A 72,089-nucleotide genomic window follows, 5' to 3' on the forward strand; every position below is an offset into this window, starting at 1 on the left:
CACACCGAGTGCACTGAATAAACGAACGACAAGAGAGCACACCAGTGCGTTCAGGGCGCATTTCCGAACGCACCCTGTATGTTCAGATGAATTGAATAATATATGAAGGTCCCCAATGGAAACAAGCTTTCTTGGGTTATAAATCCTCTTAGCAGACCTTGTATTGAACTGCACGTTCCTGTGCCTTTTTTTTCTGCAAAACTCTTAATATAGTATTCAATCAAATCAAGCAAGAAAGCCAGGTAGTAATTGCTGGAAGGCTTAGTGTAATTAATGCAAAATACAATCCGGCAAGGAACAATTGAGATGGATTACGTATTTATCCATAGTCCCACTGCCGGCTGACACTCTGGCATATACGTAATAGTTCATGAACGATAGATGTATGCCCATATTATTGGTGACAGATTGTACATGATACTTACCGTATATTTATCTGTTAATAGTTCATACATTACACTACATTACATTATCTGTTCTGTGTTTCAATCCATCCCCAAAAAGCAACTACACTTTAGTGAGATCAAATTCATGACAATTATCAGAGCTGCATTACATTGTTAATTCTTTATCCCACGATTTTGCAACCCATTTTTTCACCCAATGTCAATTATCTAATGCAATCCTGGGCGCTACACTTCCTCTGCCAACCTCGGGGGGCAGCGGACTGACCTCATGCTACCTCCTATGCATGAGGAGTCCAAGCTGCTTCTTTTCATGAGGTCCTCTTAAAATCATCTCATATAAGCATTGTGGTCCAAAAATAAACAAACTGTCTTGGCGATATTGTCGGGGAGGTCTCTGTATCGTTTTCGACAGTCAGTCACTCATATTTGATACAGTCCGTTTCTAGCGAAAATGTAACTAATTCAGCAGCAGTAACATTAGTGTTTTCTCTCAGTCAGTTGATTCTTCATATCCATATGAGTGTATAACGGCTGGGAGGATTTGTTTATTTTTCAAACACAGTTCTTATATGAGGCTATCTATAATCCCCCTATGGGGATTACAATGCAAATAAAAATGTACCTGGTGGATTTAGCGCCCTCTACCGATATTGACGTCAGACTTCGGTACTCTATAACGGCATTTTTTTTGTGAGGGTACCTACCCTAGGGGGGGTGCATCCTTAGTTTAGATTAGTCATTGGTTAGACATAAGGTTGGTGAGGGGTGCGTTAAGGGTTGGGAAAGGGTTAAGGTTAGGTTTAGGTGTGCTTCCCCGTGGGAGGTTAGGGTTAGGGTGAGGGTTTGAGATAGGTTGTAGGACTAATGACTGGTCTAACCAATGCAAACTCCACACAGAGTTGCATTAGAGCTGCCTTACATTGTTGACCAGTGACACCTAGTGTTCAAGTTGCCTCCTGAGCAGTGGAGGAAAAAGTATCAATACTGCAATGTAGAAATAAAAATAATGTACTTGAGTAAAAGTACAAAAGTATTGGCATCAAAATATACTTAAAGTACCAAAAGTAAAAAGTACTCATTATGCAGAATGTCCCATTTCACAAGGTATCATACGTATGAAATGTATTCAAATCTTTTGGAAATAGCAGATCTACAAGCTCAAAACGGTCACATTGTGTTATTTTCAAATAGCTAAAGTTTAAATAATAGACCTAATTCAAATCTACAAAGTAGCTAGTACAGTTTTCAAATAATTGTAGTGAAGTAAAAGTACAATATTTGCCTCTGAGATGTGGTGGAGTAGAAGTAAAAGCATTTCAAAATTGGACAATACTCAAGTAAAGTAAAAGTAACTCAAAGGTGTACAGTACTTGAGTAAATATGCTTACTTACTTTCCACTACTGCTCCTGAGCCAGGGTGATCCTCCAGTAATGTGTCTACACCAGTGGTTCTCAAACATTTTCATGTCAAGGACCCCCAAATTGACTAATTAGTCCCGTGGACCCCCATTTGAAAATATATGCGAGGGACCCCCATAAGAGAAGATTTTTACGGCTCTAGCAATGATTCTCAACCAAGTGAGTGTACAAATGTAACCAAAAGGGTCCATCTGGTTCCATTTATACACTCTCAGTACAGACCCATAATGGTTTAAATATCATTAATATCACATATTTTGAAAACATAATAAATGTAAGTGAACGTCAGTTAAACAATAGGCTAATTACTAGGCCTATACTATTATACTACATAATTATGCTCGTTATTGATGCAAATCACAATCCCATAAGAAAATGCCTCTGCTGTAGTGTAGAGGCCTCTAAGCCAATCAAAACAGTTGGAAGGAACACCCCACACGAGTGTCTGTCTCTGTGATATTTGCAGCAGTAATCTAATAGTACCAGCTCAGGGCTATTTCTTTACCTCACAATCCAAATGTCTACACACTGACAGACAGACTAGATTGCTTATCAACCCTCTTAAATGTTCAGTATTAAATCTTACTGTTCTCAACATTAATGCTGCTGTGAAGTTTATGTGACGTTTATTTTTTATTTTAATGGTTTGTTCTCAACCAGTGCAACCACTTACTGTAAGACCCATTACTGTCACCTGTCACTCTTGTGTCATATAAGAGCTGCCTGTCCTTTGGCGATGAGATGAGATAGTTGTGTGTGCGTGTCCGTGTGCATGTGTAAGTGCCATAGACTGTAAAAAAAATAGGTCAGTGCATGTTTGTGTGTGTGTGTGTGTGTGGGGGGGGGGGGACGACGACTCTGAATTATCAGATAAGCCGTGGAGCTTGTGTAAATGTTTGGGCGTTCCTCCTTACACCAAGAAGTTCAAGAACACCTCCTAATCGGCGTGTTCTGACATCTCCCAACATCTCCACTCCACTCGCAAGCCCTTGGGAGTTGTAAGCCAGCAGGAATAGACGGATATAGATGGAGGGTCTAGTAGTAGAAGAAAGACGAAGAAGCTTCAACAATGAGATGAAACCCACAGAGAACTGTCTGAAGGGCAGAGGCGTTTGGCTAGCGAACGGCATGCGTCTGATAGCGTCCTATTTCTGGTACACGCTGTGGGATTTACTCTGCTACCGGACGCGACACAGAGCATCCATTGCTCCCGACGCCCAGGTAGAAAAGGATTGTTTATGACTTGTTGGATAATACTGAGAGGTCTGTGTTCCCGCTTACAGCCATGTGCTGACACTGGCAGTGTGGTTAATGGGAACCCCTTATTTGAGCATAATTTATACTTTGTCCATAAGACCAAGCATGGTAATGCAAGGGGAAAAACATTTCACATTTTTATTATTTTCAACAAGCAACTTTAAAAATGTACATACATTTTTCTTTGTGACTCACTGCACCCTTCGTTTTTTGGGGTATGTGTCAAAAACCTACATTTTGATTTAACCACTCAAGCCCTACTTCATACTTATATGAGCTAGTATATTGTATATTGTCTATTTTCACTTTTTTATTGTTTTTTATTTTAGTGAATTTCTGAAATTTGTTGAATTTGTTTGACAAAATATGGAAGCCATAAAGTGCTTATTATTATTTGAAAGTGCTTGTGCATTTTTGGTTACCTTCATCTTGCACAGCAGTGTTCTGACTATAGCATGTTTTTCCTGTGTACATTCTTTGAGTCTCTAATGGTCAGCTAAAATATCATCTCATATATATTCTGCATGGGTTTCCATTGCATACAGTACATCTGTGGTAGTGATGTTATACTTGTCAACAGTGTTGGGTAACTAACACTACGTAACTTAATATATGATGTAATATATTACCGGAATACGGTAACTTGTAATATAATACAATACTTAACAATTGTCTGTCTGTCTCGTTGCCCGTGGCTCTGTCTTGTGACATTATGTGACAACTGCAGAAGTTAAAGAATGACGTATTTTCTATAATTTGTCATCAAATCATTTATTGGCTTCCATAAATTCAAGGAATACATTTAGCTCCTGTGTTAACTGTCCATAGCTGAGTAGGATGGGGTAGGTCTACGCCAGTAGCGTTTTAAGGAATACAATTTTAAGATGTGTCATCCCGGCTGCCAGATGAGTACACTACAGGCTGAAAGGCATGCATTCTCATTCCAATGGGTGATTGAGGGTCGCGCTTTATACGCGCAACGGCCAATCCGCTGTCCACTAGTTCTCAGGTCTGGTGTTTGTCCGGTTGGCCTCGCCCTATTGTAGATACGCCACTGGTCTACGCAATGTATAATTTATAATTATACTAAATATTTAATTGTTTCGATTTGAGCATTTAAAAAAAAGTAATATACATGTAATAGTAATAATAATATATTGTCTTGCTCAGACAGTAATACAATATATTACTTGACAAATTAAGGTAATAAGAAATATATTCCAAATATAAAGTAATATACCCAACACTGCTTGTCAACTATAACCACACACTGCTTTTTATATTTTTAGAGTTTATAGGCTACATTTGAAGTCCTGCAGTTTATGCTAGTTTCCATGTTTCAACAGAGGATTGTACACGGCAAAATCCGGTGTGATAATTTGTAAAAACTCACCCTTTATAGTTTCATGTCAGACTGTCAGTAGATGTTGTGTTCTAATACTGTGTTACAGTACAGTATTTGACATAAACTGGTATTGTTAGTTCTTCAGTATTTTATGAGACTATGATAAATCCACCCTGTCTGTTTGAAAACTATTTGTTTGTGATGTGAGATCTTGACAAACTATTTGGACTCTATTCAGAGGGAAAGAGAGCAGCTGATGAGGCAATAGGGCAGGGCGATATCACAGCTTGTAGATCAGATATTTTACCTTTAATTATTTATATATATATATATATATATATATATATATATATATATATATTTATTTATTTATTTATTTATTTTTTCTGAAAGTAGAAGATCGTACCTAATGATTAAGCTATATATATCACCAACATTTACACACATTATCTTTGTGTAGTGTAGTATCAGTTATACCATCTGTTTCACTGTATAAGAGTAGCACTTAACACCTGATTTAACAGTGGAGACGTCAGGGCAGAGATTTATGATTGCTTACAGGGTAGTAAATGCAGTACAGAGTGAAAAAATTGTTAATTTATCCAGTATTCTATAAATTCACCTCGCTGGATTGTTGACTTCACAGGCCAAGTGGTCTTCGGAGGGAGGTCCTATAATGCCTATTTGTTTGGAATGGAACACTTCAGCAGTTTCTTTGCATGCACCTCTTCTCAGTTAGAACATTAAGCAGCAAGGTCACTATTCTTGGTTAGAGCACAATCCTCATTACAAGCATAAAAGAAAGTTGCACAATAACCGCTTGACCTCTGTGGACGCCTCTGTTGTTCGTGAGGCCTTTTGTTTTCCACATCGTCATAGAAGGTGTCACATAGTGACTGCTTGGGTATGAAAGCTTGGAAATCACCCAAAATCCATCAGCAGGTTGCAAGGACATTGTGCTCTGTCAAATATGCATTGTTATAGCATTGAGTTTCAGGATACAGTGCAGGGGGAAAACCCATGGCAACTGTTGTGAAAGGGTTCGTTAATTAGTAATCAATCTAATGCCATGCAGCCTCAGAAATATCTCATCTGAGATAAGAACATTTTATTCCGCGCCATGGGATGTCCTTGTCTGTGTGTGTGTGTGCGTGTGTGTGTGTGTGTGTGTGTGTGTGTGTCTTGGTGGTCAACAAACGCTATTTCCGTACTCCGTAGTCCATCCACAGTATATAGCATATATACACAACTATATGTGGTATATATATATATATATATATTCGACCCTTTTCATATCAAGGCCCATTAGTTATTTGGCATTTCAGCCACAGACCACCATTTGAGATTTAGCCTCTCAGACTCAAAACTTATTTTGTTATTGTTGGATAAACTGTTTGGTCACAATTCCATGCTGTATATCGATGTGGTACCATTAGGTTGCACTCTCAAGAGTTCAAGATCTGTAAGAGTCCATTTGGTTACCAACTCTCCCACCTGGAACCACGTCAAGGACCACTGGTGGTCCCGGACCACTGGTTGAAAACCACTGGTGTACAGTATATGGCCTATATATAAATACAGTGTTGTTATAAATAAATATGGATAGTAAGTAAGTAAGTCGCCTTGGGAATCAACGAGCCATATGTCATCTCCTGTTTCCTTAGCGTGTAACAACTTGAGGTTCAAGTACGCCCCCTGGGTATGTTGACGCGGGCATCCAACCCTTGATGCCAAGCACGGAGGCTTTGGGTCCCATTTTCATGTAGTCTTTGGTATGACCCGGCCGTGGAATCAAACCCTGACCGCCCAACCTCAGGGTGGACACTCTAACCACAAGGCCACTAAACCGGTGAGCAAAATGAAGGTCAACTATATTCAACTATGTTGAATATATATTGTATGTTATTCTGTATTGTTCAATAATGTCCCTGAATGTCTATAGTACCGATTAAAAATGGACCAAAACATGTTAATGTGCCATTCAATGGTATCTACCGACTACACAACAGGATGACAGCATTAACATCATGGGACATTAGGTTCTCCATCCGAATGTCACATTTAACTCAATTAGTTAACTCAACACATGCATGTTCAGCAGTATGTGTTTCTGGAATATGTCCATGAGTGAATGGAGAGACATTCTATAGCTTGGTGAACTAAAGGACATCAGTATGATTACGGTATGTGCATGATTGTATTGTAAATACAACCCCTCCCATAATGACTCACTGTACATTTTCACGCTTATTACATGGCTACTTAGTACTTAGAGTGGTGTAAAGTAACTAAGTACATTTACTTAAGCTAAAGTACAATTTTGAGGTACTTTACTTGAGTACTTTTTTAGTAAAATTTACAATATTTTACTTCTACTGCACTACATCTCTTATGCCAATATTTTAATTTTACTCCAATACGTTTATTTAAAAGCTTTAGTTACTTTATTTAAATTATAAAATAACCACTTCCTATATACATTTCGGCCATTTGAAAATAGCCGATATACAAGCTTGGCATTGTGAGCTTGTAGCCCTGAAGGGGGAGGTCGGGTGCACGGCTGCACGCATCCGCCTGGGTGACAGCAGACTGCTGGGCGAGCGCTGGCACTTTGCCATCGGTGGTCAGATCAACATATGGTATGAATTCTGTACTGGCCATATATGGAGCGTGTCTTGAGTGTACAGGGTTTGATGAGGACGGTCAGACCAACATAATATGGAATGTCAGAACAGGTCAGCTCCATATATGGAGATCTAAGGGTGGCAGCTGGGGCAGTGTCTTGAGTGTACAGGGTTGCGTGCGTGACGGACTGACGGCTATATATGGTGGCATGACGGAGTCACTGACAGGTTTTGCAGGTTTTCATAGTAATCTGCGACCTACGGTCACAATAAATGGCTATAAATGAGTCCGGGTGCCTGCATTCCCACCATGGGATTGCAGAATGTCTTCTGCAATCGTATGTGTAGTGTAGGATACTCGTTGCTGCTATTTCTGTTTTGTTTCTGTTGAGCTGTTCATTTTCCGTCGCCGATAAGGATCAGTGCATGTGACAGTAAAGCGTGCACATTCAAATGAGCTCTGCATGGGTCTAAATATTCACACAGCACTGAAGTATAAATATATTTACATAAACATAGGCAAGATGAAGCCTTATCACTCTCTCCTGTTTCCATTCCTCTCTTGGCATTTTAGATGAGTTCTTCACATGGTGAAGAACGAGTGCGTGCGTGCGTGCGTTGTGTGTTGGGTCAGCTACATGTAGGTTAACATGCCCAACACTGCAGATAACAGCGAACCATAGCTAATAGGCCTATCAATTAACTTCAATAGAGCTATTGCTTACTACACTATACGTGCAGGTATTCGAGCCTCAATTCTTACTGGAAAAAAACAACCAAATAAATAATTAAAACCAGTGTTGGGCAAGTTAAGCTACATGTAGCTGACCCAACACTCTTTATAGATTTCATTATATAGATATTCCACTGTTAGACAGATGTTAGGTTCTTAGCTTACGTATGATTCTTGATGGCTATTTTCATGTATTTGATGTATTACAATTTACCATGTGTTGTTCCTGTTTACTGTAAACCGCTCTGGATTAAGAGTGTCTGCTAAATGCCATAAATTGTAACCGTGGCGTGCACAGACATTTAGAGGGGCAGGTGCTCAAGTGAAAAAAGGGCACCTTGTGCAGCGCATTTTGGGGCGGGAACCCATTTTGGTGCTTTAGCTATTGAAAAATAGCAGATCTACAAGCTCATAGCGCGCCACCGAGTGGCGCGCTACGAGCTTGTAGGTCTGCTATTTCTTTCGAAGAACCACTGACCTAGAAACATAGCTTTAGATTGTGGGGGGGCCTAAATAATATAGTAGAAGCGTTTTTTTATCAAGGTTTGATCAATGTCACCATGGTCCACACACTACAAATTAAGGAAAAAAAAATACTTTTTTTTAATAAGGGCAGGGGGTGCTCTAGCACCCCCTAGTGTCTATCTGTGCACGCCACTGAATTGTAAATTGTACAGTATATAATATTGAACATCCACAGCCATGGCCTGCTCTTTGTGTTTATGGCTTCCTCATTGCTAGATGCTATTACATTTCACACTTGACAGTGCCAAATCATTCTCTATTTGAATGACAGTTTGTAGAAAGCATTGTATCGACATTTCAAATGGTTCTTTCAGTAAGATAAGTACTAGCTCCTCGTTATTAAGACTGTTTCACTACCTTGGAAAACTGGAAATTGTGAAATCTCAAAACCTAATCGGAAGCACATGGGCGAAGAGCACCATCTGCTGTTTAAAAGAAAGAAAGAGAAAGAAAGAATGAGCCCCACCCCCAATACAATTACCCCCGTTACAATAATCTTAATACCAATAGAGAAAATACATCATAAATAAATTCTGAAACCAGATCAGTTTATGCATTGACTATGTGTACTATGTAAACTCTTAATTTCCATTTCCAGCCATTGAGTTGCGATTTTTTTTTAAATCTGGGGACCCCCACAAAATAATTTGGCGGCCCCCCCAGAGGGATTGCGACCCCCAGGTTGAGAACTCCTGAGTAATCAACCAGGCGCAAGGTGGCACTCTATGACTTGCAGTTCACATCCACACACACACACACACACACACACACACAAACCCTCTCACTCTCTCTCTTTCTCTCTCTCCCCATGTTGATTCTGTACGACATGCCTGAGATGTTAGCTGGTATTGCCTTTCATTGCCACCATGCACGTTTATGTCCCTTGGTTTCCATTCAGCCAGCCAGAGGTGGCAGGCTGAATGGTGGTGGGGGGTATAGAGCGTCGCAGTCCCGCCCCCTCGAGAGACCCGGAAAAGAAATCGCCGTTCATTTTCCTCATAGGCATTTCTTAAAGTATTTATTTAAAGACGGTTACGCCGCAGACAAAGCCAACTCGGATCATGACAAATCATGACAATGAACACAATATTTTGGGCCGATCAAATCATTAGAAAGAAGAAAATAAAGGCAGGAGACAACACTATTTGTTTTGTTTTTCTTCTTATAAATTATTTGATCAGCCCAAAACATTGTGTTCATTGTCATGATTTGTCACGATCCGAGTTGGCTTTGTCCGCGGCGTAACCGTCTTTAAATAAATACTTTAAGAAATTCCTATGGGAAAAATGCATTGGGATTTATTTCCTGGGCCACTCGTTGTTCTGAAAGGGGGAGGGACTGCGACGCTCTATCCACACTTTTCCTGGGCTGTGTGTGCTCCAGTTCCTGTTGATTTCATTGGATATCATTGGTCATCTGACCAGTTTCATTGGCTTTCATTGGATCAAATCGACAGGAACTGGAGCACACACAGCCCAGGAAAAGTGTGGATAGGGGGAGAGCATGGTGACACGTTCGGTAGGATTTTGGCTTATTTGGGCGCCATCTTCCTGCCTACATGTATAAAGGCTAGTAGGATACTAGGCTACTTGGCTGCCAGTCTGTAGTTCGTAAGTTTGCTTGTCAGTGACGCTGGTGTGTATACACTGTCACTGCAGTACACCATCTTCCATCTCTCTACTATCTTTGACTTGTCACAACTCTTCTACTCTAGCTCTGGATCGACGGCGGTATTATTATTATTCGCCGTTAGAGAATGTTCGGGTGTTCTGATCTGATCGCCGCCTCCCCTCCCCTCACGTCAAATCAGTTCTCAATGTTTACATCTTACTTGACGAGACATGTGGACAGGGGACAGGGACATGTGGACAGGGATCAGGGACATGTGGACAGGGACATGTGGACAGGGACATGTGGACAGGGACATGTGGACAGGGGACAGGGACATGTGGACAGGGGACAGGGACATGTGGACAGGGGACAGGGACATGTGGACAGGGATCAGGGACATGTGGACAGGGATCAGGGACATGTGGACAGGGATCAGGGACATGTGGACAGGGGACAGGGACATGTGGACAGGGACATGTGGACAGGGGACAGGAACATGTGGACAGGGGACAGGAACATGTGGACAGGGGACAGGGACATGTGGACAGGGACATGTGGACAGGGGACAGGAACATGTGGACAGGGACATGTGGACAGGGGACAGGAACATGTGGACAGGGACATGTGGACAGGGGACAGGAACATGTGGACAGGGACATGTGGACAGGGACATGTGGACAGGGACATGTGGACAGGGGACAGGGACATGTGGACAGGGATCAGGGACATGTGGACAGGGGACATGTGGACAGGGATCAGGGACATGTGGACAGGGGACAGGGACATGTGGACAGGGACATGTGGACAGGGGACAGGGACATGTGGACAGGGACATGTGGACAGGGGACAGGGACATGTGGACAGGGGACATGTGGACAGGGACATGTGGACAGGGACATGTGGACAGGGGACATGTGGACAGGGGACAGGGACATGTGGACAGGGACATGTGGACAGGGACATGTGGACAGGGGACAGGGACATGTGGACAGGGGACATGTGGACAGGGACATGTGGACAGGGGACAGGGACATGTGGACAGGGACATGTGGACAGGGACATGTGGACAGGGACATGTGGACAGGGATCAGGGACATGTGGACAGGGACATGTGGACAGGGACATGTGGACAGGGGACAGGGACATGTGGACAGGGACATGTGGACAGGGACATGTGGACAGGGACATGTGGACAGGGATCAGGGACATGTGGACAGGGGACAGGGACATGTGGACAGGGGACAGGGACATGTGGACAGGGACATGTGGACAGGGACATGTGGACAGGGGTGTATAGTAACATTTAGTACATTTACTTAAGTACTGTACTCAAGTACAAATTTGAGGTATTTGTAAGAGTAGTTCCAATTTACCGTACAATACTTTTACTTCTACTTCGCCACATCTCGTATGCAACATATTGCACTTTTACTCCACTACATTTATTTTAAAACTTTAGTTACTAGTTAGTTACTTTGTAGATGTTCATTATTATTACAAAACATACATTATTCACTTCAGCCCTACATGCATTTCGGCCATTTGAAAATAGCCGGTCTGCAGTTGAAAACTTGAACTTTCTATTCTTTTACTTTTGGTACTTTTGATGACACTATACTATATACTATACTATACAAGTGCCCTTGGACAAGGCATTGAACCTCTACCATGAAATGTTCTATGAGCAGAGCAAACAAGTTCTTGAGCTTAGTCCAGTTACCCTGGGTAAACATAGTATACCTTTCCTTTCCTTTTTCTACTTTTGCTCAAATACATTTTGAATTCTGGACTTTTACAGAGTATGTACATCTACATTGCAGTATTGATACTTTGACTTAATAAGTAAAACATTTGAGTACTTTGTGCACTGTCAGCCTGGAAGAGTCACAGAACAGCCCCATGTAACCACAGCACTCTCTGGTGCTTCACTACATAACAGGACACTGTGTTCTGGGTAAGGCGGTGGGGGGGAGGGGTCGAGGTGGGTAGCGCTCCATTTTTAACAGTCAATCTGGTCCGGCTGCCAAACAAACCCAATATCACACAGGTCACACCACTACAGCTCAGGGGTTCCCAGCGTTTTTTGGCTGGGGACCCCCAAGGAAAATGCTTTGGCCATGTCTCGCCATGTCGACCCATTTGTTGGGTCACGTCACGGACACATTTTTTTTGGGGTCCCTTAATAATCTTTTTTTGTTTCGTACATTTTGTTTTTAATTATTTTTATTTGAAACATTTTCAAAATGCATTCCCAAAAAAGCAAAAGTTTTCATGAATTAATACCAAATTAAATGTTTTATCTATAAGTAATTTCTTGAATAAATAAAACTAAAAACTAAGAAATTCCATATATTATTAGAAAACAAATGTTTAAAAAGTAGTGAAAATAGTCAATCTACAAGCTCACAAAACACGGCGCAAAGCGACGTGTTTTGAGCTTGTAGATCTGCTATTTTTAACTGAGTTGGGCGAATGACATATATTAATTTCTCTTTTGGGTCACGGGGCTATAAAGGTTGGGAACCACTGCTCTAGCTGATACCGTGACAAGCACAGACTACTATTTATTTTGGTCAAGATAATGTGTGTTCATGTGTTGTATTATATTGGATTTTATTTTTTCCAGCTCTGTATCTTGATAGCATTGCAAGCATTAATAGACAAAACATTAGTCCATTCTCTTCACATATTGTATAGTTACTATTAGAGAAGAGAAACGGTTTGATAACTTTATTTGGGTGACAAATAATTTTCCTTCAAATTCTGCCCACTAGTGTCAGAAGGAGCTGTCTGTTTTAAAACTCTGTAAAGTAACTAAATAAGTCACTACAGTATTCCAATCAGGACACAAACACACGCGCACGCACGCACGCACGCACGCGCACACACACACACACACACACACACACACACACACACACACACACACACACACACACACACACACACACACACACACACACACACACACACACACACACACACACACACAATGAAGTTACTGCATCGACATGATCCCCTCCTTGGCCATCCTAGTGTTCATGTGTGCGGACTTGTTTCAGTGTTTCTCGACGTCCCGATAATTCTGATTATTGACATTTCAATCATGCACTAACACTAGCATGTCTGAGAGGTCATTTTGACCATTTTTGTTTTTGTTTTAGATTTTGAAGTTGATTATCTTTGAGCCCATGAAGCTTTCAGAAGGTTCCCCTTCCATGACCGTCATCATCCATCACCCTTCTATCGTCTCAGACATTTTTGACATCCGAAAAGAAATTCTAAATGTGAATTTAAGCACATGCTACTCGTGTTTACTTCAGACATGCTAGTGTTCTCTAAGAGACCGGGAAACGATTCCCTCGGCTGCCACCTGCGTGCACTGAAGCCGTGCACAGCTTGGCCGCGAAGGTGAGAGTGGGCCGCGGGCGGGCGGGCAGACGCTTTGTGCCGCCATAGCGCCGTCGCTCGAGTTGCACTGGGACGTGTCTGATATTAGCATGATCTTTGGTTTGTGTAATGAGCCCCACCACTGATGGCCTGTTTATATCTGGAGCTTATAATGACCTCAAACACATGCAGCCCTAATAAGCTACCAGGCTTGTGTAGGGATTATCTGACGTGATGCAGCACATATCTTTCATTGGATATGAACTGTTAAGGTGCGTCACATTTAGGCTCCTATTTCCATTCATTATGAAGTCAGAGTGGCATACCTGCAGCCTGAATGGAAAGAATATATATATATATATATTGTATTTCACGCAACTCAAGATGAGGTGAAGGACCCACATTGCTAGAATTGCCACGCTGTCATCTCTTGGCAGAAGTTGGCACCCCAGCGGACAGGTGTGTGTGTGTCTCCCTCGCTCTCCGCCGTGTGAATGATTCCCATCTGTTACTGCCGTGTCGGGGTCACCTGCCCTTTCCCTCCCCCCCCCCCCTCGGCAGCCTCGCGCAAATGAACTTTCAAGTCAATTCTAATCCAGCATGTCACCTCCCAATTCATCAACCACTTCAAATACTGAAAGTCAAGCATTGTGCCTTAAGCCATTTTGGGGCGGGAACCCCTTTTGGTGTTCTAAGCATTATGTTATACTTTAGCTATTGAAAAATAAGAGTGGCGCACTACGAGCTTGTAGGTCTGCTGTTTTTGAAAAGTCGTGAAAATGTGGCGCAATTCTTTGAATATATATATATATTTCAGAGCGAACATTTTTAACTAAAATATTTGCTTCTGGGGGGTCCCTGGAACTACATATTTTCAGATGGGGGTCCGTGGCCCAATAGAGATAATTCTGGGGGTTCTTTTACATGAAAAAGGTTGAGCACAACTGACATAGAAACATGGGTTTTTCAGAAAACTTCCAAAATGGGTTAATTCTTGTCCAAATTAGAGAAGAGAGCAGTATCAAAGCTGGTGGCGTGACGACTCGTCGAGTAACCTGAGCTTGCGGTTGCCCCCCCCCCCCGAACTCCCATGCCATTCTCCTACTACCTACAACCCCCCGTCCTTCTCTGGTTCCTGGCTGTGCCCGTGAGCCCAGCAGCCATGGCCCTACCAGCGACTGTAGTGAGGTGAGGTGAGTGCTGGACTATTTTAAGTGAGGTCTTCGTAGGCCGTGCCCCTTTGTCAGCAACGTGCCTCATGGTTGCCTTTGACAAAGCTGCATGCCTCATCAGCATCAATCACCCCCTTCAATCTACAAAGACAGGGTGAGTTGGCACGGTCCCCCCGCGAGCTTATCTCAAGTGTCCCTTTTGTCCAGCCCCAAGTGCTGCACTTGATAACGTGACATTCCTTTAATGCCCCGCGGATTTGCGGAAAGATCTATTGTTTTTCCAAAACATTTCCACAAGTGTCCCCAGCTATTCTGTATTTTTGAGTGGTGCAACCACTCCAAGGAACAGCAATGTCCGTGTTCACTGTTGGTTCACCTATGTGCCTATGTGTTGGTTAATGAGCACCAGTATATGACTATGAGTACCAGTAGGGGCGCTGTTGTGCCAGAAACGGAGAGAGGGATAGTGCTGCACTGTTTTCTGCTAATGAGAGAGAGAGTGAGAGAGAGAGAGAGAGAGAGAGAGGTGGGGGGGTGGGAATTGCACCACTCAGTTCACACGGGTGTGATTTTTTAAGAAATGTTTGATATCTTAGGAGTTGATTTGAAGCCCATACTGTATGTCCCCCATGCACCTAAATCAGACATATGCGGTTGTGCTCATATTACAAGTCCTAAGTTAAACTGTCTTAACTGTGTATGAGAAAGTATACACAGAGACTCTCATTGGATGTGTTTGTCAGTGCAGAGACACACCATGAATCATCCTGGACGCCCGTCTCCTGTTTCAGTAGTCCGTAGCCAGGAACCACAGGCTTCTTCACTTTTCCCACTTACTAGGTGCTAGTTACAGGCATTCAGCAGCTACGGGGAACCAGCCAGGAGGGGATTTCCATTGCAAAACGGCTCGCAGACAGGTGCATACATGTGCCAAATGAGTAACGTTCAATCCTGAAAAGATTATGGCGGTCATAACTTCATATCTGTGCCCACTTGTCAACACCATAGCCGTTTGTGTGACATTTGAATGAATTGTTTATCTCGAGTTGCTCCTAAAAAAAATCCTCAAAATCCCCAAACGTACCCCGAAAACCTGTGTCCGCTTTCAATTAAAACACCCAACAATACCTTCTACGATATGCAGCAGGACTAGTAGGAGGACGAGCGGGGCAATGTTGCACTTTGGTTTCCACATGAAGGAGGCACGGCGTGTACACTGGCCATTCTGACACTTGGCAGGCAGGCAACAGTGGAGGGGCTTATGAGATTCAAAGGATCTCAAATGTCTCACAGCCCAACAAGCATTGCCAAAGTCCAGCCCCCAATTCTTGGCCCCTGCTGACGTAAGCCGGCCAGTTTACATTTAGAGAAGACTGGCCTACCCCCATTCTTAATACCATTTCTAGTGGGGAAGAGTGACAGGTGCACCGGTGATAGAGGGGTGAGAGGAACAGAGGCAATCCCATAACCAGATGACCACTTAGTCAGAGCTCAGAGGTGCTACTATAGGGCTTTACCTTCCCCTGACAAGAGATTTACCTTCTGTGTTGCTGGCCTGGTGGATTTAGGATTTTTGCCTTTATGTGTCTTGTTTTTTTGGGGGGCGGGGGGGGTTGTGGGTAAATACTTTAGTTTTCTCTTTGCTGTGGCATTTCTTGTAGCTCATCGGTAGAACTGGCTAAATCCCCCCCAAAAAATCGGCCTCCCGGACGTGGTAGGAACTATTCTTACTTCGGGGTGTCCTTACGTGATCCTGGCTCGCCTGACGCCCTGAGTTCCAAGATGTTGCACTGCTCTCCGACCGCAGGCGGAATGGGTGACCAGAAGGATGTCAACAACAGTGGGAGCTTTGACCTCATCCAAAATCACATTGAGTCTCTGAGCGGCAAGATGGACAGGCTCATCAACATCCAGGAGAGGGTCCTCAACCGACTAGACGGACAGTCCGACATCGAACAGGACACAGAGACTATCGGGGTGGACAAAGGGGAGATGCACATTGTGCCCTGCGGCGTGACAAACGCGGCACCGGCCGTCATCAGGGGAGAGGTGACGTTGCTTTGTCAGGAGATGAGCTCCATCATGTCCGCCGTGAACCAGCGCTCGGAGCAGCAAGCTCAGAAACTCGAAGGGATGGAGAAGCTGGTTCTCAACATGCAGCAAATGATCAGCTTCATCGGGGAGACGGTGAAGAGCTCCCGGATCATGGAGCTAATGTTCAAAGGTCCCGCAGCCCGAAAGGCCTCCAGGCCTAAAGACAGAAAAGGCAAAGTAACCGCCAAGAGACAATCGTCTGCGGACGCAATACCCAAGAAAGCTGACAAGGTGAAACTCCAAAATAATCTCTCTGCTTCCAAGTGTATGAATACAGCCCCCATGTGCATTATGAGGTTGGGTAACGGGTTATGCCCTATGTTTTGTAATGGGAAGAGCTTCCGGGGAAATATACTTAGGGTTTTATTTACAGTCCCAAGATATGGAGTGACAGGTTCTCGATGCTGAGTTGAAATCCATTAGCTCTTATTTTGTAACATTTAACATTCTTGGCAATGAATATGAAAATGATCACAGCAGCAAAGCTGAGCACTCAGGAAGAGTTCACTTACTAAAAAAAGTGTCTTGGCTCATGCCTGTAACTCTCCGTAGGCGGGTGTAAAATGTAACCTATCGACTATATGAGCCTTTTGCATACAGTAGCTTCAAATTGATTTCGTTTTGCAGCTCATGCTTTTAAGACCATACCAGGCAGTGTATTTGCATGTTTAGCCCATTAAGTACAAGTCACATATGCTTGACAATTTTCCAAAGAATCCTGTAGTTTTTTCCTACTTTCCAGGAAGCCACAGGTTAATGTCAGCACTGAAAATATAGCCTTAAATGTTTGGCAAAAAATATATTTTAATTCAGTTGAATTTGAAATGTGCACATGAAATTAAAACTCCCATGGCTTCTTTATGGTGACATGAAGAAGCAGATTTACGTTGAAATGATTAACTGGGTAACTCCAAAATCAAAAAACCTGTGGAATGTTTTGTAAAAAAGTGTCACCATTAATATAAAGTACATGACTTGTAATCCATTGGCCTAAACCTGCAAACCACTTGTATGATCCTTTAAGTCTTACACTGTAAGACAAAACTAATAATTGTTTGTGCAGCAGCTTTTCACACCTATTCCATTTTAACTCCTGTTTGTATACACTGCACACCCTTCACACGCGATGTGGCCTCCAAGCCATGAGGCATGCTTAGGGTCCCCATGGAGATCATGAAAGGGCTGTGTGTGTGAGTCTAGGGGTGGAATGTGGGTGGCCATGTTTAGAAATGCCACTTTCGGAGATCAGCTGTAGTGTTGTTTGTGAGCCAAAAGGGCCTTAAACCCACCTGCTAGTTAGGAGTCAAGTGTCAACAGCTTGTGATGACTCAGTCTTTCCCTCTACCTTTCTCTTTATTTGCGTGACTGACTTCAACTATCCACATGTCACATTTTATTGTGTGCTTCATTTCAATCTACACAGTAAAATGTGTTAAAGTCCTAGGTTATACTTTATACTACGCCGGTGTCGTGCATGAATACCATGACCTACAAGCTCACAACACATTGCGACACATTGTCCATCCCCGTCAGTGCTTCTGCCTGGATCTCTCTGCAGTCTGCAGAAGAAGCTATTCATAAACGTTTATTGGAGGTCCTGCCATGACAAGTTTGAATCAATTTTTGACATGGCGTTCAGATGTTAGTAGCTAATATACTGGAGGTGTGTCCCATGTGTATACAGTATAGAGAGAAATGTTTTGATCTGTGAATAGCCTCAGAGCATGTGTGGTCTTTTGTAAGGGATGAAACCATTTGTTATCAAGAAAGGCCTTTCTTGTGGGTAAAGTGGTATTCATTTTAAAGTGATACAGTCAGGCACCCAACATTGTCTGCCTGTGCTCTGTTGTGAAGACGTGAACAATAGCTATAGAAGGGGGGCTCTGTGAAGGTCAGAGGATACTCTGGCACTGCAGGGCATTAAGCTATACTTAAAGAGACCTCGAAGTCAGTCATCAACACACTCCATCATGCACATAGCTGCATAATATGTCAGAGTGGTGTCCCCTTCCCCCGGCCAGGCTCTGCAGCCTGCAAGCATCACGTATACAATGCGGTGTGGCTGAGACGTCAAGAAAAGAATAGTGTAAAAAAATGTTTAATCGTGCTGAATAACCAGACAAAAAAGCTCGTGGCCATGTTATTGCCGTTGCAGTCCATGATTCCATACAGTAGTAATGTGACGGCGGCGTCTCGGATTTCACGGAATGTTCTGTTGCGTTAGAAGCGCCGTCGAGGGGCAGTCCCGTCTCTCTCCGCCCTCCAGAGGTGTGAGATGTCTGCGGAGCGACATCTGTTACTTTAGCTGCCACGCAGCTCCCATCCAGGGATTTGTCCCCGTCCCCCCCGTCCCCCCGAAAGCACTAAAGGGCTTGATATACTTTGTTGTGTGCAGAGAGCACCGGCAGGCGGCTAAGCATAAAATCACCCATAACTGTTGTTACTGTGGAAACTCCAACTCCGGCCTCTCTGCAAACCGGTGTTTACCACACAACAACTTTCAGAGAGCTTAATGCGAGACTCCCTGAGTTCAAGAGGGCTTGTTTTTTTCCATGCTGACCTACTCATATAAGGTTGTGTTCTTCCATGAGTCCTGCTCAGCTCTGCTTTCAAAAGTCGAATAACTGCGTATGTTCTATTGCAATATTTTCCGTCCAGGGGGTCGGTCAGCATTGCATTCCACTGCTGAGTGTGACAAGTGATAAGCTATAAATTCACCGCGTTGCCCCAGTCTGTCTATCCATCTGCTATGAATAATCAAGCGCATGCCATGGTCCAAGTTAGTCTGTGTGCACGCATGGAGAACAGAGCCGGGCACCGTTCTGTGCAAGTCAAGACAATTACAGGGACGTTGCCCTTGATTATCTCCTTTGTTATTTTACCCATGTATTCATTCCATTGTCAATCTAGTTAACATCGTGTTTTCTTTTTTCTTCTTTTTTTAAATAAGTTTTATCCCACGATTTTGTAACCCTCCTTTACACCTGACAGGGGGGGGGGGGGGAGTTTCCCTGGTTGGACATATAGCGTGTGGAAGGAACCAGTTCCTTTCCCCTCCACCAGGCGCCCCGGCTGGCCAGGGGGAGGCAGTTTAGAGACCAGGATTAACATTGTGTTTTCCTCCATTTCCATCTGTTTCTAATAACCTTCATCTGATCCATCTGTCAACCTGACTAACACTCATTGTTGTCTACTAAATGTCACATAACTGTCCCATCATCCCATGCGCATGACTCAAACACTACCAAGCATTGCCCATCTGTCTCTTTAACAGAAACCTACCTCTACTAAAGCCAAAGGGACTCAAGAGATAAGTTCTGCATGGGAGCCCAGTACTCCAGAGCCTTCTCACAAGACCAAACACCGGCATGGACCAAAGCCTTTCCTCTCCTCCCGTAAACGTGGAACCTCTGTAGGTTTTTCTCGCTCACACTGTGGTACCTTTTTAATGCATTTTGTCTGTTCATGTACCCCTTTGTATCGTACCGTGTCCTGTGCTGATCACATCCTTTCTCAGGTTGGTCTCAAATTCACCCAAACATTTTTTTGGTTGTTGTTGCTTTTGAAGGGATACCATTACTTTTTGGGGGATTTATATACGTTTCTTTACCAGAAGCGTTGTGTCGAAATGGTTTTCCATATTTGAACTTCAACATCTGCCCCAAAATCGTTTGTTAGTGGTGGTGGTGGTGGTGGTGGAGAAAAATGACCGTATACCAATATAATTCAAAACATCAAAGTAATGCATCCTGACACAGAGAGAGTTCTCAATTCTCACTGCCATCTGACTTTGACTTCATACCTGGCCATTCTATTTGACTTCATCGCACCTTTCCCGTCTGTCATATTGTGTGTTCCACAGCTGAAAGAGCATAAGCCCAAAGAGGGGAAAGAGAAGCCCTGTTTGAGCCTCAAGGGCCAGAAAGCTCAAAAGAAGAAGAAGCCTCCAGATGCAGCAGGTGATGTCCTTTCTTTTTTTTCCCTTCGCATTATCTAATGTAATCCTGGGCTCTACACTTCCTCTGCCAACCTGGGGAGAGCAACGGACTGACCTCATGTTTCCTTCAATGCATGAGGAGTCCAAGTTCTTTTCGCCTGGAATTTCCCCGGTTGGACATAGCATAGAAAGAACATGGGAGGGGTAACAAGAAGACTCGCCCCGTTTCTGTTTTCCTCCCAGAATTTTCCCCAGTGAGGGGTGGGAGAGGCTGGACAGCAGAGGGCTGGACTTTGAATTTCTCTAACTATAAACTTTCATGACAGCAGACAGTCTAAGTACAAATATAATTTATGAAAAGCTACTACATTGAAGTCTGTTCACAGAAGTTGTTGGGGGGGATTATCTGACGAGGTACCATTTGAGTGTGCAAAACCTTACATATACTTAATAATACTAAATTGTTTATAGGGTCAATATAAGTAAAATAATATAGCCTTTTTGACAGGAGTATCTTTTTATATTTTTCCAAAAAGAATACAAACAGCCAATAGCATATTACAAAGTCATCCCCCTCACTGGTGACAATTCCGGGAGGAAAAACGGGCAAGCACCGGGGCGAGTCTTCCGGTATTCGGGGGAGGCAGTTTAGAGACCAGGATTACTGCATGTTTTTTGTGAGGGTATACCTTCCCTAGGGGAGACGGGGAGAACATGCAAACTCCACACAGAAAGGCCCGTTTTCGCCAACCCCACGATCGGGTATATGGGCACTGATGCGGAGGAGAGAACACGCCCCCAGCGTCCCCCGCGAGAATCAAATTATTCTCAAATTATGTGTTTTGTGATTTGAGGATGATAGTGTTTTGAGTCATTGCAGACAGATTGACTACGCACACACACGCACGCACGCATGCACACACACACACACAGTACACACACACACACACACACACACACACACACACAGGTTTTGCCACAATTAAACTAAACTTAAACTAAAAGCTGTAAAATGTCAGGGTAATAATTGCTAGAGCAGCGGTTCCCAAGCCTTTTTGGCCATGCAAAGGTAGTTTTAATGTTCCACTGAGTTTATAGCCGAATGGATTATGATGTATGACAATATATTATTATAAGTTATAATAGGTTACTTCTCAAACCTGGTTTATTACGTTGTTTATTAAGTTGTTGTGCATAATTAGAATCATTCATAACAAGTGTTATCATGGCTTATATAACGCATTATAAACACAACCTTAATATAAAGTCTTACCCTTTGTACTTCTGTTTGGACATTTTGTAGACGTCTCCCTGAAGAAGCAAATATTGCTCCTGGAGGAAGTGCAGAAGCTCAACAGGGAGAATGAAGAGAAATGGGAGCCACAGGTCCCCTCTGAACATGTGGACCTGGAGGCTGGAGGGGCCCCTGGGGAGCCACAGCTCGGGGCCCCCAGCCCAGCCTTATCAGACTTCCACCTTGAAGACACAAAGGCTTCTGGGCCTGAGTCTGAGAAGGAAGAATTGCCGCAGGTGGATGGTGTGAGAGAGGCGGCCGAGGCTGTGACAGAGACCGAACCCAAGCCTGAAGAGAAGGACGTGATTTCGGTGAAAGAGGAGGTTTTATCGGAAAAGCAGGAGGAGAAGGAGAAAGCATCGCCGGAAGCATCATCCATAGAACTGCCTTCTTCTTCCAAGGATTCCCAAAAAGAGCCTATTGCAAGGTACCTATATAACTCAACACAAAATGGTAAATGGTGCATTTATATAGCGCCTTTATCCAAGGCGCTTTACATAGATTGTGCATTACATTCACCCATTCACACACACATTCATACACCGATGGCGACGGAAACCATGCAAGGCAGTGGGCACCAACCAGCACATCAGGAGCAATTAGGGGTTCAGTGTCTTGCTCAAGGACACTTCGACACTAACTCTGGGGGAGCCCAGGTTCCTTGCGGTTTCCATCCAGCCACTCTACCCCTGAGCCACCGCCTCATTCTGTCTTTTACTGTACTGTCCTTCTACGATTCCAGTATACTGTATTAAAGCATGATACTCAGGCTTTAACACAAGCCTGATTTATACTTAGTGGTGTGCCAGTGTCGCGCACCAACAATGCACGTGCCCAACTAAGTATAATTCCGGCTTTAGTACATAAGAGTTATGAATGAACAGCATTTGAGGAAATACAGTGCTATACAGTACATGCAAGCACAAGACAATGCAGTACAATACAGTTGGCCTTTTTTATCAGCTTTGCTCATGATTGGCCAAAGCTTGATTTAATTTATGTTATTAGGCCAAACAATGAATTTTTCTCCCTCTGGGTCCTCTCTTAAACACAACAAGTTTGAAGTCAATCAGTCGAACACCGATTGCGGACACACACACACACACACACACACACACACACACACACACACACACACACACACACACACACAAATAGTGTTGATTTCGTCGACAAAAATGATGGAAAGATATTCGTCAAGTACTGTACCTTTTTTCACTGAGGAAAACTGAATAAAAACTAAATAAAAACTAAGCTATTGCCCAGGCCGTAGCGTAACGGTCTGGGCACCGGACTGGTGATCCAGTCGCGGTGTGCCGCGGGTTCGACTCCCGGACCCGACACGGCCTTTACCGCATGTCATCCCCCCATCTCTCTCCCGTTTCCTGTCAGCCTACTTTCTATCCCTTAAAAAATCAATAAAGGCGTAAGCCGCAAAAAAAAAAAAAGAAAAAAAAAAAAACTAAGCTATTATGACTAAAACTATGACGAAATATATTGACAATTTTGTCAACAAATAAATACTAGAATGTTAGGGAGGAACTAGTGGAGAAGAGAGAACTAAAAGACAAGGCATTTTATGCTTGGTTGCATTCACAATGCGATGCGCTGTGAGCTTGTAGATCGGCTATTTTCAGCATGCAACCAACTCTAAAATTTTCATTTTCTCATTTTTAGACTGCCAAAATACAGTTTAGTCGACTAAATCTCCAGTTGATTTAAAATCGTGTATGATGATATTTATCAAACTAAAACTAGACTAACACTAAAACATTTCAGTTGACAAAAATGTGACTAAAACTAAAAAAAATTACTAAAACGAAATCAAATTTTGCTGTCAAAATCAACACTAGTACTTCCTTAATCCTTTGTAGTACCAGCAGCGATGACCACAAAGGTGCCTCCTCACCTGCGGAGGCAGAGCAGGACCAGGTAGCAGAGGGGAGCCACGTGACTGTGGAACCAAGGTTACGATGACTTTTCATTATAGTTTAGTTTTAGTTAGATTTGACGTATACTTTCTTCTTTTTTTTTTTTTTTAAGATATTTTTTTGCGGCTTACGCCTTTATTGTTTTTTTAAGGGATAGAAAGTAGGCTGACAGGAAACGGGAGAGAGATGGGGGGATGACATGCGGTAAAGGCCGTGTCGGGTCCGGGAGTCGAACCCGCGGCACACCGCGACTGGATCACCAGTCCGGTGCCCAGACCGTTACGCTACGGCCTGGGCCTATACTTTCTTCTTGCGAATTCAGTTAATTGTCTCCACCAGGCCGAAGGCATGGGGGGAGAGTATGTTTTGCACTCCGTCCGTCTGTGTGTCCGTCCGTGTGTGTGTCCGTGTGTCCGTCCGTCCGTGTGTGTGTGTGTCCGTGAGCAGCTAATCTCGGCCACCGTTAACCCGGTCGATGCCAAATTTTGCACACACACTCCCTGGATGCCAACGATGAACCTCTGCCCCAAACTTTCCAGAACGGCCTGTTATAGCGCCACCAGGAGGCCGCTTTGTGCAAAACAAGTTTTTGCACAGTACACCTACAGATTTTGTCCAAACATCACGCAAATTGGTACACAGTCTCTCTAGAGCCATTCAACGAAACCGGTCTTTCAGATTTCTCAGACTCCATCCTGATTGGTTAAGATTGGCTTCCAAAGTTCACAGGAGTGCTCAGTTTCAAACAAAATGCTGCAAATCATGAACACATCGCGTGATTTCCGTGAAATTGTGCACCCACATTCCCACTAGGCCGAGGACGAAATGCCACATGAACAATTTCAACTCAGCCTCAAGGTGGCGCTATAACTGGCCGAAAAGTGTTTTTACCTCTAACTGCACGGATCTGTGGATAACTTTGTATGCCAACTCCTTATCCAACCACCAGATGAAGGCAAGCTGCAATGTCCTACATTCCTATCCTGGTGGAGACCTGTGCCCAGAAGGGCACTTTTTCTAGTTTTAGTTCGTTTTTAGAGCGGGTTTGCTAAACGTTTGCGTTTGAGTCTAGCAAACACTTAGCAAACGTCAGACAACGTCTAAGTTTAGTTTTTATTAGTTTTAGTGTTAGTTTTAGTTTTCAATCCTGCACCTGATGAATAAGTCAGGTGCAGGATATGAAAAGGGCCACAGCAAGTATTGTGTAATAAAAACAAACAGAACAAAAAGTTACAGATTACACTTATAAATAAATTGACAAAAAGGGCATTTTGTCTATTATTTCAGTTAGTTTTACTTACAGTAGTTTTGGTAAACACACAATACCGTTTCAGTTAGTTTATCGTTTTTGTTTTTTCAATTTCAGTTTAGGTTATTTCGTTAGTTTTTGTTAACCCTATAATAACCTTGTGTGGAACACAGCGGAGGAGTGGAGGAGAGCAAAGACGAGGGGGAGGACGGAGAAGCAGGGAAGGAGGAGGGAGGTGGAGAAGGAGAGGAGGGCTGGGGCATCTTCGCGGCGGACGGAATACAATTGCAGCTAAAAGACCTACGAGAAAGGGTGGAGAAAGCGAGGAAGGAGGCGCAGGAGGAGGAGGAGGAGGAGGACGACGTTCTACCTGAGCAGACTTACTTCATTGGTGAGTTTTGAACATACCGTATATATTGGCAGTGGTGGAAAAAGCACTCCCATTATTTGACTTAAACGGGATTTTGCTAAAAAATATATGTTAATGACGTTTAGAAGATTTAGAACACTTTCCTGGGGGTCTTTCTGCGTGTAATATGTGGGTTTTAGATATTTTAGATTTTAGCAGTGAGCCTAGTGTCTCTGATGTCATGGAAAATGGGTTCACTTACTGACTACATGTTGTCTCAGTAAAGGTGCTGCCAGACTTACGCACGTTCTCGGCTGTGCGCAGCTTCTTTTTCCGGGTTTTTAGACGCTCTCCTCCACATCAGTCGTCCGCGGAGGTGGACCTTAATTTCCATCCACCAGCTGTCTAAAAACCCGGAAAAATAAGCTGTGCGCAGCTTCTTCTGTCCGCGGCTGTCGGTCGTTTTGCGCTTAGGTGTGGAAACCGTTTAAGACAGCCCACCCTGCGGACCCAGCTGGCCATGAAAAGGTTGAAGACTGAACTGATGATTTTGAAGTTTCTTTATTAAATCAACGTAGAACTGACAAGAGAAAAGGCATACAAATGCATCAATAAACATCCATTATCCAACATCTCATTATCAGTATAACAAACAAGTTCCAATAAACCATATAATTACATATATATCCCATACAATATACTATAGCTTAAAACTACCATATCAAAATGCCATATGAAAACCACCACAATAAACCTCAGACAATAAACCACAAGAATAAGACCCAGTCAGACCAAATAAACATTAAAAAGAGATTCACCTTGTTCCATTTCCAGCTGTGTGCTAAAGTGGCATGTGCTTCATTGCATGGCGTCCATTTGTTTCATAAAGTTTGGCCGTGAGTCCTTTCCTTAGGCCTTCCTTTCCATAAGCATTCCATAAACATTCCATAAACACAATATGTGTACTGGTCCCATAGTGATGCCGTTTTCGCTCCTCTACCACTGAGGCCCTTTTATTGTCTACTCCTGCTATCTGCAGCACCATGCTGGGCGTCGGCAGCACAACAGGTGAACTTGATCAACCTACTCGGTGCCCATTGATGTGCTCCTGAAGTTTGAACAGGAAACTAGTTAAATAAAGGTCTGCAAGACCCAACATGGCAGGAACCCCTTCACAATAAAAGTTTGACCATCCCGGGGTCCATTACACTCCCCCTATCCACAAAGAGGAGCAGTGCACCAAAGCATTATGGTAATTGTAGTCTAGGAAGTAAGTGAGCCCATAGTGTCCATGTAAATGATTTCTTATACCGGCTATACTTGTGTCGAGGCTCGCCAGGAGGATTATTAGGGATTACAGCTGGAGTGGCTGTAGGCGGAATAATCATGAAACATGATAATTTAAAGCCAGATTCGGATTACATTAGGCCATTATTGTTTTCCTATTCCCATGCAGACAAGAGCCTTCCCCCCGATGCTCCGTTTACTCACCGGATAGTGATGGCTAAGCCCAACCAGATCAACAACTTTTACAGCATCAATCGGCAAGAAATCATAGGAGGGTAAGTACTCGCCTGCAGCCCAGAGAGAGCAGTATGTAGCAGTATGTCGTTTCTGACGGGTGGAAACCTCATTATGTCCAAAACTGTTACTTTGTAGGATTTAGCTCTTTTATTGCTGTTAGGATAAATGAAGTTAACCTGTGCCACCATCAGCGTTCACTCTAATTATTTCTTTCCCATGACCATATATATACAGTACGTACCCCGACTCTAGGGGGCGTCATATCCCAGGTATATATACGTACCCCAACGTATACTCTGTCTATATAATGGTTGAGTCCAACCGCAGCGTTTAACATTGGTTCCTATGGCAACACCCCACCGCTCCAGCTATGGGATGGAAAATATTTTTCGGGGGCCAGTTTCGAATTGCAGGCGTCCGTAGGTGCCCTTTGAGCGCGGTTTTGAAGGAGTCAAGGGATTCGCATGTCTTAATGACTGTTGGTAGGGCGTTCCACATTTTGGTGGCATAGGAGCGAAAATAATTTAGTCCCTCGTTTGTGCCGAATCTGGGTTGCACATGGTTTGTTGCACTCCCTCTGGTGTTGTGGGTGTGGACTTCGTTAACATTAAGGAAGTATTTAGACAGGTACATGGGTATCTTGGTGGTGTATCGAATCTTGTGGACCAGACCCATTGCAAGATGCTGTACTCTGTCGTCGACCCTAAGCCATTTCAGCCTGTCAAAGTGGGCAGGGGTGAGGTGGGTTCGGGGGGTTCGGGGGCCAAGTAGGAGCCTGACCAGTTTGTTTTGGGAAGTCTGGAGCCTTGTTTTAAGGGCCTTTGAGGTTCTGTGGTACCAAGAGGTGCATGCATAGTCAAAGAAACCTTGTACGAGGGCTCCTGTTAGGGTGTTAGGGCTCCTGTTAGGCCCTAGTATGCTTCCTTGTGGAATGCCCCAGCTCACTGGGAGGGGGGGGGGGCAGTGTTCCGTTCACCTCCACCATCTGTTCTCTCCCCTCCATGTAGGATTGCATCCAGCTCACTGATGTGCTAAAACCACTTGCTTTTAGCTTGTTAACCAGTATGGAGTGGTTCACTGTGTCAAAAGCCTTTTGGAGGTCCAGCATGATCATGCCGCAGTATTTGCCAGCATCCACCTCGTGTTTGATGTGGTCGCTCAAATAGAGGAGGCATGTATCAGTGGAGTGGGATGTTCTGAAGCCAGATTGGAACTCGTACATTAATTTATTTGTGGCAAGATAGCCTACTTTTCAACCTGTTCATAGACCTGTTCATTTTTTGTCATGGCCAGTGGCCTTGTGGGGTTGGAGGGCACTCCGTTTTTTAAGTACCTCATCAGTTGTTACCATAACTAGTTTAAAATCGTCTTTACAAACACCTAGGTTTCTGTAGAAGGTTTGAATGTGCTCTACACCAAAGAGCCCAGAGTGGGAGGGCAGTTTGTTAACCAGCGTTGTTGCTATGTTTGTAAAGAAGATGTTCAAGTAGTTGCCCACATCAAGCTTGTCAGTGATGAGAGTGTTGCTCGATTTGATGTTTATGTTTGAAAACCTGGTTTTCAGTTTCTGACCGCAGCCTAGTTGGTTGTTGAGTAGCTTCCAGAGCCAATAACAGTAGCCAATAACATTGCAGGGAAAAAAGGGCTTTTTTACTTTTTTTGTCTTACTTACTTGTGTCTTACTTTACTTAAGTCAGCTGGCCTTACTTCAGCCATGCGAGTGTTAAGTGGTTACACTTAAGCTTCAAGGTTCTATGATGAATAGCGAAAATAGCAGATTTGGATTAATTAATCTAGAGTACAAAAGGACCCCAAAAAGGAAAAAGGACCCTAATGGAAACGAGCAATAGGCTTTCTTAGGTTTAAAATATATATATTTTTTTAACTGCTAATAAAGTACCGGTATTAATTCAATCAATCAATCAATCAATCAATCAATGTGGTCCATTTCCATAATATAGACTCAATGTTGTGAATAAAGTAATTCAGAAACTACACATGTTTGTGCTGCTAAATGTTTTTTTCCCCTTCTTGTTTTTAATGGTGTCTAAGAAATAATAATTGCTGTTGTGTCCAGACTTCAGTACAGCATATTAAGGATAGTAAACTCATTGAAATCAATGCAAACGTAGAGGCGGTGGTTGACCAGACAGGTCAAAGACAGAAGGGCTTTCTCAATAACTCTGAAAGCCTAATTACATAAAGGTCCCCCTCCCATCTCTCATCTGGTTCATAGCTTTAGAGTCACGACAGTTATTTTTACTTGTGGACTGTGGGGTATGTGAAACCATATCCTTTCTGCCAGCTGGTGGCTAATCGCTACGTGTTAATCCAAAATCTTCAAAGAGGAGAGGGAATACTACTTTTATTTAACAAACATATTGATTATGTCCAACAATACAACTCCTAAAAGGTCCAAAATAATTGGTTTATCGACGGACAGATTAAAAATTAAAAACGGCTTCTATCACCATTCAATTGTGTTTTGTTGGTGGATTATCCAAGAGTGCCACACCGTAGGATTTGTGACTTGTAGGTGTGAGAGTTGGCAATGGAAAGGTTGACCTTTACATGAGATTACAGTTCCACTGAAAGGGTATAGCGCACCCTCAACAGGTGCGCTTCAGACCCCAGGAATTGAAGACATGGGAACTAATCCTTTTTTGTTTGTTTTTCCAAGGGGTCGCTTTGGCCAGGTGCACAAATGTGTGGAGAACTCCTCTGGACTTACCTTCGCAGCCAAAATCCTCAAAGCCAGGGCTTTAAAAGAAAAGGTATATTATTTTCTACTTGGGTCTGTGTCTCATAGGAGGGCTGTGGGCAGTTCAGAAACCGATGGGGAATCCAAGCTAATAGAAACTGCAGGTTTTCCATTCCTGAAAAGTTGCAATGTGATAATGGAAGCCATCGTTCTCACGACAATAAACATCTAAATATACTGTATACAGTATATATTGTTTAAAACAAAAATCTGCCTAATGATGATATCACTGGTGGTTTCTGAACTGCCCACAGCACATAAGGTGGTCCTTTAAAGGCTGGTAAGTGATTATTTGTTAATAGGTTTAAAACTATAAAAACATTGTTATAGGGGTTAGGGAGTACCTGCTTCACCAAAAAGAGCAGATTGGCTATTTTTGGTACTCAGTATAACCTAAAATGACAAATAAAGTAAAAATAAAAAGTCAATAAAAAAATTGCCTTCCTAAAATGTTGAAGTATAGTAATACCAACGTGTGTGCGTGCGTGCGTGTGTGTGTTTGTCTTTGCTAGGAAGTGGTGAAGAATGAAATCAATGTGATGAACCAACTGGACCATGCGTCCCTCATCCAACTCTACGCAGCCTACGAGTCAAGAAACGATATCATCCTTGTACTTGAATAGTACGTTCCTACATTTGATACGGTTGAACTGAATTCATAATAGGCCATATAACAGAAGTACTTAACTCTGACATGATTCGACAAATGTCTTCTAAATCAGTTTTCTGAAAAACCTGTCAGTGGTGCTCTTGCCAAGGACCTCAAATACTATATGTATTTGGCCGCCGACCCCATCTTTTTTTTTTCAGGGACACCGGCAGAAGCAAAGATTCGCATTAAAAACGCTGTGAAAGAATATATATTTATATATTCATATAAAATGTGCGCCACATTTTCACGATTTTTCAAAAATAGCAGATCTAGCTTGTAGATATGCTAGCCTATTTTTCCAACAGCTTAAACTTAAAGTTTCCAACAATGGTTAAAAGTGGTTAAAAGCTGTAAGGCGACACAGATGCTTGTTCCAGGTCTTAATGGGTTCTAAATGTGTGTGTGTGTGTGTGTGTGTGTGTGTGTGTGCGACTCCAGCGTGGACGGAGGAGAGCTGTTTGACCGGATCATCGATGAGAACTACACCCTGAAGGAGCTGGACACGGTGATGTTCATCCGTCAGATCTGCGAGGGCCTGCAGCACATGCACAAGATGTACATCCTCCATCTGGACCTGAAGGTACAGCAGAACAAAAGGTTCCCAACAGGTTTTTTTGCGCGAGACCCAAAGGAGAAATTTGATGTCTTCCCCAAGGACCCAAGCTAGTGAGAAAAATCACACCTGTGTGAACTGAGTGGTGCAACTCCACCCCCCCCCCCCCCCCCTCACACCTCTCTCTCTCTCTCTCTCTCATTAGCAGGCATCAGTCCCTCTCTCTGTTTCTGGCACAACAGCGCCCCTACTGGTACTCATAGTCATATACTGATGCTCATTAACCAACACATATAGGCGGACACATAGGTACATAGGTGAACACTGACATTGCTGTTCCTTGGAGTGGTTGCACCACTCAAAAACCTGTGAAAATAGCCGATCTATACAAGCTCACAACACGTCGCATTGCGGCGTCTCACTTGTAAATCGCTTGTAAATTTTGAATTTGTTTTGTAGGACAAAAAGTGCATAATATTATATATATATGTATATATATATATATATATATATATATATAACAGGGGATCTCTGAATAGGACGAAAAGGATCAGAATTTCTAAAAGACATTTTCACATTAAAGTGCTTCATTTGTTTTGTTTTCTATTTCAGCCTGAGAACATTCTGTGCGTGAGCAGGGCCACAAACAAGGTCAAGATCATTGACTTTGGTCTTGCTAGAATGTAAGTTTCATAATCCACATTAGTTCTGCTACTGTACCTACAGTATGTGTTCAAAGTTGCATTTGTCTTCACCTCGGTTGATGTCACAAGTAGTAATACCACAACAGAGCTTCAAAACACAACATTCAAATAAGAAACATAGCATTTATATTGCTACGTTTTGTATTGTTTAGTTTTGTGATTATAGGGTTGATTATAGGATGAGTATTTGTAGACTGAAATGACACACGATTCCTCCATATACGTAGATATAAACCAAAGGAGAAGTTAAAAGTGAACTTTGGCACTCCAGAGTTCCTGGCCCCTGAAGTGATCAACTACGACTTTGTGTCATTCAACACCGACATGTGGAGCCTTGGAGTCATAGCCTACATGCTGTAAGTACAGAAGACAGACGGGGCTTCTCAAGCGTATCCTCAAAATGCGGTACATGCTGAGCTCACAAACTGATGTGTATGCTATGTAATCTAATTCTGCATTGCAGGACAAAACAACACACACGGGTGTCCCGGCCACAAGCTTAGGCAAAAACACGCAATCACAGTTTCATTATGACATCACAGAAAATCCTGCTATGTACAGTACACACACACACAGTACGGCCGGTATACACACATGCATCTGCTAATGTCTCCCCTGCTCTTTCCTCACAGTCTAAGTGGTCTGTGTCCCTTCCTGGGCGACGACGACACTCAGACGTTGAACAACATCTTGAAGTGTAACTGGAGCTTTGAGGAAGAGGAGTTCATTGAGACCTCTGAAGAGGCCAAGGACTTCATCAGAAAGCTTCTCATCACCAATAAATGGTACATGATTACTTGTCCTTCAGTCTCTCCACCTGTTTTTTTGTGTTTTGATAATTACCCAATTACCACCAGTCCACCTGGGGTCTGTGTCGTCTAGGCCTCCTAGTTTCCTAGTCGTCGTCGTCCCCCCCACCCCAAAACTACACTTTAAACTTCTTTGCCTTTTTTATTTTTGAATAGTTAAATTAGCCAATCTACAAGCTAGCAATGTGCTGATGTAGATCGGCTTAGTTGAACCATTTAAAAGAAAAATGCAAAGACGTTTAGGGATAAGGGGTATAGCATGGTTGAAAATAGGGCCCCAAATATCTTAAGCGATCTACAAGCTCACATCATATCATGTGTCTTCTGTGTGTTTTCTCTGAATGTTCTCTAGTGTAGTGCACCAACCTGCTCCAGATGTGCAGGTTGATGCCTTGCATGGTTTCCTCCACCATTGGTGTATATGAATGGGTGACTGTAATGCACAATCTATGTAAAGCGCCATTTACCATTCATGCAATAACAATCTGGGCCATCGGCAAAAAAGGAGGAAAAAAGGAAATAATAGCGCCATCTGCTGTTTGTTTCCTTTGAATCTGATGAATTATCATGTGATAATAATAATAATAATAATAATAATAATAATAATAACAACAGTGTTATTGACCTTGATCACACGGCGGCCATTTTGCTTTTACATGCTGCTCGGGTGATTATGAATCCCACCAACGTTCTAGGACTAGGATAGACCCGCCTTACCATGTGTCTGATTGGCTCGTGGGTAGTATTACTGAGGTTAGGGTTAACACACACACACACACACACACACACACACACACACACACACACACACACACACAGCGGGGGAGGATGACATAACATGTGTTGTTACTGTATATTGATCTGCAGCTGGAGGATGGGGGCGTCGGAGGCTTTGAGACACCCTTGGCTTTCAGACCCAGTCCTTCATCACCGCCTGTATACAAGGGTACAGTACATGATTACCACTATACTACTTTCTGTATATATCAGTATCGTCTATCGCCTAAATGTGTTATTGTGTGTGCAACTTTGTAAGGATTATCATGTTTTATATGTGTTCATGTCCATTATTGTTTTACTGTACTCCCCCCCCCCCCCCCCCCCCCAACAGAGAACAATGTGCAGATCACGGCGATCTTCATGTGTGCCCCCCTCCTCTGATAGTTGAGGTAGGTCTATCATGTTATTATGGCATTTTCATTTTATGTTCATTTCATTTATGTTTATTACATGTTTGTTTGCATTAGGCCTACTAAATGAACAGAACACACAAATATACACAAATAATAGTATATAAGATCTAAATTAAAATGATCATTTGTACAGATTCACAAAAACACAAAACAACCCCCATCCCCAGGACCCCCACCCAAATACCCAATATAGGGAAAGAGCCATAGTTGAGACATCTTTCACTACAGCAGGAAGACATTGAGAGGATACCTATACTGGCCTCAGTGTTGTTTTTGGCAGCAAATTTAGATTTTAGTCATAGTCTCTTGAATAGTTTATTTAGTTTTAGTCATTTTAGTCATCCGGAAAGTTTTAGTGTTATTCTAGTTTTAGTCAACTAAATCTACAGTTGATTTAGTCGCTAATTATTTTGGCGGGCCTTGATGCCGTCGTAATGACTGTTTTTACAGTCATTATGATCCACAAGCTCCGTGTTGTGTTGTACTTCTATATTGCAGATCAATACTTTTACTTTAAAATGTAAAATATGTGAGTACTTTCTTCCACCACTGCCCACGGGCCAAGAGAGTTTACAAACCTCACTACTGTGGAGTTGGGCCCTCTACTGGGAGAGGACTGTTTTCTCCCCAGCACCCCAGATACAGCCATCACTGGGTCACTCTCTAGCTCGCTTCCCAAGATATCTGATAGGGTTTTCACTTTCCAAAATAGATAAATAAATCTAGGCATAAGCGAAACATGTGCCCCAAAGTGACAGCAACGCCCTCACAGGGCTCCACATGCAGGATATTATTCTGGAGAGATGAAGACGATGCAACATCCTAGTCCCTATAGTCCTTGGAATGTAAAGGTTTGAGCATCACTTTATGCAAGTCACTCATCCAACCTCACTGTCATTTCACTGTGTTTGACAGAAGAGATCAGGATGTCATGTCAACCGACTGTCCACAAGGGGGAAGCACATTTCAAACTTTGTGCAGTGTAGCAGAAGGAAAGGTTACAAGGCGTTGCTCAGGCAAAAACAACAATGTGATGCAAAAACAATAGCCGGCCTACAAGCTCCCAGTGAGCTTGTAGATCTGCTATTTTAGAATAATGTTGAAAGTTTAAGTGAAAGGGGTTAAGTGTGTCTGTAGATTTTATGTATATGACCAATGGAAAGTATTAACAAGAGCTAAATAACATCAACGTATACAAGAGGGGAGAGACAAAGACAAAAGGTATCTGAAGATTAACGTTCCTTCTTTCCTATCTATACCGTCCATTCCAGAGCAGCCAGCTGAGCGGATGGATGGCTCTGTAGCTGTAACCTAACCACTTGGACCAACTCTGCTATACACGTAGATTACCAGAGCGCTACCTGCTGTGCACCATGTGACCCAACTGCACCCAACGTATATTCCCTGTCCTATAATGATATGATTCACTGTGTTACACACAAAGCAACTTTCCCCTGCCCTATGATTGATATGATGGATGCTCAACACCCCCCCCCCCCCCTGCCTGAGCACTCCAGCAACCACTAAGCCTGATTATGATTCACTATGTTACACAAAACAACTTATCTATCCCCTGCCCTATGATTCACTGTGTTAGTGTCACACTAAATATTACAAATATTAAAGGGTATGAGTTGAAGGTAGAGTAAGTGATACAGTATATATATATATATATATATATATATACTGTATATGTTTTTACTTTTTTGTAAAAAGGTTAAAGATCTATATTCTGATAGTAATCATTGGTATGTAAGTGTTTCTTCAGGAACTGGGGTCTCCCTGTCACTCCAGTCTAGCTCTTTACTAAACACAAAATACATTTTCAGGTGAGTTGAAGAGACTAGAGTACCCTTTTCTTTCCAACTTAAAATGTACTGTATAGTGTTCCAATTCTTTGTCTGCTCAACTCTTTGCGTCATCATGTATGAGTACGAGTTATCTCTCCTGCTTGGATTGGTATCCCGACCTGGGAGACCCCTGTTATTGAACAAACACTCTATATCAGGGGTGGGCAACTGGCGGCCCGGGGGCCACATGCAGCCCCCACCTTCACTTAATGCGGCCCGCATGTTAATATCAGAATACTGATATAGTACTGATTTCAGCTGTTACAATTCCAACCCCGCTTTAATTACTTCATGAGTAGTATGACTAGTACTAAATGACTATTAAAATGTTATTTTCTTTTTGTGTCCAATGTAGTTATGTTAACAGTTCATGAAGTTAACATAACTATAACTAAATGCATTTGAAATTCAATAAAAAGGTTACTTTTCAGGATTCCAATTCAAAAATAGCAAAGAAGTATTCAGGTTTTCAAATATACAGCTACGGAGCTACAACAATCTTTTGAACAAACAATCCAAAATAGCAATACATCACTTACCGCACCTTTGAGCTATAATGACAAAAGCACGTTTCGGACAATATTGGGTTTAGTTGGGCATATGTCCACCATAATAAATTGATAGTTTTATCACTAGAGATACTATACAGAATGTTGCTATTGTAAACTTGATTCAATCTGTCGTTATGTATTATGATTTGTTGGGAAAATATAATTATGTTGCCCTTATATTTGTGACAAGATTATTTAAAAGATGAATGAGGCAGCACAGTGTTCCAACTGGTGTTTTAACATACAGTATATGTGTACTTTATTTCTACACTTTTAATTTGAGCAAATTTTGATTTTGTTTTAGTCATAGTCTTTTGAATACATTTTCATTTAGTTTTAGTCACATTTTAGTCGACTGAAATGTTTTAAATGTTAGTCTAGTTTTAGTCGCCTAAATATATTCATATTTTAGTTGAGTAAATCTACAGTAGATTTAGTCGACTAAAAAGTATTTGGCAGGCCTTGCTGGTGTCGTCTTGGGTGCATGCTGAAAATAGCCGATCTACAAGCTCACAGCGCTGTTGTGAGCTTGTAGATCTTCTATTTTCAGCAAGCAATTTTCAGCATTGGTTGTCTCTTCTCCACTAGTCCCTCCCTAACATTTTAGTCTAGTTTTTATTTGTTGAAATCAAAATGTAATTGTCAATATATTTAGTCATAGTTTTAGTCATCATAGCTTACTGTAGCTTTTATTTCGAGCAACGCGTCGTGTACCAAAAATAGCTGATCTACAAGCTCACAATGCATCACAATGCGATGGGTTGTGAGCTTTAGTGATGGGGTGATATGGACATTTTCGTGTCATGATTATTGTGGCCCAAAAAAATGCAATTCACAATATTATTGCAATGATCAAAATATGCTTAAAAACTCCAAAATGCCCGTTTTGTTAACTGGGCATCCCAGCATCCACATTCTGGGAAGAACATTAGCCAGAAATTGCAGAACTACAAACAAAGAAAGCTTGCAGATATTCTATTTTTGGCAAAGAGATTTGGGCAGTGTAGACGGGAAAGAAAAACAGTCCGAGTACAGAGCCAACTCAGGTCCAGTAAGTATAGAATGTCGTACAATTTCACGATGAATTAAAATCTTTGCGATATTGAGCTTGGAGATCAGTTATTTTTTGTGTATTGGTCTCTTTCAGCTTGACTGCCTTTGTGATTTATCTTTGTTTTTTTGATAAGAGTTGTATATAGCTTGTGATATGTAATACATATTTTAAAGCCCGTGTGATTATGTTGAAGTGGTGAAGTTAGCATTCAGAACATCTTTATAGGAAAGGTTGTGTATGGATTTAATGGATTGGATGTGGTTAATTTACATAATATGCTTTAGTATGTGCACTTTATAGTTATTTATTTAATTACAGACAAATACACCAAGCTAGAAATGTGATGTTGTAAAGGTGTGTATTCTGTTTTTGTTTTGTTTTTGTTTTTTCATTCTACCATGTCCATGTGTATGGGGAAAAAAAATAATATTTTAAAGTCTTATCAGTGATTGTACTGCTTTGCTTGGAAGACAAAAAAAAGTAAATGTCTGCATATATACCTGCTGTAGGTCAACGTTTTATTTTAAGCCAAAACATCACATGTAAATTGCTAGATTTGTCCTGCCAAATGGTCGTGTAGTATTTGTTAATCTAGTCGTAGATTCTTCACTTTACATAGGCTAATCTATGTTTTAATCTGCCTTCTGTGAAGGTGGGATATAACTGAAGGTTATAATTGTTGCCTAGATTTCAGTCATCTTTTTTTCCCCCCTTCTTCTCTGTGTTCCACAGGTATCTGAACATCTGTTGTTTGGACTACATTCATGTGTGATTTTCTTTTCTTTTTTTTAACTCGCAGCTAGCAGCTGTACTATATTGATTAGAACATAACCAGTATAATCATGAGTGAACATGATTCACACAGTATTTTTGAAGTGTGTAGCATTAAAAACAACTGAATATATAATTATCTCCTCAGTGTAAGTTTCTTAAAATTTGTAATGTTCAATTCAGGTAGACAATGCATTTTGGGACATATATACCACTTGGTCACAACAAAGGAAACCAAATGTCATTTACAACATCCCAAGAAATCCAATCTTCACATTTCATGTAATTTCATAAAACAGAAATGTAAATCTAGTTTTGTTGGTCTAATTTCCTTAATGACCTTCAACACGGTGTCCCGATTTTGGGCATGTTATTATAGGCAGTAATTTCCAAACAATCGCAAAAAATAAAAGAAATAAATTCAAAAACAGCTAAAATTGATGATATACAGCTTACAAGGCTTCGCATTGCTATGCATTGTGAGCTTGTAAATGTTTTGCTATTTAAAAAAAAATGGGCTAAAGAAGTGAACAGTGACCAGTCTCTCCCATGTTGGTTGGTGTGGATTAGCCTTAAACTTTGCTTTGCCCATGGGCAGAGCATTCTCCCATTGTATTTTCTTAATGGAATTGGAAGTCCAGTCTGTAACAGATCTATCTATAGTCTAATTGGAATTAAAAGCACTACTACTTATTTGTAACTCTGCTCTTGTAGTCAATGGGTGGCGTGATTTTTTCCCACCCTAAAACATGATCATCAGGTCTTATTGTTATATAAGGAGGTATAATTTTTTCAAAAAGGTGTACAGTATTTGTTAAAATGTTGTTTTTATGTGGGCACGCCCACCAGTTCATTAAGTATGCCTGGTTTGCCTGGTGGGTGGTGATGGGCCGCACCCACAGCTGTAGTTTTATGATTAGGGGAGGGGCTGATAGTGTGATGTCACTATATTAGTTTATTTCATTGGCCCGTTTGACTGTCAAGGGTTCAGCCTCCAGGAAGAAACCCTAAATACAAAGTTAATACACCATTGCACATAAAAACGACTCCAGGGTGTCTAATGAAGTACTGTCACCTCATAGACACATGAAAAACTGGAAAAATTGTGGCACTCCATCTTTACATATATTTCATGGGTATTCTATGTCACAAGTTTAAAATGCTGGGCAGCATTAAACGACAGTAAAATTACACTGTGCGTACAACCAGTTAAAGATTTAACTTTGGTCTCACAAAGCCAAATGTTAGTGGAAAATCAACCAAAATGCCCACAGAATACCCTCCCGTCTGTAATGTATAGGTCTCAGAGGACCCAAAATAAGCACTCTTCTTCTAATGGATGTGCAACAATCTTCACCAGCGTTCAGTGGTCTCTGACATGTCATAGCAAACATGTTGTCCATTTTCTATTTAGCCTGTCTCCAAAAAAGACAAACTGCCCACACTCTCTCTCTATAGGTCGTTCTCAGACGAGCCCTCCATCGTCTCTTCCAGTCATCCCGGTTCTCCATACATCCGGCCAGCTTGTTGGTGCTTTAATTGCGCTCCTGCATCTTTCTTGAGTACATCCACATATGTTAGTATGGGACGTCCTCGTGACCATGTGTTGCCCCCCACCAGTGTTTCTATACTTACTAGTAATATATTACTGTAATATTATTACTTTTCCCAGTACTATTTTTACTATTTTTTAAAAATAGCACATATTACATATTACTTTTTTGTTTTTGTTTTGTTGGCTGTTGGCTTGAAAACATTTCTTGCAGTAGATGAAAGAGCAGATAATTCCAGGAGCCTAATTGAGAGCAACTGAGGGAGCCAGTGTGTGTGCGATACAGTTTGTTCACCTGAGAAAATAAACTGAGAACCAGAGTGTGTGGGATGATGACGGTGATGGGAGGGATAAGGGGGGGATGGGGTTAGTTGAGCTATGCCGGAGGGGGTCGGATCTGGGACTTTTACAGGGGTCATTGGAAGGATTGAGAAACATGGAAAAGACAAGAGAAAGGGACACGGCAAAGCTGATTTGTGACCACAGTTTGTGAGCCGCATACGTGAGCTTCATAATTCATTGCTGTCGGGAGGAAACCTCATAACTCCATTTTTGAGGGTTTTGATTTTAGTTTTTGCATAAATCAGTGCTATTGAACACGCTTTACGTCTGTGTGTTGTTTCGAAAATATTGAAACAATGGAAAGTAGTAAAAAGTGCTTTGGACAAAAAAAACTCCATTAATTTGGACCCTCAGAATGTCTGCTAAAGCAACCAACTCCACCACCTCTCCCCCTCTCATGGAAATAATTGACAATATATAAAGTTACAACACCAAATTTGATGAGGCTGTATTGCTTTGTTTTAAAGGTTTTCTTTATTTCCTGAAAAATTTATATTTTTCATTTCCTGAAAAATGAACATTTTGGAGTTTCCTCCCAACAGCAGAGATATGCTATGCAAATTCAACCAAAGAAATAGCACAGTTTTGCTTTCATTTAATACCATGGTGAAGGTACAGATACAGTGTTTTTGATTGTATAGAAACAACTGAAAGACAAAGCATCCAATAAACAGAACCATTACAGTAGATGAGTAATATGACCATAACAATCAGAACCATAAATCGTATATAACGTCTGAGTTATATTAATGACATGATGAAGGTCCTGTTGTACCTGCCAGTAATTATTTATACTGTTGTAAACCTTGTATTGCAGACCAAAAGGAAAACACCAAACTGTTGCTTATATTGGAAATTCAATTTCCAATATTTTATCTGACCCCAATTTTTATCAAACAATTAATGTGGGCGCCGATGGCCTAGTGGTTAAGGCACATAGGCCTATATATATATATATATATATATATATATATATATATATATATATATATATATATATATATATTGGCGCTTTGGCATGGGGGGTCAGATCAAACATATGAAATGAATTCTGTACTGGCCATATATGGAGCATGTCTTGAGTGTACTGGGTTTGATGAGGTCAGATGACTCAGATCAACATATGGTATGTCAGAACAGGTCAGCTCCATATATGGAGATCTAAGGGTTTGAGGTATATAAAGTTACAACACCAACTTTGATGTAAAATATAATTGGTTTTCTTCAATTCCTGAAAAATTAACATTTTAGAGTTAGGTGGTTTCTTCCCGACAGCAGAGATCCAATAAATGCAGAAAAATATAAAAAACTAAGCAATTAGCATTCAAATAAAGGAACAGAAAGTATTTAGGTATTGAAGTTTATCAAGCACACTATTCACTGGTTCAAAGTTCTGCTTTGGATTATCAATGTAAGACACTGACCTGGTGCAATGGCTGTAACTTTCTGAACCAATCAGAGCATCGCATCCCTTCAGGCGATGGGACGGTAGCTCTGCTACCACACGCTCGACGCAAAATCAGACAGTCGGCCGCAGGTTATACCATTTGCTGCTAAGTGGCTTATTTGTTATTTCTAACCTATAATGTTTTCAGATACATATTTAAAACGAGTCTGGATGTCATCTTGTAGCAGACTAAAACGGACTAGGCCTAGCCCTAGTTCTGTAATCAGCTGTTTGGAGGACGACGCAGCAATTTTGGGAATCAAACAGGTGAATGAAATCAAGCTTCATGCAACACTCGACACGTCAATGATGAGTTGACCCCCCTTGGCCACCCTCAACTCTCACTAGTACTATAACTAGACACTTTACCTCCTCCCCCCTCTCTTTCTCTCTCTGTTTAAAAGTACAGGTAAAAATCTCTCCAGAGAGACGGCTCGCCCCAAGCCACGGCTTGGCAAGCATTTAGAATCAAGCTTGTTTGTCAAAGGAGAACATTTAGAACCAGTTTTGTTGTTGAATAATGAATGAATGGCTCACCCCGGCTGATGAGTCAAAGCAAGGCTCTGGTTCAAAGGAAGTAATTCAAATTGGCTTTTTGATCACACCTGTGTGAAAGGGGCGCTAATATATTAAAGTCTAACTCATGTGGTGATGTAAAACAAACGGTGCCAACACAAACATTAAATGCCATTAACAATAAAGAGACAATATGACATGAGGGACAATATGACGTAGATTGTCCCTTCATTGTCAAATGTCAATGCATTTTTAAAACAAACATTGAACTAAAAACAAACACTAAACCAGGAGGGCCACTCAGAAATACACAAAGGTGAAAATCTTCCCATTGTTTTTGATATGCCCAATGCCCATATGATGACCACGGATATTATATGGTGTATTTTTCATTTCACTGACGGTTCACTAGCTACTCTTTACATTGACACAGCTTTAGGGGGTCACTGGCATACTCTCTCAACTTAATAAATCTGTGATCTCAAATGATAAATGAACATATAGCCTAATAACAAACAAACAAATAATTAGAAGGGCATGGTTGAAGTATATTTCACATTGCTCCCTCCGGGTTGGAAAGAAAATCTAATCTCCATCTCCACAAACATTCCCTTACATGGGCTTTCCACCTCGGAGGACAGCCTGGTCTGTGTTCCAAAATCGCAGTGTGAACCGGTCTGGAGCGGATTGTAATTTACGTCATGTTGTAGTCACTGATTTGTAGTCATCAGGCAGGAAACCACAAGGGGGAATAAGAAGTACATTCATAGTACTGACTCCGCCTTTCCTGCCAGATGACTACAAATCATTGACTACAACATGACGGAAGTTGCCATCCGCTCCTGACCGGAACGTAAACCCCAAATGGAATGCTGCCCAGGCTACACTGATGTACTATACTGTATATCTACTGTAACACCTCCTGTTACCAGGATTCCAACCTGGAATCAGTTTCCACTCCACTGTTTATGTAGGCTACTGTACAACCACACATGGAGAAATAACCATAAAATAATAATCAACCCAGTATGCTTATCACTTGACACCACATCCATCTATGTAGACTGCGGACATGATATCCTGAAAATATGGATTGATTTAGTATTCAAAAATATGCCTCCAGTTGCCCCAAAGATAATAAATTCATCAGTATGATGATCTGGCTTTTCTTTTTAATATATTTTTTATCCCACGATTTTGTAACCCATTTTTCACCCCTGTGTCAATCATCTAATGTGATCCTGGGCTCTACACACCCTCCACCAACCTAGTCCCCATATATGGGGGACAAGGGGAGAGCAACGGACTTGAACTCATGCTTCCTTCATGCCTGAGTGTCCAAGTTGCTCCTTTACACCTGACAGGGGGGAGTTTCCCTGGTTAGACGTAGCGCGTGGAAGGAACACGTTATTCCAACCAGTTCCTTTCCCCTCCATCAGTGATGATCTGGCTTTTGTTGAATAATTCCTACACTATATGGCGACTTCTTCTGTTTGGTTTGCGATCTGGGTAGTGGAAATCATAGGCCTACTTATTTGCCCTTCATTTCATACGAAAGGAACATGACTGCCGCTTTCTTGCTTTGCTGCAGTGCTAATGTAAAAAAAAGTTTAAAACAGAAAGCACTCTCCATTATATTTACTTGTTTTGATATGGTGAAAATGACTGCAGCACTCATTGTTTGAAAATAAGTATAACTCTTACCCATGTAAGAAAATGTGCAAGCACGCAAACATCAATTTATGCAAACTTCCTCTCGTTATTTCCTGTTGAGAGCCGCTAACTGTTTAGTCTAGTATTTGTTTATTTTCACACTTTATTTCGTCAGACGTGAGTTCCACGTCGGGAGTGGTTCAGCGGGAGTTCATACATTCCTGCATTGCAAACATTTGGCCGAGTGAATCTGATTTAGCTAATAGCTATTACTCCCAACATGCTGTCGTTTGGTCAAACAGGTGAAGCACATTCTTTCTTTTTGCATTATAGAGCCCGAGGGCGGAGAGGTAGATGCAGGCTCCAGCTTTATCCCTGGTCCATGGCCCAGGTTGGAATGGTGAGAAATTCAATTTAAGAAAAGAAAAGGCCTCCTGGAAACCCTCCCACCCCCCCACAGCCCCAAGTCCCCCTCCATCCACATCTCCAGGGGCGATCTTGGAGGAGCCAAACCAAAACCAGATGGACTTATTGGGCCTAAAGATAACAAATAGTGCCTGAGTTCCTGTCAGTTAGGGACCACCGGAGCAAAGACACAAACGATATTTTAGAAGGGCACGCTGACGTGTCTGCGTCTTCGTCCTGGTTTATGAAAAATGTGTACATATTTCTTATCACGTGTTGCAATGTTGAGAATCAGACCTGAACGGAAGAGAGTCGCTGAGAGAGAAACAGACAAGAGTTATAAACAGGAGAGGTGGAGAGAGAGAGACAGAGAGAGAGAGAGGAAAAAGAAAAGACAAAGTGTGAGAGTCTCAGAGAGATGGAGAGAGAGGAAGAGAAATGTGTGGGGGGGGGGCATGTTCTCTGAGTCAGTGATCTGTTGATGGTTGTTGGCAAGCTAATGGAGAGTGTGTGTGTGTGTGTGTGTGTGTGTGTGTGTGTGTGTGTGTGTGTGTGTGTGTGTGTGTGTGTGTGTGTGTGTGTGTGTGTGTGTGTGTGTGTGTGTGTGTGTGTGTGTGCGTGTGCGTGTGCGTGTGCGTGTGCGTGCGCTAGTGTGTGAGCTGAGGGGCCGTAAACTGGTTGCTCACCACTGAAGGTGTGTGTAGGTTGGTTATTATTTTGTCAGGGCATCGAATGCTAAGCAATTGAAGGGGTGGGGAAGTTGTGTGTGTGTTTGGGGGGGGGGACTAGAGTGAGAGAAATATATCCCACAATTTCACTTCTTCTATGGCTTCTATGCAAACAAAATGAAATGTTTCCTTTCTAACAGAGTTTCCTGTGTGGAATTATTATTAAAACCTGCATTTGGGCCTGAGTAGGATTAGGAGGAAGGCAATATGAGTGTTGTTTGAGTGTGTGTAAAAGTCCCACACCTATAGCTCCAGCTCTCTCTCTCTCTGTCTCTCTGTCTCTCTCTCTCTCTGAGGAGGCCTGGAGAGTCAGTCAGTCAGTCAGACGACCAGTCAGTTCTCAGACTGGGAAGCAGGTGGTTCTGATTTGTGCGTGCGTACGTGCTTGTGTGCGTGCATGCGTGTCAGGGGGGGCAGACCATGTTTATGTTCAGTTAATGGCAGTACACGTGTCGTCAGGACCAGCGGTGGGAACATGCAGCGTGAGTGATCTGTTTTTAACACAGCTGAGGCTTGTTGCCACCAAACGACACTGTAAGGTCCCATGATTAACCCCTTCTAGCTCCCCCACATTAATCACCGTTCATACAGCCTTGTCCGTTCTGTATGAAGGACCTTCTGTCTATATTGAGACATCAATAATGTCAGACTCTGAAAGTATAGGCACACTTTATTGATTGAGTGCATTTTGTTCAAATGAAATGTGATTAGGAAGATGAATTATGGAATCATCTTAAATCCACATAGCCCAGACCAGCGATGCAGTAACAACGTGGTCGGTCCACATGTGCTCCATACTTTTACGAGCTAGCGCTTTTCTGCAACGGTCAAACATGACTTATGAAATGAAAACAGTGCTGACACACACACACGCACGCACGCACGCACGCACGCACGCACGCACGCACACAGAGAGAGAGAGAGAGATTGATTTTCAGACACGGGGGAAACACGGCGGCTTGCTGTTCCCCGTGTTTTCAGAACACTGATCAAATGGCAAAAGCCGAAGTCTTTAACGATTCAGGAGGGTCCCTGCTGCTGCTGGGCCATCCGCTCGGCTCCATATCGTGTCCATGTCGGGCCCCGCCGCTGGTAACTGGTCATAGGCGGGGCGGCCCCATGGCGGGGCCCTCTCCGTCAGCGCCGTATTTACCCATCGACCATGCAGCCCTCAGCCCCGCATGGAGCCTCTGTTCAATCTGCCAGGCCTGCTGAGAGGGGCTGCGGGTGGCCCTGTGCCACGGAGAGCCATATTCCAACCGGCCTCTGCGCGCACGAGTGTGTATGTGTATGCGCGCGCATGTGCATGTGCGTGTGTTACATTCTTATATGTCTTCTAATTGCTCAGTCAGGACTCCTGAAGGGGAACCGGGCCAAGCTATTTTGTTGACAGCCAGTTGAGTACCATACAGTATGTGTGTGCGTGTGTGATGTCCGTGTTGTCCGCGCATGCTTGTGTGTGCAGTCATGCACACATGCATATTTGACAATGCTGGCAGCTCAGACCTCTTTAACTTTCCAACCAGACGAATGAACCTTGAGCCTCGCCCATGCAAAAAGTCCACTTATCCTGCCCACAGCACAGTGCCATGTTTTATTGCAGCCCCCTCTTTTTACACCCACATATGCACACGTACTCACTGTACACATGCATGCATATTGTATACACATGCACGCACAGTCGCACACTTTCTTGTACCGTGGCGGTGGCTCAGGGGTAGAGTGGCTGGATGGTAACCGCAAGGTTGCAAGTTCGAACCCGGGCTCCCCCAGAGTTGGTGTCGAAGTGTCCTTGAGCAAGACATTGAACAGCTAATTGCTCCTGATGTGCTGGTTGGTGCACCTTGCATGGTGTGAATGGGTGAATTGATGCACAATCTATGTAAAGCGCCTTGGATAAAGGCGCTATGTAAATGCACCATTTTATTTAGTGCTATACTTTCAGCAAACACACGCGCACACACCCACACGACCATGCGCGCAGGCATGCGTTCATGCACACGTGCGCACACACATACTCTCACATACATGTACAACATGGACAGAATTGTGCCATTACATACAATGCATGCATATCCAAACATTTCTCAATTACTGTATCTCTTCCCATCCCACCCACAGAGCCTGTCCTCCCTCCCCAGTGCTGCTGAGTGATCGATGACCTGAGTCCCGGGGTCCCACTGCATTCGGGACTGTACAGAGGGTGGGGAAAAAACCCTCGCCTGTTCCCCGTCTGACTCCCAAAAACAGCTCCCATGGCCAACAAAAACACAGCACAGGGCACCCAATGGCAAGAAAGACGGAGGCTGTTGCTATTGTGGTGTGAAATGTTTCCCACGATGGACCTCAGACGGGAGCCGAGGGTTCTGCTAATACCCGAGGCCTTTTGAGTGACATGGCCTCGATTAGAACGACACAGGTAAGGTGGAGGACGTACTCTCTCCCTCAGAAAATGCAGCATACTATCATAGTAGGACATAATCTTATTCTTAACACCACACAGCCCCTACGAAAGACACCTATTATCACAGCAGTGTGACAATTTGGATTGTTCCACATCTGGAACAATCCACAAGTCGCATCTTGACACATTTGTGTCATGATACGAAGCTTTGTGAGTATGTAGTAGATCAACTGTTTTTGCAATGTTTGAAAACGTAATTCCTGGGAATTTCTTTTTGAAAACACGCACCTATATAAATTAATAACATGCCCATAACATGGAAACCAGGGTCAAAGTGCTCAAACGTGGATGTTCAAGTAATGAACAAAATGATCATCCAACGTTGAGTTTTGGGCCAGGATGGATGAGGGTCGTAGGTCACTGTTTTTAGTTTTTTTTTAAGCCCCGGTGATGTTAACTGAAAGATTCATCACTGCTCTTTTCTTAGGTTGGCATTTTTTGGAGCAGTCTCCGTTCCAGGTCTTCTTTTAGAGCAGGGGAAACAGGAAAAGAGCCACATAGTGCTGTGGTTCATTCTTACGACCATATTCACTTGACCACACAAAGAGCCCATTTTCTGGGAGACATTTTATGTGTTGTGTGGCAGGCAGCACAGACAAAAAAGATTTAGTGTGTGTCTATTCAGGGGCGTTTTGGATGATGTACATGCTCTTACTGGTAAGGGTCAGGGTTTTATTGCTGGGGTGTGTGTGTGTATATATATATATATATATATATATATATATATATATATATATATATATATATATATGAGAGATAGATAGATGGATATAGATAGATAGAGGGTAGGGGAATGGGTTTTAAGAGGGTTTTGACATTGGGACAATGCTAGTCAACTGTTGGTCTAATTTATCCTCTGTACTTGGCTCCAGGTCCTTTCCTGGTTTAACCACATTCGTGGGAGCCTTGAGTATATTGACTGGGTAGGTTTTGGTATTTTGTTGTATTTTAGTTATTTTTGCTATATTTTGTGTAATGATTGTAGGAGGACAACTAACCTACAACCTTTCACTGTTTTTCCCACCGTGCCATATTGTATTTGTTTGTTGGGCCATGTGCCACAGTGGTGATGATGAGGATATTATGAGCACACACGCACGGACACGCACGCACGCACACACACACACACACACACACACACACACACACACACACACACACACACTCACACTTCCGTTTCAAAGTGTTCCAGGTCCAATTTTGTCTGCTCACTTCTTTGACCCCTTTTCCACCAGTTGGTTCCCAATGGGAACCTGTTCAGTTCTTTTCGGTTTTTAGTCCATGAGCTAGAGCTCCAAAATTGGTGGCAAACTATACCCTATATTAAATTGTTTATAGGATCAATACAAGTACATAAATACATGATAACCCTTCCACAGTAGTACCTTCTTCATATTTTTGATTATATTGCATATTTTCCTACATAATGCCTCATTTGCATATTAAAAAATGTCATATTTGTAATACAATAAATCATTGTCTTTGTGTAAGTACTCAATTGGGGAAGTTTAATGGTGATAACAATCTAATATAGGTATGGTTTTGCCCACTCAATTCATAATTAATGTTTCAATTTTGGAGCTCTGGCTCATGGACTAAAAACCAAAAAGAACTGAACCGGTTCCCACTGGGAACCAACCGGTGGAAAAGGGGCCTTTGTGTCATCACATACTGAGTTCTCTCCCCTGACTGAAAAAAAAGGATATTCTTACCTGAATACATAATGATATAACACATATTTTAACAAAACAAATAATAATATATAAAAATCACTTGCACCTTTAAATAGGTCTATAACTTTAAAAATATAAACGTGCGTGCATGCGTGCGTGTGTTTGTTTGAGAGTGCGTACGCGTGAGCGTGTGGGCATGGAGGCTGGTGGGAGAGGAGGAAACTGGGGCAGTGAGGTAGTACTTAGAGGGACTAACAATGGCTACACACATCCTGTGGCTGTCAAAAGACTTGAAGACCCTACACAAACACTTTGCAGTCAGGACCCACCATTCCCCCCTTTTTCTGTTTCGCTGTGTTCCAGGTTTTGTTTCATTTTTGGAAAAGGTGTCGCGTTTTATTTTTGGAAATGCTTTTTTTAGCGTGCCTGGCACGGGGACATTCTGGCGTAGGGGGGGGGGGGGGGGGGGGCAACGCACCAATAGCTTCCTGTCCAATAGCGACAGGCAGGGAATTATAGCCGAATGTAATATCAAACTGTCCATATTCATACAGAGCCCTTTGAATTGCGCTACAAATATGCAACATACAAGCAGCAAGTTAGCAACGTCTTTAGTGAGAGAGAAAGGGGTGTTAAAATAGGGGCGCTTCAAGAGTTACGCCCAGTCGCCCACCCACCGACCCCACAACCCCTCTCCCACCGTCTCACCGCTGATGTGCTGTCTCAGCATAGCCCCCCCCCTCCCAGTACAGCTATAGTTAACAAAATGTGTCAAAATCTTTGCAAAATAGCAGATCTACAGTCTCACAACACTTCACGATGTGACGCGTTGTGAGCTTGTAGATCGGCTATTTCAAAATAGCCAAAGTACAGTTTGAAATATAGGGCTTAATTGTTTAATGTATGTTTTGTAATAATAATCAAAATCAAGTAACTTGTAACCAAAGTGTTCACATAATTGTAGTGGAGTAAAAAAGTACAATATGTACAAGTGAAGTACAACTGTGTGTGTGTGTGTGTGTGTGTGTGTGTGTGTGTGTGTGTGTGTGTGTGTGTGTGTGTGTGTGTGTGTGTGTGTGTGTGTGTGTGTGTGTGTGTGTGTGTGTGTGTGTGTGTGTGTGTGTGTGTGTGTGTGTGTGTGTGTGTGTGTGTGTGTGTGGATGCGCAGCAGTGACACTTGGTGGAGGGAAAAAAACGCTATTTCCGTGCTCGGACGGACAGACACACATACAGACAGACACACATTGCTGTGTATAGGAGTGGCGCTATAGCACCACTCAAAAATGGACTTACGCAAGTATAGTTAATGCACCAATTGTATACTCAAGTACATTACTTTAGTAAATGTACTTAGTTACTTTGCACCACTGGGCCTCACATCAGCACACATCAGCATGGGGAAACACTCTCCTGATTGCCCCAGTGCTGAAACACACTTTCCAGAAGCTCAGCAGAATATTACTGCAGAGTAGCTGAGGGTTCACACACACACACACACACACACACAGACACACACACACACACACACACGCACACCTGCATCCCCTCTTTCAACCCTCTTTCCCTTTTCTTCCAGCTACGTCTCTCCATCCCTGTCTGGATGAGCCCCCACCCCAGCCCTCAAACACCTCATATAGAACTTATACAAAACAATTCTCCACACAGAGAAAATACACTGTTCTGCCAGCAAGCGTTTTTTTTTCTTTTTAGAGAAGTCCGTAACAATTGCACGCACTGCTCGGCACAGTTCGCTTTGATAGGTTATTGAAAGACTGACTTGTGCAAGTTCTTTTGGGGTGGGGGGGGGGGGGGGGGTTGTTTAACCACCCAGCACTTCCTTTTCTACCTTCAGCAGCAATTGCTGTCACAGAGTTCAGCAACGTAGAGTAAAGTGGACCACCCGCGCTGCACCGTGGGCCAAAATAGATGCCATGACTCGCTTGCTGTGGTTATATTTGTGGTAGGGCTATACAGCTCTGTGCAAACACACTAGAACGCTGACAAGAGCATAGAACACTTCACTCTTTAACCAGTAGAGGGCGACTGAAGCTCTGGAAAAACAGCCCCCCCCCCCCCCATTATATTATTAGGCCAATGTGACCTCCTGTTTTCTCCAAGTGTCAAAAATAACATCTCCGATTACATTCATGGCTATAGAGGAAATTTAACTAGGATGGTATGAAAACCTCCTGCCAAAGGGAGGCTGAGGCAGAATCCAATGGCCCTTGAGAATAAACGATTCATATTCGTTGCCCGTGTAACTGAGAAGCACGGCGTCTTCTCAGAAAAAGGTCAGTATCGTGCAGAATATAGTGGCATTGCTTTACTGTACTACTTTATACTCCTTTACACAGAACCTTTTGTTGTGGTTTCCAACAATTGAAAAACTAGGCCTAAAGGTCAAGAGATAATGGCCCCGGGAGCACGGACATTTTCGGTCATTTCGGTCATTTTCGGTTGCAGAGAGACATATAGCGAAGCACACATTGGGAGTAATCATACCTTTTTGCTCTCCTTCTGAAATGCCTTTTGCAAAGCGTAACAAAGTGTTGTTTTTGGCAGCAAATTTCTATTTTAGTTTAGTCAGTCTTTGGACTGAAACTTCATTTAGTTTTAGTCACATTTTAGTCACCTGGAATGTCTTAGTGTTAGTCTAGTTTTAGTCGACTAAATGTCATAAGATTTTAGTCGACTAAATCTACAGTTGATCATTTAGTCGACTAAAACTAGACTAAAACTAAGACATTCCAGGTGACTAAAATGCAAATGTATTTTGGCGGGTCTTTTTTTTTTTTTTTTTTTAAGATATTTTTTTGCGGCTTACGCCTTTATTGATTTTTTAAGGGATAGAAAGTAGGCTGACAGGAAACGGGAGAGAGATGGGGGGATGACATGCGGTAAAGGCCGTGTCGGGTCCGGGAGTCGAACCCGCGGCACACCGCGACTGGATCACCAGTCCGGTGCCCAGACCGTTACGCTACGGCCTGGGCCATTTTGGCGGGTCTTGATGCCGTTGTAATGAGTGTTTTTACACTCATTATAGCCGATCTACAAGCTCACAACGCGTCGCAACAACCAAGTGTAAAATGACTTATACTGGATCTCTTGTCCACTGGTCCCTTCCTAACATTTTAGTCTAGTTTTTATTTGTCGATGAAATTGTCAGTATATTTAGTCTTAGTTTTAGTCATCGTAGCTTAGTTTTTATTTAGTTTCCATTTGTTTTTGTCAGTGAAAATAGGTAGTCGACGAACATTTTTCGTCTTAGTTTTAGTCGACGAAAACAACACTAGAAACAACTCAACCCAACCGCTGAGCCATCTCAGCACCACCCCTCCTCCTCCTCCTCCTCCTCCGCCCACAGCAGCACCTCTCCCTGTCGTTCCCATATAGCCAGGGCCACCGCTGGCCGGTCCCGGCCGCCCGACGCCAGCCGGGCCTTGGTGGTCTCCCCATGGTTGCTTTCCCAGAACAGTGGCTCGGGACCCGTTTGTGGGTCACAGACAATTGTTTTTTATTATGGGTCCCTTAATTTTTTTGTTTTCTATATTTTGTTTTTCATTATTATAATTATAATTATATATATATATATATATATATATATTATATATATATATATTTAAAAAAACATCCCCAAAAATGCTAAAACGTTTTCATGAATTAATACCAAATTAAAAGATTCTTCGCTGCATAAATTAGAAAACAAATGCTTACGAAGTAGTGAAAATACCCGATCTTTCGCACCGAGCTGTGAGCTTGTGCATTGGCTATTTCCACTAGTTTGGCCGTTCCTGCGGGACAATGTCTAATTTCAGTGTGTGGGTCACGGGCTCAAAGGTTTTTGGGAACCAGAAGCGCTGGTTTGGTGGAGCGTCTCTGAGGTGGCACGGCCGCAGGGCTGAAGAGTCAGGAAACAGCTCACATGGGGCGGGTGGGTGGTGTTGGGGGGGACAGAGGAGCAAATGAAGGGATAGAGGGATGAGAATGTGGAGTCAGCAGCCTCTTCTCTCTCCTGCTGTCCGCGGGAAGAGGAAAGCCTGTAAAGCCTGTAGATTCAGAGTTCTCGCAACAGCCTGGGCGGCCCTGAAACTCAGCTTAGTGTGGGTACACTGTAGGACTTTGGCTAGAAGAGATGGAGAGAGGAGAGGCCAGTCAAACATCGTCGATATTAATTTCTCAAGGCTTATGCGTTGTTTTCATCATGGTGATAATGTTTCATTTTATTTATTTTTTAAATATAATTGTATTTATTTTATCTCAGTATTAGACAGGCTATCATCACTATTATGCTCTGCAAACCTAACTTTTCCCAAAGCAAACATTATAACATTGTGACACAGTTTGTATCTTGAGCTCAAAGGATGGATGGGGCTAAATTAAACGAATCTTTCAATGTTTTTGATCCAGAATGGGACGGAAAACTATATCCACTTAATTTCTGAAAATGAAATCACATTGTTACAGCAAATAAAAAAAACACACTGTATGGATTGCCTTTAAAGAATGATGGAATTCACCAGGGCCCGAGCCTCGAGGGATACTGAAGTGAGTAGCCAGTATTCATACGTTACACACACCGCCTGTTTCTAATAATATTACCCTCCCGGGTGATGACAGGTTGAAAAGTGATTTACCTGAGCAGACTTTTATTACAAATGTTTTTTTTCTGCACCATTCCCTCCACTGCTTGGAATCTTGAATGCTGCATGGAGTAACTGTAGCCCCATACTAAATAGCGATAGGCAGTTTCCAACCGTTTTTTTTTTTTTGGACACTGGTGATAGAGACAGATGAGGTGAAATCAAACAGACTATCGGTCAGCGTTAAATGAAATGGAATTAGTATACCGGTACTTGTATTTGTAAGGAAGATCAAAGTGAAAGTTTCATTCAACAAACTACTAACAATACTTTTTAGTGGTGCCATACCTTTTAGGCTATACAACAAATTAATGACAAATAAAAACAAATACACTCATAAGTGAATAACTGTAGAGGGAAAAGATGTATTGGCCCAACGGTGCACGACCGTGAACTGCTTCTTCTCAGCTGAATTTGTCCTCTGAGATTTTTTTTTCTTCCACCAGTGGCTTTTTCATTATTTTCTTTGAGAATCCACATCCAAAGCAGTGTACTTAGTCTTTGTTTTGATAGATTCAGAACCAGTCATCTGGGTTTTTTCCTCTATATTTAACGTGCCAAGAGGGAAGGCAGAGATGGAACCCATTCTACCAGGAAATATAGGTATCTAATAGACCTACTCCCCTCTAGAATCCTGACAGCAATGGCAGGTCTGGTGAACTAATGACATACTTGTCTTTTTAGTTTGGGGGGGAGAAATACGCCACCACAGGGGGAAGCCACAATCCTAATAGGCAGTCAGGGAAAGAAAGACAGACATAAACTACAGGATGGGCCACTCCCCGCTGAAGAGGAGGTCTCGTTATATATATATATATATATATATATATATATATATATATATAAAATAATGTAAATGAATAATGAAAAGACCGAATCTGGAGAGACTTTCATGTGATTCATTGAGAAGTTAAGAATGGGGGGCAACGTGTAGGCTATCCACCGCTAATCTGAAATCGATCATATTTCACCCCGGCCATGTGCTTCCCCTTTCCTGGATTACTGAGGCATGTAATAAAATGCACACTGTTAGACTTGCTTCCCCGTGAACCCTAAAGCCCCCAGAAACGGTGTGTAATATGATGTGAATGCTTATGAATTTCATTTCATATTCAAGTCAAGAGTCTAAAGAGCCAAAGCTGGAACTATGTGCGCGGGGTAGAGAGGCCAGGAGATCTGAGGATTAGGAAACTTCCCGTCCAAACTATCACTCTCATTGATGAGGTTGGAGAGTTAATAATGGCCGAGGTAATTAATACAAAATGAAGATTTCTAAACTAAATACTTCACGGCCGGGGCCTAAAGTGTTCATTATGAGGAACTCCAGAGACAGCAATATGGAGGAGATTAGAGGAATTCTCCTGGCTCTCTTGGAACTGTTTCTCATGTAGATTTACGTATAATGGTTGGACCACAAGGAACCACAGAACTCCCTATCTATGAATAAAATTGTATTTTCTATTTATTTTTTCGTAATTGCAAACAGCCCACTGTGTGGAGACTTAATTAACGTAATGGATGCAGGCATCATTAAGAACGTGAGTCAGGCTATTCATTTGATGAAATGCTGCCAGGACATGTGGCCGGTACGGTATAGGGTGAAGGAATGGAGAGGTCGAAGGTCACTGTCGGGGCGGGGGGGGGGGGGACACAATTGGTGAACATCATCATCAAGAGGGGACATTATCACAGGTTAACGGTGGACCACCGTTGTTGAGGGGTTCTTAAAATGAAGAAACCCATGCATAAACAACCAAAACGTATTTAAATTCCGGAGTGATCCTGATAAGCATTCATCTCTCGTCATACAAAGCATGCAGTCGAGGTGTGTTGAGTGCATGCATTCATGCGTGTCAAGATAGTTTTAGGTAATTAATGGCCTCTGCAGCATTAGAGTCAGGAAGGGGGTGTGGGGGGGGGGGGGCGGGATCAAGAGGCAGACAGGGGAAAATTAACAGCTGTGTTTCATAAGAGAAAGAGCAGAATTTAAAGCATGCCTGATTTGAGAGCCCATAAATTACTTCTCCTCTTGGTGTGTGTGGCCTCCACGCTGGCCCCTCGTGTGCCGGAGCTAGAGAGCATGAAATGGCTCTAAATTGGCTGTGCTCGCCCTCGGAGGGGACGCGCTTTTTAGATCATATCCTGGTCCCTAGGAGAGGCGGTCCACAGGGTCGCTGCTTATTCAATTAGTCCTGAACCCATGGTCCTCCTGAACATGGGAACGCTAGGAGAGAATGTCGTGCGTGTGTGCGTGTGTGTGTGTGTGTGTGTGAAATGAGTGATACAGTAGAATGTGACATGTATTGCGTGCGTGCGTTTAATTTGACGCGTTAGAGATTGTATATGTGGGCAGCTTTGAGAGTGGGTCTAATTAAAAAAACACAATAAATAAATAAAAAGTTAATTCAATATTTCAGTTTTGATACTGTATTAAAATGTCATACTGGCCCTATGTGTGTATTCGAGGGCCAGTATGACCAGAATATTATTATCTGAGGAAGGTATACATAATATATGGAATGCAGTAGTGCAGTCAGGACAGCGTGCAGGTTACGTTTCTTGCCACAGGGTGGCGCTTTGATGACATCACATAACTAGGTGTGATAACAGCAGATGAGCAGAACACTGGCAAAGAGAATAATGATCAACAAGCTGTTGCCCTGACCATGACTTATTAACATCAGGTCTCTCTATATACTGTACTGCATGTATTATTTCTTTATTATTTCTGCAAATCCCTCACTCCAACATTTGCATTGGAGTAATCTGTTTGCGTATTTTGACACAGTAACACACACATGTCTCATAATGAATACTTTTGTGAAGTGTGATCTTGATTGATTTAAATTCAAGAGACAAAAAGGCATCATTAGTGTCTTTAAAAAGTCCCTCATTATTTCTGCTAATGTAGAAAGGTATAGGTAAAACTTGGCAAAACATCAACGTTTCCAACACAGCTCACCTACCTATATATACGTACATTTCTATTCATTATAGTCATACCTCTCCCCTTCTGGATCCGATTTTCACAGGACTGTCTCCTTCCTCGTCTGACTCTCTGTAGGAAAAAGAGGAGTATTTGTGTGCCACGGTGAGCTGATAGACATTGACACTTAGACTAAACAGAACGGAGGTGATGACAGAGGCCGCGGAATCCGAGCGTGGAAGGCCCTCCCCTCCCAACACTCCCTGTCGCTCTCCAGGTTTAGTGCCCGTGACATTAGCTGTCCTATGTATAGTATTCCCATACCTGCCAGCCCCTACCTACCACATGTAGGCTGTCACCTTGTGCAGGGAGGTGTTGTAGTACTCGAGTTTTTGACTCGTGTCTCGAGTCCGGTCTCATTTTCATTTACTCTGTCGACGTCTCGGTCTCGCCCTTAATTTGACTTGGACTTGACTCGGTCTCCGGCCAAAGGGACTCAATATGGGACTCTTCCAGTCCACTCGAGTCACAAGTCACTACAATGCAACGAAATATTGTTTTTATTATACTCATTATGAGGAGCCTAGTATATTCACATTAACATTATAAGAGAGCTGTCTGGTTTAGCTGTTACGATAGCTATCGTATTATGTAACGGAGCGCAGCCTGACTGCTCGCACAGTGTTTTCTGTAAACCTGGTCTCAGTCTCGACTCTGGTCTCTCTCGTCCCCCATCGGGGGGGATGGGGGATCGGTGGGGGATCTTGAGTCGGACTCCCCCCCCCCCCCCCCCCATTGGACTTGGTTTTGACTTGGACTCGCTTTAGGTGGACTCGACTACAACACTATAGTGCAGGGTACACCAACAGTGCCTGTATATACCTGGCGCTTGATCTACGTCTTGATCTCATCCATAGTATACTAGACTGAAATATATACTTTGTTGTTCATTGTTGCATGCCAAGAGAAGAGTGACACGATTGTATGCCCAAGTGTAATGCTGTGGTGGATCGTGTGAAAGGCTGTCACTGCCTCTGCTGAGTGAGTAAATTGTTTTGTCAAAACAAGTCATTGAATTGTTAAAATCAAGTAATGTTTTTGTTAAATATAAAATATGATGGTCTAGAAATGGATTTAGATTTGTGTTGTAAAGAAGTTTTCTATCTACAAATCTGGAAATATAAAATAATAAATGAACCAAGTGAAGGCAAGACCATACGCATTAACCGCAGATTTTGCCTTTCAGTTATTTATATTTTGTAATACAGTGCATTGACATTTTGATACATGTTTTGTTAAAGGTCACACTTCCATGAGTACATATGGTGTCTCAAAAGGTGTATCATAAACAACTATGCCATTAAAAAGTGATTTATTTTCTATATGAAGCCTCTTGTCCTTTTAGAAGGACAAGAGGCCCAAACAAGTTCAAACACTCCTTACATTCTTTTTTGCTCTATTGGCCAATGAATGGCTCCCATGAAGTCTCATCACAGAGCGCCTGCTTCTAACATCGACCTGTTTTTAATCCATTCTGTCTTCGAAAAAAAACAAGCACGAGATAAATCAAATATCCCACTTCATGTTACATTAACCTGATTCGAGACTGGAGCTCAATGTTTTCCTTGGCAGTTCACCTGGCAGTGCTCGGCCCAGCTATAGCTCCCCCTCGGCTGAATAAAAGATGAAACCTCATTCAAATGAGTTACAAATGACTGTGGTCCAACGGAGCCAACTAAGAGTTCTCCATTCTGTGGTGGAGTCCAACACTCCGCCAGCCAGCCAGCCAGTCTTTCAGCAGGCCAGCCTAGCTGTCAGGCCAGGCAGACCAGAGTGCATAACTTACCGGAAACCAGGGCAGTTATGATTGAGTTCCTGTTATTGACTGCCCTTTTTTTTTCTTTTTCTTTTTCTTTTTTTTGAGAGCAGGTTTTCTGCCAGGTTCATTTCCCCCCTTCTGCCAGCAGTCTGAACACAGTGAACACTGTGGCAGGACGTTTACAGTACTAAGGGCAGCACACCAGACCACCGGGGGCCCCCTCTACCCTACCAGACCACCGGGGGCCCCCTCTACCCTACCAGACCACCGGGGGCCCCCTCTACCCTACCAGAGCATTCAGCTCCAGACCACCGGGGGCCCCCTTTACCCTACCAGAGCATTCAGCTCCAGACCACCGGGGGCCCCCTTTACCCTACCAGAGCATTCAGCTCCAGACCACCGGGGGCCCCCTTTACCCTACCAGAGCATTCAGCTCCAGACCACCGGGGGCCCCCTTTACCCTACCAGACCACCGGGGGCCCCCTCTACCCTACCAGACCACCGGGGGCCCCCTTTACCCTACCAGACCACCGGGGGCCCCCTTTACCCTACCAGACCACCGGGGGCCCCCTCTACCCTACCAGACCACCGGGGGCCCCCTCTACCCTACCAGAGCATTCAGCTCCAGACCACCGGGGGCCCCCTTTACCCTACCAGACCACCGGGGGCCCCCTCTACCCTACCAGACCACCGGGGGCCCCCTCTACCCTACCAGACCACCGGGGGCCCCCTCTACCCTACCAGACCACCGGGGGCCCCCTTTACCCTACCAGACCACCGGGGGCCCCCTCTACCCTACCAGACCACCGGGGGCCCCCTTTACCCTACCAGACCACCGGGGGCCCCCTCTACCCTACCAGACCACCGGGGGCCCCCTTTACCCTACCAGAGCATTCAGCTCCAGACCACCGGGGGCCCCCTTTACCCTACCAGACCACCGGGGGCCCCCTCTACCCTACCAGACCACCGGGGGCCCCCTCTACCCTACCAGACCACCGGGGGCCCCCTTTACCCTACCAGAGCATTCAGCTCCAGACCACCGGGGGCCCCCTTTACCCTACCAGACCACCGGGGGCCCCCTTTACCCTACCAGACCACCGGGGGCCCCCTCTACCCTACCAGACCACCGGGGGCCCCCTCTACCCTACCAGACCACCGGGGGCCCCCTTTACCCTACCAGACCACCGGGGGCCCCCTTTACCCTACCAGACCACCGGGGGCCCCCTCTACCCTACCAGACCACCGGGGGCCCCCTCTACCCTACCAGACCACCGGGGGCCCCCTCTACCCTACCAGAGCATTCAGCTCCAGACCACCGGCGGCCCCCTTTACCCTACCAGAGCATTCAGCTCCAGCTCCAGACAAGAATGCAATATGTGATAAGCAATTAACCCATTTAGACGATTCTACAAATGTCTTCTAAATCCTGACCGTTTTCTGAAAAACAAATGTTTCTATGTTGGTCGTTCTCAAACATTTTGTTGTCAAGGTCCCCCCAAAAATATATGTAATTGGCCGCCGACCCCCATCTGAAAATATGCTATTTTTGAATAGCAGATCTAATGCTTAAAACACCAAAAGGGGCTCCTGCCCAAAATGGGTTAAAGAAAAAATCACACTCGTCTGAAGTGAGGGGCGCTCTTATCATCATACATCACATTCCGTGCTCTGGCAAAGCTGGGCATAGGAGGAATTCAAATAATAGCCTATCTATAGTTCCCAAATGCTTTACCCGCACATAGAAAATGATCTCTCTGTGCCCCTGCAGTGGATTCTGTTTGCAGTGGAGAAGGCAAACCATGTAGTATTTCTCAGACAAAGTTAATCAGCGTGGGATGTTTCCCCTTACAAAGAAGGACTACATGTATAGAGTGCTGTTTGGCTCTAGTCCCAGCCCAAAGTTCTGTAGCATGGAAAGCCCTAAAGATGTGTTTGCTGTACAATTTGTATTGCCATCTGGGTAAAGACCGCTGGTCAGCACTGCACCAAACAGTGTGTGTGGCTCCAGATGCCAGAAATAATAATAATAAAGTCAGAAAAAAGGCCTCGCTGCATTCCTCCTCCCCCCGAGATGATTTTACTCCTGTAATTATATTAGCAGTTCGAGAGTATCACAGAAGTAGTGCTCCCCTCCCCCGCTTAATGCGACTTTTAAGGGCATATGAGGACCCTAACCCAAGGGAACAACATTTCAAGACATCCCATCAAATATTCAAGTGGACTTTCTTTCTCGGGCGGGTTAAGGGAAGCCCTTTTAAAGATGCACAGGTCTTCCAAGGTGAGAACCCGGCGTACACGGTAAACCGAACGCTCTCAACCTGACAACTTATTTTAGGATTGCGATAAGACGAGGCCATATTGTGGTCGTCTGCCATGTCTTTGAAGCGCGATTCCACTTGAAATGCATGCGAGTCATTCAAAACAGGTGGTGCTGTTATATGTTTTTAAGAACTAAAAAAGAGAGGCTTGATTTACCCCCCCCCCCTGATTTACAGAGTAAGCATCTCATAGAGCTGTTTCCTCTACTGCGGGCTCAGTGCCATGGGGGTTGAAAGCTAAAGCCAAATACTTTGGTTATATTTACATCTTACAGATTAATGTACGGCAGTTAATTGTACCAGGAACCCCTCCTCCTCCCCCCAAACAGCCTCACTGCCCCCTCCACCGCGTTCGTACGGTGTGATAATAGACCCATATATCTTCGCTCAATGTCACCCAGAGACAAGATGGAGCACATGCCTCAGGTTTCTGGAATTCAGGCTTTTTTCTTTTTTTACAGTATACAGTATACGTCTAGACGAGCATGCACCCCCTTCTGTTTCCACCTACTCGACTCGCTCTCCCTCCTCCACCCATATCCACATCCCGTTCCGGCAACCTTCTCCGTTCACTTTGGCACCGACTGTAATGATTAAAAGGGGCGACCATCTCGAAGGCATCTAGAAGTCTCCATATAATCCCTTTTGGGTGGTGGTGGGTTGAAGATCCATTGCGAGTCGCCGGGGGGGGGGGGGGGGGAAACACATGCCAACACAACAGTGATATGTTACCATGCATTATGAAGTTTATTACACACACAGAGTAATACAATACAGTTAGGACAGTAGATCTATATGACGTCCCTAGCAGATTATGAAAACTATGATAAGAACAGAATGAGCAGGACCACGCTTGCATATCATATCGTACGTACAATCAGTCCCTCTGATACAGTAGTAGTAGACAGTCATCATGTCATGGTTATCGTCTGCGTCAGGCAGCTGAGGCCGGTAACTATGACACCGACTACCCCAGCGGAGGTGATTCTGATATGCAAATTGTGCATTCATACTGCATTCTCAGGTGGATGTTGGAAGATTGTGTGGTGATGATTTCTGTAAGCAGCTAGCAGGAAATATGACGGTGTCATTGTCCAGCACGGTACTTTGGTCGTGAAGGACATGAAAGGGTTTGAAAACAGCAGTTGTGTGTGATTTTACCAAGGATTACAAAAATCTAAAAGCAAAGACTTGTTTGTTGTTGTTTGCTATATATTCATAGTAATATATATTTTGAGACGCATAATAACAAGCAGGGAAACATGTTACCGTGTTGCATTACTACTACTACCACCACTACCACTACCCGCGAGGCTAGCCTGGCTAATGAGCCAGACTAATATCACACAACACTGTCGCAAATTTCTTTTTGCCAACGGCTGATTCGGTCTGGCTTATTAGCCAGCCAGGCTATACCGCGAGGCCACCTGTTTCAGCAAACACACGACTCCATATCGATCTGGAAGCATGCACCGCGAGGCCACCTGTTTCAGCAAACACACGAGCGTCCATTAAGAGCACACCCCCATTGGCGCTGATTGCTTTGCCCCTGACCTCGGATGCTTGTTTACTCAGGGCATTGGTTGCCAGTAGAGGGGGTGGGGGGGGGGGATGTGTGGAGGTTGGAGAGAGGAATAATTAGAATTCCATTGAGTGGAGTTGTGGTAAGGGGTTGCGCGTCCCAGCCCCCCCCCCCCCCCCCCCCCCCCCCCCATACACACACAAACACCCAGTCAGTCTCCCTGCAGTGTGATGGGCTGAAGCCAAGCTCCTGACACACACACGGCCGGCCCACCGGCCCGGGCAGAGCAGGGATATGTTGATACAGCTGGGGTAGGCAGAGGTGCCGAGAAGTCAAGTGACTTGACCGGGGTCAAAGCCTCTCTCTTTCTCTCTCTCTCTCTCTCTCTCTCTCTACCTCTCTCAGCCACACACACGTGATTCCACAGACACACGCACACGCACACACACACACACCCACACACACATGCACACGCCCATGCATGCAGGTACAAGTATAGGCCCGAACCGGCACCACACACACACACACACACACACGCACGCACGCACGCACGCACGCACGCACGCACGCACGCACGCACACACACACACACACACACACACACACGCTACAGGCTTTATGCACATTATGCCCACGCACACTATATGGACACAGTATATCTTTATTATCTTTAATCGCAGGAACTGCCGTCAACTCTTTCCCCAGACAGACAGTATTGTGGGCCCTGTTTCAGCTCTGCCTGCGTGGAAAGGCTGGTATATGAAACACCCCGAGATTGCCTGTTCTTCCTTCCTCGACACATTTCTACCGTCATTTCGAACATATAGGTACACACACATATAACGGCTGCCTCAGGTCTCACCTCTCTTGTTTCTTTAGTTGGCTTAATCTTTGTGGGAGCCAAGAGTGGCTCTGGAAGTGTGTGTGTGTGTGTGTGTGTGTGTGTGTGTGTGTGTGTGTGTGTGTGTGTGTGTGTGTGTGTGTGTGTGCACGCATGTATGCATGCATGCGTGCGTTGTTTTGTTCTGCAGCACTAAAAAGAAAATCTGTTCCATCCAATTCTGAATTTGTTGCAATGGGTTCCAGTGTGTTGTTTAGAGTCAAGTCCTTGATAATTTATTTCTGAGAGTTGTATTACAGCCAGGACTCTACTGTATATATCCGAATATATTTGCTGCATTTATTGCTTCAAGGGAAGAAGTCCATAGGGGTGGAGACAAGTACTGTACCTATACTGTCACACCCATTCCTGGGGCTGAGGGGCTCAGAGGTGCTAAAATCTTTGAAATCTTTTCAGGGCAATTTCTCTACTTTAGGTTTTCAAAGTTTCAAAGGGTCATATCTTATTAAAATATTTTCCAATTTCAATGAACAATGCATCATATGAAAGCTTTTGCATTCTGTAGTTTCATAATTATGTAAAAATCTGAAAAATGACCATGGTTCCCTTGTGTCCTAAAGCACTGTATACTTGGTCACATTACTGTATATGCTGTGCTGTCCTAAGCCAGTTAGGGACAAAAAAAAAAGCCAGCCTGGTTCTATGCAGTGCCCGGTTCTCTGACTCTATCTGTCCGGTGGCGCTGTGTTATAAGTCTGACCGCTCTTTGCCAGTCTGACAGGGCAGGAACATGTTTCCACCTCGCGAAAAGGCATGCAGCCTGCATGGCAGGCAGGCGCCCACCTGTTTTTAATCCCGACTCTGAATAGTCGCAGAAAGAAGATTGATGAGCCTTGTTATATGTGTCCAGACGAATAGTAACAGTGACTATGTGTGCTCAGCCATGCCAGACGCACACTCTCTTAATGGCCATGCTGCTTGTGAGTGAATTAGTGAGTGAGGGAGTAAGGATGAGTCTGTGTGCGTGCGTGCCTGCGTGCATGGGCGTATAAGAGAAAGAGTGAAAGATATGCGCCAAAATAAGTTGTAACCAACAGTTTTTGAGTCCCCTGTCCGCTCCACACAACGAAACCTTCCATCAAAAGTCCCAGTAATGTAAGAAAACCATCCCTCTCTCCAAAAAACAGCTTGTATAACAGGCTATAAGGCTATATACACACACAGGGTTAAAAGGGCCACGCAAGCATGGTCATGGAGTCCTATTGTCTCATTAACCCGGGTCCTTTTCTTTTTTTATTGTGATTTTTTTTTTCAACAAGGGCTGCTGTTTTTGATCACCTAGCCCCATCTGTGACACAGCACGTCTGACTTTGTGCGAGAGGGAAGTGCTGGCACCATGGCTCTGGGCACGGCGGGCCCCTTATCAGCAACCAGGTCACAAGGCAGGCTGCTGTGTGGCAGCCAGGGGCACACGGAGGGAGGCGAGGGAGGGGGGGAGTACATCTACTGAAGTACCACGTACTTAAGTACACTTTTGAGGTATTTGTACTTTACTTGAGTATTTCCAAATTCCAATACTTTTACTTCTATATACTCCACGACACATCTCAGAGGCAAATATTGTACTTTTACTCCACTACATTGATTTGAAAACTTTAGTTACTACTACTGTATAAGTTACTTTGTAGATTTTGATTATTATTACAAAACATACACAACCCTAACCCCTTCAAGCCATTTGTGATCTACAAGCTCACGCATTGTGAGCTTGCAGATCTGCTGCTATAAACTTGAAACAGATGAGACATTCTGCATAATGAGTACTTTTGTACATTTACATTTTGTATGCCAATACTTTTGTCCTTTTACTCAAGTACATTTTTAATTCCTTACTTGTAACGGAGTAGACTTTCTTCATTGCAGTATTGGTATACTTTTACCTATGAGTAAAACATGCGAGTACTTTTTCCACCACTGGTGGACACAGAAGAAGTGTGTCTGTGTGTCTGTCTGTGCGTGCGTGCGTGCGTGCGTGCGTGTGCTGGGGAGGAGGGCATGGGCGGTCGTGGGAGCGCTCTGTGCCCGTCAGTGTGGGGTTTGTTCTCCCAGAGTGCCCCTGCTGTGTTGGACAAGCATGCGGAGGCTAGATAACCACCACGGTGGAGGATGAATGGATGTGAAAGAAACGACAGGAGAACAACAACATGGCAGTGTAATCTCTGCTGAACACGGAGCAGAGTGGTGGAGAAAAAAAACCCAAAAAAGAACCTGGCTTCTCATTGTGCTTTTTGGGCAACACCACTTGTGTGCTTGCGATGGTGACGCCTCGTTCAAAACAACCGCTTTACCCTGTATTCGAAAGTTGACACCGAAGACGAAGCGCAACTTCAAAACGGTATAACAACCGAAAAAATTAAGAAATCTTTCAAACATTTTACTGTTTGGCAAAGTTATACACTCGCAGCAGTTATATAGGCTACTCACAAAGAGTGGATATTTGTCTTAAAGAGACGGCATAAGTGCATTTGCATGTAATATCTCTTCCTGTTCAACGGTTTGTTCATATTCTACCGTGGTGGTTTTCAACCAGTGGAACTTTGTCTGCATTACTTAATTTACAAGATGTCTACACAATTGGAGAACGTAGAATAATTGTTATTATGATCAACGTTTTGCCTGTTATCTCTCCTAATGGCACCACATCAATACACAAGCACGGCGTCATGGACAAAATCTCATGCTACGATAACAAAATATTTTAAATCTCATCAAATGGCGGTCCGTGCAGGCTCAAATAAAAGAATAAAAAAATAATGGACCTTGATGTGAAAACTGCTGTTCTATCCATGCGGCCTTCCAGTAGCCTCTCCTCTCCTCTCAGTCTTTATTTCCCAGTGCTTTCCCCATGCAGCGCGTCTGCACTTCCTCAGATGGCTGCCACGGTGGAGGACAGGCCCGCAGGGAGCCCCCCCGTTGTAACGCTAAACCCCTGCTTCCCATGAAACACTGGGGTTTTTATGGGTCATTTTTATTTTTGGTTTCCTACATTTAGTTATTTTTTTTAATTATTATTATTATTATTATTATTATTATTATTATTACCATTATTATTATTATTATTTAAAAACATTTACAAAAAAAGATTTTCATGAATTAAAAAAACGAAGAATCAGGGATTCCCCCCCCCCCCATGAAGAAATACATGAAAATTCTAAGAAATTCCATAAATTAAATTAGAAAACAAATGTGAGCTTGTAGATCGGCTATTTTCAATATAGTTTGGGTCCCGGGGCAAACATCTTAATTTCTCTTTTGGGTCACATACGGGCTAAAACGTTTGGGAAACACTGTGCTAAACCATGCCGCTGCAGGGTTACTGTAGCTCCAGTAGCGGGCCTATACCCCGCTCGGACAAATCTCTGAGCACAAAAGTCAAATATAGCCTCCTCCCCGCCAGGCCAGACCTCAGCTTATACTGTGTGCGACCTCACTGCGCCATGCATGCATTCGTCTCATTCAAATAAACGTGGTTTAGAAGCCCACTCTGAGCGGCAATTAGCCTGATTGTCTGAATGGTGATTTATGGATGGCGAGAGTTGGGTTTTTTTTCTTCTTCCCCGGCCTCCTCCACTACGTGTTCCTGCAGATCGAGGGTCTGGAGGATTTCTGCACTAATTTGGACTATGATTCACGTGCAGCGACCGTGACAGGCAGGTGTGGAAAACAAAGACGTTTTAGAGTGGAGAAAGAGAAGGAGTGGGAATAGATAGATAGATAGATAGATAGATATAGAGAGACAGAGAGAGAGAGAGAGATATAGAGAAATGGAGACACAGGGGGAGAGGCGGAAGGAAGGGAAAGTGTTCATGAGAGTTGATCCTGACCCACTGGAGGAGTGTGTCTCGGAGGGATTGGAGCAAGAGGGGCCAGAGAACCGCAGCTTCCTCCTCAGGATGTCAGCTAAGGAAGGGCCACGCCATGTTTGTCTGGGCTGCTGCCTTACTCCTTATCATAATCTCTCTCTCTCTCTCTCTCTCTCTCTCTCTCTCTCTCTCTCTCTCTCTCCCTCTATATATCATTCAAAACATAAGTTTGTATCTTAATTTCCAAGATCTTGAGACAATGTTATTTCTATCCAGGAAAGTGTAAAAAAAAACGGCAAAGAAAGCGAAGACATTTTCTGAAAATGAAAACCTGTTTCTTTTACAACGGCCCGGCGTGATGTTTAATCTTTCTCTCCATGGGTGCTGTCGGACACCTGTACTGATTTCGGTGATCCCACTGCATGTGTTTGCCCTTACCATAATGCCACACTTGGTCCAAAATGTCTACTTTATACACACTTGTCGCAAAATCGAATGTACAGATTGCCATGAAATGTGCTAAGCACAATCATACCGTATATGTCTTCATGATCAGACTGCAGTAGTAGCCCAAAACTGACTCTTGTTCTTCCATTTAGACCCTATACATGCAATTCGCTAACCAGCTCCCGGGTGCATATCTTTGGTGCGGGTGCAGTAAGTTCCGACCAGTCATTGGTCCGACAACAACAACCTACCGTCCTCAAACCAACCTTAATCCGGTCGTCAATCTTAACGCATGTTCGCCAACCTTAATCCGGTCGCCAACCTTAACTCATGTTCGCCAACCTTAATCCGGTCGCCAACCTTAACGCATGTTCGCCAACCTTAATCCGGTCGCCAACCTTAACGCATGTTCGCCAACCTTAATCCCGTGAGTTTTCAGCATGTCGAACCAATGACTGGTCGGAAAAGCGTACGGACCCCCTTTGGTCCGACGTACTAACAGTCCGACACGCAACAGTCCGACACCCTATACCCCAAACCCTAACCTAACTCTAACTGCATGCGGAAGCCACGGGTGAGTCTTAACCGGCCACGTATGTGTCTTAACCGGCCACGTATGTGTCTTAACCGGGCCATGTATGTGTCTTAACCGGCCATGTATGTGTCTTAACCGGGCCACGTATGTGTCTTAACCGGCCACGTATGTCTTAACCGGCCATGTATGTGTCTTAACCGGCCACGTATGTGCCTTAACCGGCCACGTATGTGCCTTAACCGGCCACGTATGTGTCTTAACCGGCCACGTATGTGTCTTAACCGGCCACGTATGTGTCTTAACCGGCCACGTATGTGTCTTAACTGGCCACGTATGTGTCTTAACCGGCCACGTATGTGTCTTAACCGGCCACGTATGTGTCTTAACCGGCCACGTATGTGTCTTAACCGGCCACGTATGTGTCTTAACCGGCCACGTATGTGTCTTAACCGGCCATGTATGTGTCTTAACCGGTCATGTATGTGTCTTAACCGGCCACGTATGTGTTTTAACCGGCCATGTACCGGTATGTGTCTTAACCGGCCATGTATGTGTCTTAACCGGCCACGTATGTGTCTTAACCGGCCACGTATGTTGGACCTTTGGTATGTTGGACTAACGTATCCCCCCTCCCCCCCCCCCCCAGTTCCCCAGTGGTCTACTAGGGCCACTCCCTTTTCCCCTCTACTCCAAATCTCTTCATTGAATATAGCCAGTCCAATCTACAAACTACACTAATACATCCCAACATGACTGCCTCCAGTCCTATATTGAGCTGATCAGAGCAATGGCCACCGAGTTAGTTTTTGTGTGTGACTATTGTCATATAACCATTGAACTCCACACCCCTCAGAGAGTGTGTGGGTGAAGTTTAAGTGGTAATTTGTTTATTAATTGAAAGTCGCGGTACAGGAACACCCACCAAGTTTGTCTGTAGCATGCTGGGAACTGGACTAAACCCCAGCCAATAGGAACACAGAGGTGGCGGAGCAATGTTCCGCTTGAGGCTATATTCTGATGGCAGACCACCCTGACCACCAGTGTTGGTGGCTGGTGCCAAGTTTGGTGCGAATTCGGAGCAACGGTGAAGCCTCCACCGTTGACCATCGACGACCCACCCAATTTTAATACAGGATGTCCTCAGTGAATAAACAATATACCCCCCCCCCCCTTCCTCTCATTCTGGAACTTTTTTAGCTAATTTTTAGATTAGCCTTACTAGCGCTTTAAAGTTAGCAATGTCAGTCGGGATGCAGAGTGCACTGCCTCTAGGTGTTGCTTTTAGACTCTTTAGTTGTGAGATTTCAAAGATGAAATGGAAAAATAATCAAATGAATCATAAGAGCATTATGTAGTCTTTTTCAACAATAACCTTCATGCACTTTGTGTATATTTGATTTTAGATGCACGAAATGTCTAATCCACCCAGCAGGCACATTTCAAGTTATCAAATAAAATACTGTGTTTCGGTTTCTACTACTTTCTAATTTTCCACATCATATTTATCTTAAAATGTAATGGAAAATGATTTACAGTTACTTAAGACCTACTCACTGTGTTACTGCTCCTAGACGCTATGGTGATGTGCGATCATCTGACACGTACGTACTGTACGCCACGCTTGTGTAGTGTACCATATAGTTAAGGGTCCACAACTAGGAAACAATCCAGTCAAGTGGGCACTCTGGTGACACCCGGCCCCAGTCATGAATCATCCCCACCCAGCCACTCTAAACACTGTTATTGCATGGGCTCAGGTCAGCTGATAAAAAGCTAATATAGTGTCTCTCCAGAGATGCACTGGGGGCCTATAGCTAAGATATAAATGATAAGAAAACAAACACAGAAAATGTTTAGGTCCAAGCTGAGGTCAAGTTGCGGCGTATGTGCATACCACTTGGATGAACTGAGAGTTGCTTTTAATTCATATTTCCTCTTTAATATTATATCTACTCTGTGTATTTATGTCAATTACAGTACCTGTGTAACATTGACATGAAATCACGGGGTCATCGGCGTTGCACTGACCAGACAAAAACAACACAATCAGCTTGGCAGACGTTCGTTGTTGTGTGTGCTCCAGTACCTCTCCGCCCCTCCGTCTTGTTTTTTATCTGTCGGCAAACAAGTGAAAACGAGTGTCTGCCCCTCGCTCTGTGGAATTCCAGCCATTCCCCTCGCGTCCCCGGCTTTCCTGCCTGCTAATGTAATCGGAGGGAAACAGAATCAGCTTCCCAACGCCACGGCCTCCAGATAAGGCCCATTTATCACAAGTTGTTCCTCTGTGGCAAGTTGCTCCGCTCCTGCCTCCGACCAGACTCACTGAGGCCCGGACCCAGACCCCCAGACCCTGTCAAATTGCGGAACCAGAGAGAGAGAGAGGCGGTGTGCCACTGGTGTCTGGCTTGGTGAGGTCTATAGCTTTTGGCTTAGAAGAAACGGAGCATGAGAATGGATTCGGTCAATAGCCAAGCGCTCTTCAGAAATAATAGTAGCATCCATAAAGTGGATCTGTTGAGCTTCGTCATGGAACCGTTGAACATTCACATCGACCAGTTAGAATCCCTATTCTGGGGGAGGGGGGCTGTGACGCGGCGTGAGCTTTTAGATTAACTTTTTTAGTCAAAGAGTTAAATGCTAGTATAGAGCCCTTGGGAACAGCGGTCAATTATAGGGATTAAGTGGTTAAATAAATGTGAATTATTATTTTTCTCTGAAAGAGCTAGTGTCTCACTGGCTAACACCTTTAATCTCACAAGATGTGCTTGTCTATTATACAAATTAAGGGATTTTCCTGCAAATTTGTCAAATTTGTCAGGGGGAAAACGTGTTGAAAACGTGATGTCTTCCCCATTGGCGGGTGGTGTGGTGAGGTGCCAGACGCCTCTCCCTCAGTCAGTCTCTCACAGAGCCACACACACACACGCACACACACACACACACACACACACACACACGTGCGCGTGCACACACATTGCGTGGCAGGGTCAAAAACAGGAGGTTTGGGTCAGAGTGCCGTCACTGTGCCTGGTTTTCGCCATGCTTGATTGAACCAAACAAGGTTCTGTGTAGTTAAATGCTGCGGCCAGCCCTAATCCTCTCACCTCTTGAGTTCCAAGACAGGAGGGCTTTAGTCTGCGAGGGGAGGACTGCATTAGTGCCGAGAGAGGGCCTGAAAAGACTGCTTGTCTAGGGCTAGGGTCTTTTTTTTCCTCCTCAATGCGTGGAAATTCTTAAGAAACACTGGCATGGCTTCAGGAAAACATTACCTGCGGGCAATGTTTGTGGTGAAGAGGGCAGTGTGTGCCAACCTTCAGTGGGCAGAGGGACTGCAGGGAAGCCTGACTGAGTTACCTACTTAGGCTTTCCATGTGCTCCCACACCAGGCCTGCTACTGGGGCCAGGACCAGATCCAAATTGCCTGTGGCGGTTCTGCTGGAAATATAACCTACAGAGCCGTAGTCTTCCCAAACGTCTGTCATGTCTACAAAGACCAGAAGTCAAACCCCGGGGATGGAACAATAATCGCACAAGTGATACTAAACATGTCAATCACAAAGGTCTGTGGGTTGAGTTATGTTTTTTGTTATAATAGCGCGCGTGAGCCTGATATAGCACGGTGCAGCGCGGCCTCAGCTGAAGTCACAATTGTTGCAGCAGTGTAAATCCATTCATGAGCAAGATTGGAAACAGTGTGGGGTGAAACATGGAACAAAATATACAACCGAAAGCCCAATTAAGGCCCAGGATTGAGTTAACAATGTAAGCCCTATATTACGTTGTGATAGGATAAGTATAGCGACAATAACCCAGCTATACAAGCTCTTGGCTTTATTCGGCTATATTTTCGAATATTTCAATAATATTCGTTTTTGTTGTTGAAAATTGTGTAAAGTGCAGGCTGCGGTGGTATACAGACTGAATATGAAGGTACGACGGAGCCAAACATAGTCCTCATATAGTTTTTTTCAACTTAAATTTTATTAATTTTTCATGAACAGAAATAGACATACAAGGACATACAGAAAGCAAAAAGACAAACAATTGAACATTACATTACATTATGTGTTGCCAACTCAACTAAAAACAGTAGATCTAGAAATATAAGCATCTATGTATCATAAACATGAATATTTGTGTCAAGGATTCAAGGATCATATCTTTTGTTTACATTCAGAGAAAAATAACAAAAAACAAAGCAACGAAAATAAAATAAAAGCCAAACATTCTGGTTCCTAGCTCACCTGTTGTTCAGTTGTATAATCAAACCATTTTTCCCATTTGTTTTCAAAAGACTCTCTCTTCAATCTCAAATTAGCAGTCATTCTCTCCATGTCGAATATTTCTGAGACTATCTGGAACCATTCATCTATGGAAGGAGGATCTACCTGTAGCCATTTCCGAGTAATGGCTTTCTTCCCTGCAGCCAGAAAGATTTTCAACAGATATCTGTCACTTCCCATAATTTCATCTGGTAAATCTCCCAAATATAGCATCAAACAAGAATCTAATATTTGAAAGCCCAGAATCTCCTGTAATTTCTTTGTGACATTTTTCCAAAAGGTGAGAATTTCAGAGCAACCCCAGAAAACATGATAGTGATTTACATCTACCTCTCCACAGTTTCTCCAGCACAACT

The 72,089-nt window shown here is 43.4% G+C and overlaps 1 protein-coding gene across 7 annotated transcripts; it reads left to right on the forward strand.

The window, feature by feature from the left end:
- Window positions 1-2,700: 2,700 nt before the first annotated feature.
- Window positions 2,701-37,900, forward strand: mylk4a (myosin light chain kinase family, member 4a). Of its 7 annotated transcripts, XR_014570265.1 has the most exons (17): window positions 15,884-16,808; window positions 19,852-19,989; window positions 20,440-20,536; window positions 21,818-22,235; window positions 23,683-23,775; window positions 25,162-25,379; window positions 26,794-26,899; window positions 29,542-29,635; window positions 30,135-30,244; window positions 30,713-30,854; window positions 31,440-31,510; window positions 31,759-31,887; window positions 32,164-32,316; window positions 33,208-33,286; window positions 33,452-33,509; window positions 34,805-36,555; window positions 36,602-37,900. XR_014570265.1 is itself a non-coding variant. In XM_083782091.1 (16 exons), the coding sequence occupies exons 1-15, from the start codon at window positions 2,853-2,855 to the stop codon at window positions 33,506-33,508; spliced, it is 2,100 nt and encodes a 699-aa protein (XP_083638217.1). In that variant the 5' UTR covers window positions 2,701-2,852; the 3' UTR covers window position 33,509; window positions 34,805-37,900. The 7 variants fall into 7 exon arrangements, 6 of the variants coding, with proteins under 6 accessions (XP_083638217.1, XP_083638218.1, XP_083638213.1 ...); XM_083782091.1 differs by lacking the exon at window positions 15,884-16,808 and adding an exon at window positions 2,701-3,047 and having other exon boundaries at window positions 34,805-37,900; XM_083782087.1 differs by having other exon boundaries at window positions 34,805-37,900.
- Window positions 37,901-72,089: the final 34,189 nt, after the last annotated feature.

The sequence above is a fragment of the Protomyctophum parallelum genome, assembly GCF_964188405.1.
Source record: "Protomyctophum parallelum genome assembly, chromosome: 14".
NCBI classification, from domain to species: Eukaryota; Metazoa; Chordata; class Actinopteri; order Myctophiformes; family Myctophidae; genus Protomyctophum; species Protomyctophum parallelum.

Bases quoted from the DNA above. Each gene is read 5' to 3' on its own strand.
- mylk4a (XM_083782087.1), top strand. From the start codon at position 16,266: ATGTTGCACTGCTCTCCGACCGCAGGCGGAATGGGTGACCAGAAGGAT. The intron at 22,236-23,682 runs GTACCTATATAA...AATCCTTTGTAG, and splicing joins CAAAAAGAGCCTATTGCAAG to TACCAGCAGCGATGACCACA. The intron at 29,636-30,134 runs GTATATTATTTT...TGTCTTTGCTAG, and splicing joins CCAGGGCTTTAAAAGAAAAG to GAAGTGGTGAAGAATGAAAT.